This window comes from Petromyzon marinus, chromosome 41, assembly GCF_048934315.1.
Source record: "Petromyzon marinus isolate PM22_M1 ecotype Great Lakes invasive population chromosome 41, UKy_Petmar_22M1.pri1.0, whole genome shotgun sequence".
NCBI lineage: Eukaryota > Metazoa > Chordata > Hyperoartia > Petromyzontiformes > Petromyzontidae > Petromyzon > Petromyzon marinus.
Window position 1 is genome coordinate 5,162,820 of NC_133707.1, and position 72,089 is coordinate 5,234,908.

Here is a 72,089-nt window from a genome sequence, read left to right on the forward strand (position 1 = left end):
CGATGTAAGGTCACGTGCTGGTGACCTCAATGTGCGTGAGTTGGGGCAGTTGGCATATCATTAACTTCTCCTAATATCAAGACACATTACCCTTCGTTGATTCAATACGCGCACATTATTGTTAACTTCTGGAATGCTTTTAGAATTCTTCACACCGTGATAAAGAACTTCGTTGCGCAGCAGTGAGACGCTCTGCATGCCATGAGCTCCGGGAATCCCCGTGGAATCTGTCACGCTCTAAAGACACATTTCATGTCAGTGACACAACCCCTGTATAGTATTATTAACTTCAGGCATGTGTTTGTGCATTCTTAAAACTCTGTTGACTTGTCCTTCAGCGAGACAATTGGTATATTATTAACTCGCGGAATGCCTTTAGAGTTATTCACACTGCCAGTGCACCTTACACCTGACCGATAGAGTCTCCGGTCAAACTGACAACGTCGACCGCCCTCTGCCGATAGGCTCAAGTGTGGGGAACATCCACCGAGCGTCACGCGGTATTTATATAAATAAATAAAGCACGTGTCGGGTGGTGGCGGGTTTAACGACACATTTATATTTACGCGATCTAACCCTCATTCTCGACTATGGGGGAAAAAAAAACCGAAATGGTATTTCAACGACGTTATCCCCGATATCTGCTGTTGGCGCCGAGATGTCAGGCGACGAAGAATCCGTTCGGAAAGCTTCGCCGGCACGTAGTCGGCCGCCCCTCGCTTTCGAGAAGGGCCCGCAGAAGCGGACATCACGGAGTCACCGCCGAGTTGCCTCCTTCCCGTGACTTCTGGTCCACACACGGTCGAGCGGCAGCACTTGCCCACCCGCTTTGCACGTGAAAGCGATGTTTACCAGCCGACAGATGAACGGAGCGTTACATTTCTCAGAGCATGGAATTTTGCCAGATTTAGCGCAGAACCAATTTTAGTCATTGGCGGACTGGCCTGACATGATCGACTTGAAAACTCGGTTTAACAAAAAGGTGGCTGAACCCAGGATTTGAACCCAGGCTCTTTGCTGTGAATCCCTAATCAATTTGGATGAGTGCTACTCAACCGAAACAGCAATATCGCTCGCATAGAGAGAGAAAAATCAAATCGATGTTCCAATATTTTTCAGATTATGAGACTTCGGAAAGTCAGACGCATCTTAAACTTGCGTCTGGTATCAATAAAGTTATACAAATTTAGTCACACATATACACACACATCCGCGTACACAAAGACAAAGATACTACCTCTTATAGCCTTAACAGACTGTTGGGGAAAGTACTGTTAGCGAGCAGCACCTTTGAAGGCCGGAACGACGAAGGGGTTGGGTGGCCAGCATCACGCTCGACCGCCTTTGTCTCCCTAGTGGCCATGTTTACACATTGAACCAGGTACTCATTTGAGGCTGAGTCGACCTAGGGAGGGCCAAAACCGGTTCAGATAATCGCCAATGGTGTTGGCCGTGAGCGGGAATCGAACATGGAACGCAGGGTTCATAGCGCAGCGCGCTTACCGCTACAACCACCGCTTAGCGAGCACGCACACGCAGACGCGCGCAAAACCGGCCAGATGATGAGGCACCCCGAATGTTTCCTTTACAAATACAAGTTGAATGATAAAATAACCGATCTGTACAACGTGATGTCTGGCACCGAGATACAAAACTAGCATTGAATCCTCCCTCCTGGGCATTGAACCCCAAGGTGTCACCAAGCACCAACACGCCCTTCTCCAAGCGTTTCACATTTCAGTTAGAAAAAAAACATCCTGAGTTCCTGGAAGAATCATGGGGTGCACTCTCATTCACCCGCTGGCATAACTCCTCTCTTCTCCCCTGCAGCTTTTGAACGCCCGAGTCTGAAAGTGAGGAATCGGGAAGGGGAGTTCACCCAGATCTGGGGGCCCCCTCGCGAATGCCACTCCAGAGACCCTGAGTTGACCTGTCTGAACTTGAAAAGAGACTGACTCCCTCCCCCTATTTCTCCCGTCCGTCCCCAAAAGGGATCCGACGCATCACGTATCACATGCCACCACGCATCACAGAGCCCCACGGTCCTACACCCCCGCGTTGGTTATCTGTCCGAGCCGCCTATCTTGTTATGCACCACTCACACCTTTCGCGGAAGTTGTACACCCCCCCCAACCTCCACCACCGTCGTTGGATCAATAGAAAAAAACAATTTACCAAAAAAAACCACACAAGCTGGAAAAAAAGAACGTCTTTTAATGTGGAGACTGCGCTTTCAGGCCCCGCTTTACTGGAGCGTGCTCTTCGGCGCGGTGACGCGCCGCAGCCGTAGAGCGTTCCGCCCGCTGGATTTGCAGAGATTCACGGCTCGAGTCGAGCGGCAGCCCCGATTAATATCCCCGCGGGTGTAATGACGGCAACGTTACAACGCGCCATCCGCTTCACAGTGGTCGTTACAGATCGCCTGATCTTCATGCAGCAGCGGATCGGCAAAGGGATGTCAATTAACTTGGTGGTGAGATGTTAACTGACTCGCCTGGTGTGCAAGAGGTCCTGGGTTCGATCCCGCCCCTGACGCCTGCAAGTATATTTGCAGTTTGCATGTTCTCCCTGTGGTCGCGTGGATTGTTCTCCGGGTTCTACCGGGTTTTACATCCACATTTAGAAACATGCAGTGGCGTAACTAGCGTGGTGAAGTATGGTTACCAGTAGCGTAACTAGCGTGGGGGTATGGGGTTCCTTGCCCCCCCCCTCCTCCAACACACACCCCCCCCCTGGTGGCCAAAACTACGAGTTGGGGCCCCCCTTGACAACCACCATGAAATGTTTTTTTCAACAAGTATAAAAATAATAATCAATAAACTATTTATAACGGAGCGGCCCTACAGCGTTAAATGTTCGAGACCGCGAGCCTCGCGATGTGATGAGGCAGGCGGAGCCACGATATTCGACGGTCTAGGCGCGACCGCAGCGGGACAAATCAATTACTGGGGCCCCACCGGACCGATCGCCGCACCCTCTGAGCTGATAATGTTGTGACGCCACTGGAAACACGCGTTCGGAGTATTTGGCCGCTTAAGATTTCCGCACGACAAGGCCACTTTTTTGACCTCTCATTTGTGGACGGGACGTTTCTGAAAAAAGAACGTTATGACTCAGTGGGGCTTACCTGGTAAAAGAAAAAAAGTGTTTTAGTTTAACTCACGTATTCATTCATATGATGCCAATCACACGCTCTCGCGCACCCACACAGTGGATGGCAGGGGCAGAAACCAAAAGTAGAAAAGAAATCGAAGTTAAGTTGATGAATGATTCATTTCTTTGGCACGCTCTGATGAGGTTATTTTTTTCTTTTCTTAAGATAGGAAAGTTAAGAAGTCAGAGGCAAAACATCGCCCCCCCCCCCACATTGAAACTTTACAGGAGCAGTGGGTGTGGTTCTAAAAACATCCTTGTGCAATCGCTGGAAGTTGTTTTATGCCCGCGTGAAAGTAAAAAATAGCGTCTTCATGATCGGAGCACGTGCTTCCGACAGCTGATGTTGATGGAGAAAGCAGCATATGCAATGTTACAAATTATTAATAATAATAAGAAAAAAAGTTACTTTTGATTTAACTTTATAATAGTTAACATGTTGCGTCTCATTATTGTGAGTAATGTTAGGTGAGTACCACTTACTCTGTTTTCTCCAGTTTCCAGGGTAAAAAGCGGGCTAGCTTAATCAATGAATTAACAGCGGTGTGGTTGATGAGCCAGATGATTGCGTCAGGAGTAGCGGAGTGGCGAACCATCGCTGCTGTGGTAATGCCTCCTCCGTCGTGTCTGTGAATCGGGGCATTGAATCTCCGGCATATATTATCCACGGTTCTGTTCTAGATGATCACAGTCACGGCGCACTGTCGCGGTAGCGAGATGTTAACTACCTCGCCCTGTATACAGGAGGTCGTGGGTTCGATCCCGACCCTGACGCCTGCTGCTGTATATTTGGAGTTTACGTGTCTCTCTTTCTCATCATCATCACGGTGGCTATGAGATGTTAACTACCTCGCCTTGTATACAGGAGGTTAGTGAGTTCGATCCCGACCCTGACGCCTGTTGTATATGAGGACGCTGTCTTTCCGACAGCTCTGTTCTTCACTTGAGGACGGCTGCTTGCGTTGTGGCCGGAACGTCGTGAGAATTGTATTATTTATTATTTTAGTATTATTTCCCTTCTACGTGACTTTACCGAAAGAACCAAGAATATGAATTCCTGCAGTCACGAAAGCTTTAAATCGAAAGGACACACGTATTGAAGATGCACCGATATTGGCGAGACTGTGATGTTGATGATGTTGATGATGATGGCGATGGTGACAAGGAGATTGAGCACCCGGTCACCCCACATTCCCGAGCAGGTTCAGTCTCGCCCGCTAAGCCGTCGCGCTCCATTTGGCGACCTTCAATTCGCAGGAGTGCGAGGAGAGAGAGAGAGAGAGAGGCGGGGTGTGGGAGCACGCCAGTGAGGCATTTGCATCCATTGCTTGCGCAATGTGACGTGAAGACCGATGCTCACTCATTTCGAGAGGAAAGCCACGCTGAGAGTCCCGATGACCCATTTCTCTCCGGGAGGTCCCAGGCTACATTGAGCTCTGTCTATTCGGATGACGTTCAGCCAATTCGTGAGTCGCTTATGCTCGTGGGATGAAAGCTCACGCGTGCGACGGAGCAACAACGCCTCGTCCCCTACATATGGTACAGATGGAGATTAGGCTGCGCTTTGCTGTATCGCGTTCGTCCCTTGCAAGCAAGGGTGTGGCACCACCTCAACGCCCAACGGGAAGGGAGTTTCGCAATGCGTTTCGGTGATCCATCAACCCTCGCCGCTTCCACATTGCTGGAATACAGGCCACGTGCGTGTGCACCAACGCACTTATATCGGTTTCGTCCTTGTTTAGGAATAATGTAGTGCAAGTCACTACGCTACGGGACGTCTGGCAAACCCCCCCCAAAAAAATGCCATTACAAAGCCGCAGCGTTTTACAACATTCTCTGGCACGTGTCGCGACGGGTACCGCAACATTCGACCGTGTCCGTCCAAGTGCTCTTCGGGCTGCGTTGGCTTCCGGTTGTGCGAACGAATGAATCATCGTCAAAGTCGCGCTCGCTGCATTGCACACACAAAGTGCTCACCACGAATGAACCACGACACCTCGGCTGAGCTCGTCAAGGAGCATGCACCATCGCGCGAACTACGGCGGTCATCTTGGCAGCGGCTTTCGGCTGCTGGCCATCGAACAAAGACTGCGGTCACCGCTTCGCGCGGCGCCGTCAGATGCGTTTCTGCGGCCGTCTGGAATGTTCTTCCTTCAGAAAATTAGGAAGCCATTGGAGCTACGCACTTTTAAATATAGATTCAAAACTAATTTCCTTGCAACTGCTTTTACGTTTTTGGTTTGTTGTCCTTCCCGCGCACCTCCGATTAGCGCGGCTGGCTACGTGCGGTGGGAAAGAAGTTTAAAATGCGTACAATCAGGAAAACACATAGCCACCATTGTTTGTCTGTTTCTGCTGCCGTGTGCCTCAATGGACATTGCGGATCGGTGTTGGGACAACTTGGCACTGCCTAACCGGTGACAAAGGCATTCTGACACTTCTTGTAAATGGTGATGCACCTACGAATCATCCGTGGAACAAAGAAAAAAATGCATCATCATCATCATCAGCGAAGAGAAGAGAAGTTATTCATGAACGTGTGTTTACAATACTCGTGGCCACGCATAGCACTTGTAACACGCACAGCACGTGTAACACGCACAGCACGTGTAACACGCACAGCACTTGTAACACGCACAGCACGTGTAACACGCACAGCACTTGTAACATGCACAGCACGTGTAACACGCACAGCACGTGTAACACGCACAGCACGTGTAACACGCACAGCACTTGTAACACGCACAGCACGTGTAACACGCACAGCACTTGTAACACGCACACCACGTGTAACACGCACAGCACGTGTAACACGCACAACACGTGTAACACGCACAGCACTTGTAACACGCACAGCACGTGTAACACGCACAGCACTTGTAACACGCACAGCACGTGTAACACGAACAACACTTGCAACAAGCACAGCACGTGTAACACGCACAGCACGTGTAACACGCACAGCACGTGTAACACGTACAGCAGGTGTAACACGCACAACACTTGCAACAAGCACAGCACGTGTAACACGCACAACACTTGTAACACGCACACCACGTGTAGCACGCACAGCACGTGTAAACACGCACAGGACGTGTAACACGCACAGCACGTGTAACACGCACAGCCCGTGAAACGCGCACAGCACTTGTAACACGCACAGCACGTGTAACACGCACAGCACGTGTAACACGCACAGCCCGTGAAACGCGCACAGCACTTGTAACACGCACAGCACGTGTAACACGCACAGCACTTGTAACACGCACAACACTTGTAACACGCACAACACTTGTAATACGCACAGCACGTGTAAACACGCACAGCACTTGTAACACGCACAGCACGTGTAAACACGCACAGCACTTGTAACACGCACAGCACTTGTAACACGCACAGCACTTGTAACACGCACAGCACTTGTAACACGCACACCACGTGTAGCACGCACAGCACGTGTAACACGCACAGCACTTGTAACACGCACAGCACTTGTAACACGCACAGCACGTGTAACACGCACAACACTTGTAACACGCACAGCACTTGTAACACGCACAGCACGTGTAACACGCACAGCACTTGTAACACGCACAGCACTTGTAACACGCACAGCACTTGTAACACGCACAGCACGTGTAACATGCACAGCACTTGTAACACGCACAGCACGTGTAACACTCACAGCACGTTTAACACGCACATCACTTGTAACACGCACAGCACGTGTAACACGCACAGCACGTGTAACACGCACAGCTGAAGCGAAGTAAGCTCCAGCCTAGCGTCTCACATCACGAGGGGCCTCTGAATACGAACGAACAATAACACGGCGTATCAAGTTGAACGTAATCGGTTGAAAAATTAAAGGAGAGTGTGGGTAGAAAATTCGACAAAGAAACTGTCATTTTCAGTCGATATGACGATAAAATGTGCACAGGCATTCCTCGATGGGGCCTCTTTCGCTTGACGTAGCTTACGTTGCCCCGAGCGTTGTCATAACGTGACCCTGACTCCACGAGTGGGGAACAAAGTGGCCAGAAGCCCCATAGGTCTGGAGTCGCTGTCTTAGCTGCAGATGTCTCTCGTGGGAGGCCCCTTATCGTAGCGGTGACGCGAGGGAGTAATTGCCAGGGCTCACACCTGTGCCCAATCCCAACCCCCCCCCACCCCTCCCTTTTAAATTCATTACTTTGCTTTTGCCACCTTTAAAATCATTGTCGGGAAGCTGAGCAAAGGTCCCGTAGATCATTGTGAAAGTTGCTGCCCGTCTGGCAAAGCGGCAATGCAGGAAGCGGGGGTCGGTGGGCGGTGGGCTCCTGTCGCAACTCGCACGAGGGCTTTGTGGTCCACTCAATGCGCGATGCGATCAGGGGGCAGAATAAAGCGCTTTGGGAAATCCACGAGGATTAAAAAATAAAATTTGCATGCGCGATCTCTGTCTCTCTCTGTCTCTGCTCCTCTGTCGCCACCTCCTCGCGTCCCACATTCAGCTGAACTCAACGTTTGGTTTCACCGCTGGGGCTATGCGGATGTTTTTTTTTTTCATAAGCAACATGGATTTGCGCAAATTATAGCTCGACAAAGTCGCCTATCACGTGGATATTTTTAACAGCCACGTAGTCGAAACGCGTGATGTCGTTTCTAAATGCGCAAAGAAAAACCCGGAGGTCCCGGAGAAAAAATCCACGCGACCACGGAGGAACGGATGGGCAAACCCCAAATATACAGACATCGGTCAATGCATCGCGCGGCGCTTTCAGATGCGCTTCTGCGGACGTCTGGGACGCTCTTCCTTCCGATATTAGGAAGGAACTGGGAGCTACGCACCTTCATATAATCTACATTGAGAACTATTTTTTTTTAGAACTGATTTGTGTGTTTAGTTTGTTGTCCTACACGCGCACCACCGATTGGCACGGATGGCTACTTAGGATGCGAAAGTTAAACATACATAACATGCTTTTTTGGTTCTTTCGGTAAAGTCACGTAGAAGGGAAACAATAAAATAATAACAAAAAATATTTTTATTTTTTATTTTTTTTGTATTATTTTATTGTTTCCCTTCTACGTGACTTTACCGAAAGAACCAATAATTTGAATCCCTGCAGTCACGACCGCTTTAAATCAAAATTTATACATACATGCGTCAGGTTCGGGATCGAACCCACGACCTCCTGTATACCATGCGAGGTAGTTAACATCTCATAGCCACCGCGGCGCCCCAAACATCTGCCCATCCCATCTCTAGATGTCGCGCTCTGTCTCGAATCTCGATCACGCTGCATCGACGCGTGGGTCCGCCTCATCACCGTCCTGCCCAGCCTGGGTGGCGCTTTCAAGCTGACGTAAGTGGGTCACGAGGTCCTCGTGGTGGTCTGGGTTGTGCCATTGCCATCGCTGTTCTTGTTGTTTTTCAGAAGTCGTAGAAGCTTTATGAGCATCTATTAATATGCATCCCAATGATCACCCTTCTATTAATTTGCGAGATTGGTAATAGACGATCCACCTGCATGCGTGCGTGTGTGTGTGTGGGGAGCGGTAGTGTGGTGGTTAGCGCGCTGCTCTACGAACCTGGTGACCAGAGTTCGTTCCTAATCACGGTCAACACCCAGTGGCGTTTATCTGATTCGGTCCTAGGCCTCCCCTAGGCCGACTCAGCCTCAAATGCGTACTTGGTGCGGTGTGTAGTAGACATCGTCACTTGGGAGACAAAGGCGGCCGGGAGTGGTGCTGGCCACCCTCCAACCTCGCGTGCGGGTCTTCATAGGCGCTGCTCGCTAACAGCACTGGCCCCAACAGTTTGTTAAGGCTATGCGGGGAATCTTTGTTCTCGATGCGTCCAAATTCGAAAATGCAAACTAATCGGCCAGCGCAATGGACACGGTTATTGGTGTGACGCAACATCACCATGACCTATGCCCGATCTATCAACTCCTAAGCACGTTGGGGCGGGAGGGGGGAATGTGTTTTTCACGGTTGATCATTCAATGACAGTGATGGCGTCAGAACGTGCATGTGGATTTTCCCCACATCCGAAATACATTTCGACATCTGGCAACTTGCCAACTAGGGCCCTGGACCGCGTGCTAAATGAATTGGGATTAATCGCAGATGCTATCAGATTTACCCGGAATGTACACCGCAATCATCGCCCCCACGGTGGCGAGGTGTCAAACAGCCTCGCCTCGTATGCAGGATGTCGTCGGTTCGATCCCGTGTCTCTCTCTCTCTCTCTCCTCGTGTTCGCGTGGATTTTTCTCCGGGTCCTCCGGTCTTTCCCTCCACATGTAGAAACACGCGCTCAAACCTGTCCGGCTGCTCTCAATTTATGCGTGGTAATTTCTACTTGGTTGAGCTCTTATTTGTGGCCAGGTCGCTTCTGAAAAAGAGTCCTGTAGCTCAGTGGGGCCTTGCCTGGTAAAATCAAAGAGGACCAATGTCCCAAGCTGCATCTTGTACATGACACTCATTCTGGTCTCATGAGTTGTAATTTCGTTAAATAAGTAATATATATTTGCAACTATTATCGCGCGCAATATTTAACATCCATTACGCATCATTCATCCATCATGCACCAATAGTAGCAGCTTGATGAAAAATGATAATCATAATTATTCATTATCGGCATTATCTTCAATTTCTTGATCTCTACGTACGCGTTAGCTGCACTCCCATAAACGTGAAACATATCAGAATCTTTCTTCATACTGGAGGAATCCGATGAGATATGAAGCTCCTATTCACAGATGTTGACTAGGGACGGGTCAGCATATATAATAGGCGACGTTTCGGGCAATGGCCCATCACAGCACATACAGAGGTTATGGAACGTATATCAGTGATGAAGGGATATTGATTGAAACGTCGTCTGCTATTATAATACATATCACACGTGCTTTTTTTACGAATGTGTGAGATTTTTTGTGTGATGTGGGTTCGTGAGTCCACTAACGGACGCGGCAGCATGGCACAGCATGGCACAGCATGGCACACTTATCTCGACAGTCTGCTGGGATGAGTGTGCCATGCTGTGGCACAATGAAGTGCTATTTGTGAGTACCACCTATGATTTATTTTGCCCATCTCCTTTTGTCAACCCACTGCTGAATGCAGTCCTCCCATCACCACGCGGGTCATTTGCTGTTGGAGTTGACCATTCATCACCACGCAGGGGAGCATGGACGTTGGAGTGTAGTACAGTACAACGGTGGACTTTGCTTCACAGCACCTCTGTTGAATGCTTAGTCCGGACATAAACCTACGCCTACAGCACTTGTTAGTACACTTCCCATATACACGACACATACACACTTCCCATATATACTACCCACAAACACTTCCCATATACACTTCCCACATACACTTCCCATATACACTTCCCATACACACTTCCCATTCATACTACCCACATACACTTCCCATATACACTTCCCACATACACTTCCCATATACACTTCCCATACACACTACCCACATACACTTCCCATACACACTTCCCATACACACTACCCACAAACACTTCATATATACACTTCCTATATACACTACCCATATACACTTCCCATACACACTTCCCATACACACTACCCACAAACACTTCCCATACACACTTCCCATACACACTACCCAAAAACACTTCCCATATACACTTCCCATATAAACTACCCACATACACTTCCCATATACACTACCCACATACACTTCCCATACACACTTCCCATACACACTACCCACATACACTTCCCATATACACTACCCACATACACTACCCATACACACTACCCATATACACTACCCATACACACTTCCCATATACACTTCCCCAGGGTAATAATCCACCAAAGACTATTTAGGGGGATCTTTGCGTGTGTCTTTTTTTCACCGCAAGGCGAGCGTGCGTGTGTGTGTGTCTGTCTTTGTTTATGCGTCACTGCGTGCGCGTAAACTCAACATCATATCGCTTCTTTCACATTTATTCATCTGCCTCTCTGCAGTCTTGTTTCTGGTAACAAAAAATAAAGCTTCCACCGTCGGCGTGAGTCATTTGTTTTTAGCGATCGGCGTGCCGCCTCGTCTGGCTCTGCTTGCAGTGAACGCGTCCTTTGGGACCGACTGCATGCGATGTTGGGGCAGTTCTCCCGTCATCGATATTGTAAACGGAAATTCCCGAAAAAAAATATTGGCTTTTGTATTCATGTCGTGGTTTGGGGATTCATTCAGATGACCGATGAATTTACACGTAGTAGATTTTTTTTAAAAATGCTCCTCTTTTTTTTTGCTGGTGATCTTTGAATTATAACGAAGAATAAATAAATGAATCAATTGGTCAATTATTTCCCGTGACTGCGAATGAGTTACTGGAAGGATGTAAAGTGACGCTCAAGATAAACATGAGCAAGTGATGAATGCGTGTCTGGTACGCGTATTAATATTCCTTGTGTACGCGTGTGAATATGTCTTGTGCACGCGTGCGAATATGCCTTGTGCACGCGTGTGAAAATGCCTTGTGCACGCGTGTGAATATGCCTTGTGTACGCGTGTGACTATGCCTTGTGCACGCGTGTTAATATTCCTTGTGTACGCGTGTTAATATTCCTTGTGTACGCGTGCGAATTTGCCTTGTGCACGCGTGTGAATATGCCTTGTGCACGCGTGTGAATTTGCCTTGTGCACGCGTGTGAATATGCCTTGTGCACGCGTGTTAATATGCATTGTGCAAAGCCTGGCATGAACATACCCCTAGGTCGACTCAGCCTTAAACGAGTCACACCTCCCCCCCCCAGGCACATTGCGGTAATGCGCAATCGTCGACGTGCCTCTGGGCTGTCTAACGACAACGACGATGACGTTGCTCGTCTTGTGGATAGCGGGGAGGGAGGGGGGGGCTCGCGTTTTTGTCGCTCGTGCCACGTCCCGTGGCTTGTGGAGGCCGAAGCGAGAGGCGCACGCCGCCGCTGCTGCTGCTGCCGCTGCTGCTGCTACCGCCGCCGCAGCTGGGACACGCCGGGGGGGGGGGGGGGTGGCGGGGTTGGTGTCGCGCGGCGCTATCCCAGCCGCGCGTTGCCGTCTCTGGTGCGAGCCTCCCGCATCTCCCTCGCGGAGGGCAAAGAGCGTCCGTTTGGTTCTCGCGACGCCGCTCGAACCGGGCCAAGCGGCCCGCTCGCCCGCCGGCGACGAACGGCGCACGCGAGAGAGGAGCGGCCCTCCGCACCGAGCACGCGTTGCGGTGACTCAAGCACATGTTGCTCCCCACATTCCACGACGAGAGTTGGAGCGCGTTCGTGAAAGTGCGTGACGCACTCGGCGCTTGTTGTGAGTCGAGGCAAAAAAAAAAAGAAAGCCCATTGCCTCGACGTGGCCCCTCCGCGTGTTTATCTTCGTGCTGCACGCGCGCGCGTGCGTACACAATCACACACATGCACGTTGACATTTGCACACGCAAATGCGCCGTCATACACAATTACAAAGGATCCCGCGTAGCCTTTAACAGACTGTTGGGGGGGGGAAGCATTGTTTGCACGGCACACGAGGGGGGGGGGGGGTGGCCAGAACCACGCCCGGCCGCCTTTGTCTCCCTAGTGGCGATGTTTGCACACCGCACTAGGTACTCCTTTGAGGCTGAGTTGACCTAGGAGAGGCCCAGAACCGGTTCAGATGATCATCACTGGTGCTGTCGGTGAGCGGGAATCTAACTCGGGTGGCCGCGTTCGTAGCGTAGTCCGGTACTCGATACGCTTCCGCTCCCCACATATAATGATTATACAGACACACATATGTATGTATGTATGCATGGCATGCATGTTGAACTTCTTTCGCACCGTACGTAGCCAACCGTGCTAATCGCACACCCATACAGCTCAGGCCACACAACCGCCTCACGTGCCGCGCCGGCCCTTCATAGGTGCTCGCTGTCAACACTTGCACCAACAGCCCATTAGGGAGATGTTTGTATTTGTGTGCGCGTGTGAATGATCGAGTGCGTGAGTCTGTGCGTTTGTCCGCTTCTACATCGATAACTTTGCGTGTGTTGTTATCTTTTCGTACGAGCGTGTCTTTAATCGTTTCTCCTTCTTCTTCGTCCTCTTCTCGTCGTATCCTTACCCGACACTGGGAAGTCCGAACTATTTTTTGACTCGAGTGATTTAACTGAAATTCGAACAAATATAACCCCCCGCATTCGCCTCCCACGTCATCAGCCACCAACGCCACCAGCAGCAGCTGCACCACGGTGACCCATCGACCACATTGAGAGAATCTCCAATAAATCAAGGAGTCACCGACGCATTGGTCCGAGCCGGGTCTCATTACTCCTGGCTGCTCAGCCTGGACGGTGAAGTCATCAGCATCCGCTACAGCATCATCATCATCATCGCCGTCGTGAGCAGCAGCATCAGGAGTAGATTCGTCATCGTGACCAGCGGCATCCAGCAGCAGCAGCTGCAGCCCCTCAACAGTAACGTAATCATCATCATCATCAACATCCATTAACATAAGCATCAGCAGCATCAGCAAAAGCATCATTCGCAGTAGCAGTAGCTCAATTAGCAGCAGTATCATCATCAGCTTCACCATAATCATCAGTGGTAGCTTATCACATTTGCGCACGCGCGCACTCCTTAAAGACGCGCTGCTGCGGCCGTCTGGAACGCTCTTCCTTCCGATATCTGGAAGCCGCTGGAGCTCGTGCACTTTAAAATCGACAAATAAAACGAATCTCTTTAAAACTTCTTGATGTGTTTAGGTTGTCATCCTTACACCGCACCTCCTAATTAGCGCGGTCGGCCACGTACGGTGCGAAAGAAGTTCAACGTACACATGTGCAATAATGTTTCGGGGTGGCATAGTAGTGTGTTTTGTTGACGTCATAGACCTTACCAATTGTCTGTGTCGGGTGGTGGCGGGTTTAACGACACTTTTACACTGTTTGTTTTTGTTCGGTTAAGGTCACGGAGAAAATCAATTCAAATAATAACACGTGACTTTACCGAAAGATCCAAAGTGTAATAATTCCTGCAGTCATGAAAGCTTCGAATCTAGTTTGACGAATGTATAGATTTACGCGATTTAACCCCAAAAACGATGTGTTATGCACAGTAGCTTGGTTGGCACGGCCCTGGTGCACTGAATGACAATTGGGGCACCGTTGGCCAATATGCAGGTAGTCCCCGACTTACGATGGGAGATGCGTTACGACGACCCCATCGTAAGTCGGGGACTACCTGTACTCCCCGAATTTTACTCTCACGGCACCTGGACCCCTCTGAACATTGCGGGCCCCCCATGGCGCAGTTGCACCGCCTGCACACTCGATCGCTACACCCAATGAGTGATGGCTAGCTTCGGTCATCGGCATCACTGTCGTCATCAGCCGCGGCATCAGCAATGACGCAGACAGCACGCGTGGGAAACGCGCGTGGCCCCGTGGCGATATCGGGTTTGATGAAGTGCGCGAGCGAAGTACCCCCATGCATAATCTCTCCCTCGCACGGAACGGGTCCTCCCCCATCATCGCCGTCCCCATCAACGCGTCCCCGTCGCATCCCTGCCGTCTCCCAAAGACAAAGATCCCCCTACCCCCGTATAGCCTTGAGTAGACTTTTGGGGCAAGTGCTGTTAGCAAGCAATTGTTAAGGCCGACACTGCACACGAGGGGGGGGGGGGGGGGGGGGAGTGGCCAGCACCACGCCTGGCTGACCTTTGTCTATCCCAGTGGCGAAGTTGACACATCGCACCAGGTACTTATTTAAGGCCGCGTCAACCTAGGGGAGGCCCAGAGATTGAAGGGATGGGATAGAGGAATGCAAGTGATGGATAGGAGATTTGGAATACAGTATAGATGGAAAGGATGGGAGGGATGAGAAGTGATATTATTATCAGTAAACATCGCAACTTGGGATACAAAGGCGGCCGGGCGTAGTGCTGTCCACCTCCCCCCCCTCCCGTGCCATGCCGGCCTTCATAGGTGCTCGCTAACAGCACTTGCCCCAACGGTCTGTAAAGGCCACACGGGGGGTGGGGGGTCTTTGTCTTTGTTATGGTGTAGATACAACAGTCGAGATGAGTGTGTGGGTTTTCATGCTCATTCCCAGTGACTCTAAACAGCTTTCACGCTCGTCCAAACAACCTTGAGTAAGGGTTTGCATGCAGAGTACACACATCGCGTTCCAAATGGTTAACAGTCGTTTGTTATCGTGCCTTTGATTTAGACCAGCGTCTATGTTCTGGTTCGAGTCCCAAATTGACCCAACCATTACCTACGGGTCTCGCAAGGGCTCCGATTCGTGCTCTCCTCATTTCACGGAACGATTTTCCTTCGCAGCGGAATGGGAAGGACAGAGCTCATGAAATGTCTGAAGGGGTACCTCGCAATTACCAGATCACACGCTGGTCCCTCCGTGGATGCGCGATTAGCTTGGTGTGCTCGACACAATCCCCGTGTGGACAATGAGCCAGTGGAAGGGCAATGTTACGGTGTGGCTTGTTTACGATGATGACATGCGCACAAGTCCACCCGCCCGTACCTCCGATTAGCACGTTTGGCCGCGCACGGTGCGAAAGAAGTTCAACATACATACATACATACAGACCCGCTCCTGTGAGTTTAGAACCGTGATCCCTTTCAGCTGGGGTGACCTTTTTTATGACCCAGCAAAGATTTCCCCCCGCACCCCAGGCGTTCAATCAGAATGCGCCCAGCCTCGACTGGGTGATAGCAGGGATAAGTGACGTGGGTGACGGGCCGACTCAGGGAACAGACACGTGTTTGTGCACGCAATGCCTAGAAATCGAGTAGGTGGTTGGCATGACAGAGAGTGGCAATTTGCAGCCCTTTTGGATGAAAACCTCCCTACGCTGTGCCAGTCATCTGTTAACGTCTGGCCTCCGTGGGCACCCACGGTGGCCAGATGTTAACTCCGTCTCCTGGTATACAGGAGGTCGTGGGTTCGATCCCGACCCTGACGCCTGCTGCTGTATATTTTGAGTTTGCGTGTCTCTCCCCGTGCTCGCAGGGATGTTTCTCCTGATCCTCCTGGGTTTTCCCCGCCACATTTCGAATCAACATCACGCTTTCAGAGTAGTTGGACTGCCGTAAATTCACACGCGATGAGCCGCTTCATTGGGCTATTAATTGTGACCAGGTCGCTTTTGATAAAGAGCCATTGGCCGTGTCGGGTGGTGGAGGGCTACGACACATTTATAAATAACGCGATCTAACCCAAAAACCTTTATTATGAAAGAGCTATTTAGCTCAGTGGGCCTTGCCTGGTGAAAGAAAACGTTTACTTGTATAGTTTAATGTAATATTCAGAGTTATTTGACGATGCTTTATATATATTTTAGGTCACATGACCGGTTTTGTGACCAAACGCACATAATTACGGTAATCCTGATTCATCATCATCATCAGCAGCAGCATTATCAGCCATGATCAATCCACTGCTGGATGAAGTCTTCCCCAAGCCGCCAGCCTCTCGCGATTCTGCGAGGCAACGATTCCACCCAGCGCCTGCGCACCAACTCAATGAATCGCCCCCTCTCGAACGCGTTCCCCGTTCCTCGATTGCCACGGCAGCGATTTTTTTGCCCTTCTTGGCCATTGCCCCATGGAGCGTGCGCGCGTCCAGTGGTGGCAAAAAAAAACAACCAATGCAGCAGCCTCAGCGGCGGGCAGATGCTGTTGTTGGAACTCAAAAAGGAAAAAAAACCCGCAGACGTGAATATCACACGGTGCTGTGATTGTGTTTGGCAGTCGGCGGCACAGACCAGCTGTGGATGCGCAAAACCCCACGCTCGTGCGCGCGCGTTCCGTAGGAAGCGCCAAATTTAAGTTTACGCGGTGGCATTGAACCTCGTGGTCAGAACGTGAGCCGAGGGAATTTTCCCACGTCGTAAGGTTCAGGACGGAGGAGACTGAGAGAGAGAGAGAGCAGCTGTTAATATCGTCATAGCACAAAGAGTCATTTCAAAACGCGATGAAAGCGTCATCGTATTTTGTCATCGTATTTTGTACAAAAATAAAACTGTTTATTTTTGGTTTGGGGGTGGGTTTAGTGGGGGTGGGTTTAGGGGGGGGGGGAAGGTGGGGGAGTGGTGGTGGGAGGGGGGAGAGTCATTCGCACACAAGTAAGGGCAGCAGAGAGGAAGGTATGACCGCGAATGGGAAAGGAAGTCCGTACGGAATTCCCCAAGATGGGCAAAGAGCAGGGGCACGTGTCGAGATTGAGCAGCCGGAAGGGAGAAGGACGAAGAAGAAGAATGAAGAGGGTCGGTCGGTGCTGCAGGAAGCGGAGAAGGGATGACCACCGCGCCAAAACGTCGGGGATGCGAGGGTGATGATGGGAGGGGACGATGGGGTCCTTGACGATCCCTGTGTTTGTCTCCACGTGCCAGGAAACCGGAGGACTTGGGAATCATCCCGCCACGCACACAGAGGCGGTTAACACTGAACACACACACAACACCTGGAGCTCCACACGGATGGATTCAATAATCACGTCAGCTGCATGAAATGGTCGGCATGTTTCCTGGTGCAAGGAATTAAACGGGCTACCCCCCCCCCCCTTTTTTTGTGGCCTTCGGCCAGAAAAGTCACAAAAAAAAATGCACACGAACGATTGCTAAATGTCTTGAATTCATTCTAGATTGAAAGCTTTCGTGACTGCAAGGATCCATAAAAAATAAAACATTTTTTTGCCTACGTGGCTTTACCGAATAGAGCCAAAGAGTATGTCTTGAATTAGATAATGTTATTTCTTCATTAAAAGCTTGTATCATTTTACATCTGTGAAAGACTTCATTGAAAAGGACATTTCGTGTGAATTTTCTCTCGTCGTTAAGTAGATGGTCTTGCTTGGAGGTTCGGTTCGATGCGGACTTTCACCTGTTTGGGATTGCGGGATCGAGATAAGGCGACATAGCGCTGCTGGCCGTGCGAGAAGACCGCCGTCTGCAGATCGATTCCAACGTAATCGAACTTCTGTCCCTATACGCCTCCGTTGTTGATGAAGGGCGCGCGTAGGTTTGCAGTGCCCCCTGCATGACAACGACGGAAAGTGCAGCGTTCATCACATAGAGATAAAGTTGTGCGCTTATATAAGAGTATAATCGACAAAGTGAATTTGCAACGTGCCAAGACATTCCTGCCTGAAAAGCCTCCGGCCAGAGTGTTTCCGCTCTGCGTATGCTTGCTCCGATGTGTTTTCAGGTTGCGCTTCTCGGTACAATGTCCGACGTTTCGCTCCAGATGCTGAGAGCCTATTCCAATTCCTGAAGACGACGAAGAAGCTCCCAGCTCATGGGGGTTTCTGAAGGAGCTCCCACGGCATATGCAACCAAACGTCGGGCGTCATGCCCAAACAGCGGACGGTACGACCCAAGCACGATCGGGAAAGTCGACGCAGTCCTCCGGCTTCTGCTTGGAGATTCCTCGCTCGTGACTGCAAGAGCGGTGGTGTGAAAAATGAGAATAGCGTTTACCCTTTTCTGTAAGTAGAACAATTGTTAAGATGTTCAGACACCAAATAGATACCATGGGACCAAAAAAAAGGTTCCGTGGTATAGGGGCCGTCCATAAATGACGTCACGCGATTTTGGACGATTTTTTACCTCCCCCCCCCCCATCGTCACACGGCGTCACAAAAAGTCAGACCCCCCTGAAATGACGTCACAAAGCTCTGCCCCCCCCCTCCCAATTTTTTTTAAACATGCTTCAAATCGCTTTAAACTATTGTCATTGTAGTGCGTATTTAATGTGCCGCTGCACTCTGATTTTGTAGGAGAAAACATTTTTAAAAAGTTGATTTAATTAAGTAGAACGTATTGTCTATATTTATTTAAAGTTGCGCATTTTGATGTGACGTCACATTTCTCAAACACCCCCCCCCTCGTCACATATCGTCACAAATGTCTGACCCCTCCCCCCCTCCCCCCTAGGTGCGTGACGTCATTTATGGACGGGCCCATAGCTGCAATAAAAATGCACCGATCCGTGCATTGTCTTTGCACTGGTCGCCGTTCTGTGGTCTGCTACTGGTGAGACTACGCTATCAGGAAGGCTTCTGTCGCTGATGTGTAGGCCAATCAGTTTCAAATGCAATGCGCATATTATCAACATTTGTTGAACACGTCGGCTTTCGCGAACAATAGAATCCATAATTATATGTGTCGTTAAACCGCCACCACCCGACACAGCCAATTAATAAGGTTTGTGCACACCACGATAGGAGGAACAAGCATGCGTAATGTGCATGCGTAATGTGCATGCGTAATGTGCATGCGTAATGTGCATGCGTAATGTGCGTTGCTTATCATGTAAATAACCCAACCGGCAAGAGATGCCTGATGGGGATTGCTTGTGTTGCGATCGCAACGTCGTGATTTGTTTGATTGTATTTCTACCTACGTGACTTTACCGAAAGAACCATCGAGTAAGAGACCCCCATTGTAATTGATGTCCATTCGTTAGTCCCCAACCACATCGCACGTGAAGGGCTCGCAAGTGACGTCATCACAGCTACCCGTTCTATTTAAGCGACGAACCAGGAATATTCATCCACAAATCTGGCTGTGCGCCTCATGAAGCTAATTGTAATTACTGGCGAAACGTCGTACTCAGATTGTAAAATGTTGTGGATTTACTCTCCAACACACCGGTGTGCTGCTGTACTAGAAACGAATTGGCCACGTTCTGTTTACGTGACCAACCTTACTAGTTGGCTGTGTCGGGTGGTCGCGGGTTGAACGACACTTTTATATAATTACGCGATCTACCCCCCCCCCCCCAAAAAAAAAACCTGTATTATGAATGATCAGGGTTTGTTTGCATGTTCACCGCAGGTATGCGTGGTTAATGCAGACTTGATTCCTTGCCAGAAAGGGTAAATTCCTATGATATTATTTTTCGTACTTTGATGCTGGCAAAAAGGTCCCATGATAGTATCGGCGGTGTCACAGCACCCTCCGGTGTACGCAATGGGTATGACAGCTAAATCTTGACAAAGCTTTCGTGAATGAAGGAAATTCACATTCTTTGGGTCTTTCGGGAAAGGGGCCGTCCATAAATGACGTCACGCGATTTTGGACGTTTTTTGACCCGCTTCCCCTCTCGTCACAACGAGCCACAATAAGTCAGATCCCCCCTCATATATGACGTCACAAAGCTCTGCCCCTCCCCCCCCAAAAATATATAAAACATGCTTCAAATCGCTTTAAACTATTGTCATTGTAGTGCGTATTTAATGTGCCGCTGCACTCTGATGTTGCAGGAGAAAACATTTATTAAAAGTCTATTTAATTAAGTAGAATGTGTTGTCTATATTTATGTAATGTTGCGCATTTTGATGTGACGTCACATTTCTCAACCCTCCCCCCCTCGTCACATATCGTCACCAATGTCTGACCCCCCCCCCCCCAGGTGCATGACGTCATTTATGGACGCCCCCAAAGTCACGTAGGTTTAAATGAATAATGAAAAATAATAAATGTAAAATAAACAAAAAAACGACGACGTTTCGATCACAACGCAAGCGATCAAATTTTGATTTAAAGCTTTCGTGACTGCAGTGATTCATATTCTTAGCTCTTTCGGTAAAGTCACGTTAAAGGGAAACAATAAAATAATAAAATATATATGTTTCTTGCCGTTGCTTTTCACACCTGATGATGACCGTTTGTGTTATGGTCGAAACGTCGTGAGAATTTTTTTATTGTTTTATATATTTTATTATTTTATTGTTTCCCTTTAACGTGACTTTACCGAAAGAGCTAAGAATATGAAACGCAAGCGGTCGTCATCAGGAGGAAAGAGGGGGTGGTGGGGGTGGGAAGCTTCTGAATGACAGCTGCGCTTCGCACGAACGGAACCCAGGGTCCCCCGTGAAAACCCACACGGGTTGTTGGGGCCAATGCCGTTAGCGAGCACCCATCAGGGCCGGCAGGCGCGGTTAGACGTGGATCGTGGCTGTGGACGTCATCCCACTGGGATTTTTTGCACACAGCGTTGGTGTACGGTGCTTTTTTCAGGAATATTTTTGGTTGTTTTTTTCCCATGGATTTTCTGTTTGCACAGTCACATATAGTCACTTTAAGATGTTTTTCTTGTTCGTGTTTTTTTTTGTTTGTTGTGGTTGCACCCGATTCAAGAGCCAGATGGCTCACAGGGCTATACCAAAATAAACTGAAAACTGAAATTGAAACCACGGCCGCCCGTTCCGGAACCCGACGTGGACATCTGTGAATAAGAGCTCCGTGACTCATCGGATTCCTCTTGCATTTTGATTCTGATGATTCTCCGGTGGTGATATTTTCACACTGCGTGAGCAGAAATAAAAAGGGGCCCGAGAACCCTTTGTCAGAATCAGAATCTTTATTTAGACTGCAAGTGGAATCCGATGAGCTATGAAGCTCTTTTTCACACACATACAGTTGGGGCGGCACGGCAAGTTACACCCCAAAGCGCTGGCCTCTATATGTTACTGCTGACTTTGACCAGGCCAATAAATCACGTATGTAGGTTCTGTTGAAATGTCCTACACCTCTGCTGTCACAGGCAGACGAGATACAATTGAGCATCTGTAAATGACCGCCCCTGCCTGAAATCACAATGAGGCTCCGCAAGCCTCTCCTCGGCGTGCCTGGAAAGGCAATGTTGAAAAATCCTTGTCAGGACCTTTCCCATCTCACTGATGAGGGAGCTACCCTGGTGACAGTGCGGGTCTCCCTTTTTAAAGTGGGGACAGAACAGCTAACACACACGTGCACTCATACACGCACACAATACACGAACACAGACAGATACACATGGACAAAGCCACACGGACACACACACACAAAGACAAAGATCCCGCCATATCTCCTTAACAGACTAACACGTAGGCTTTCGCGACCAACATTATTCATAATAAAGGTCTTTGGGTTAGATCGCGTAAGGATAAATGTGTTGTAACCCTCCACTACTCGACACAGCCAGTAAGGTTTATCACGTTAACAACGTGGATTGCTTCACTATTCTGGCAAAATGATGCTGGATGTAATTACCAGCGGAACGTCGTACTCACATTGTAAATGTTGTGGGCTGAAGTAGTATACTACACTATACACTACACTACTGTACACTACACTATACACTACACTATACACTGCTGTAAACCTATGCCAGTAAACTAATTGGCGTTTTGTTTACGTGACAAACCGCACTGGCCGCGTCGGGTGGTGGAGGTTTACGACACATCTAACACCTTCATTATGAACCCTTAACAGACTGTTGGGGGCAAATGCTGTTAGCATCTGCCACTCATCACAGTCAACCGCACGACACCTCGTGCCCGACAAGTAATCGCATGCCAAGCGATTGTTCGACACTTCACACGGCCTCCGATCGCACCTTGGCTGGCGCAAGACCGGCGGAGACGTCAACCGTGGTGGCGAGTGGGTTTGCTGTTGTTTGGAGTGCTGTGTGGGGTGTGTAAATAGTGACACTAGGATGAACCTCAGACTGGATAAGGACCTCATTGTTCAGTGTCTCGTGGCAAAGCGGCCAATCGGGCAGGATGTGACGTACAGTTCGATTTGCTTAGAGGTGCACTTGCCAATGGCCCAGGAAGGGAGATAAAGCGTGCTGTTTGCGCAGGCATGTACCAAATAGACTGATAATGTCTGTCACAGCCTTTGGACTGGGTGAGACCATTAGCTAGATTTGTTTTCAAAGTCACTTTATACAATCTTGATGTGAAGCTTTCGTCACTGCAGGAATCCATACTCTTTGGTTCTTTCGGTAAAGTCACTTAGGTAGAAAATTAATAGATCACGGCGCTTCGTACGTCAGCAGTTCTCCTGCTGTGTTTGTTTCACCTGATGACGGTTGCTTGTGTTGCGATCGAAACGTCGTGATCTATTAATTTTCTATTCACCTTATACAATGTTCCAATTTAGATTTGAAGTTTTCGTGACCGCAGGGATCCATACTCTTTGGTTCTGTCGGTAAAGTCACGTAGGTATAAAATAAAATGAATTAAATCACGACGTTTCGATTGCAACACAAGCAATCATCATCAGGTGGGAAAACCACAGCAATCATTGTTTTTGTTTGTGTTGCAATCGAAAGATCGTGATTTAATTTATTTTATTTTATACCTACGTGACTTTACCGAAAGAACCAAAGAATGTTCCAATTGTGTTGCCACGAGACCAATGATTCCTTGTTTCCCGTTTTGGAATATTGGCAGCGAATGGTGGTACAACTGCCTTCCGTAGACTTAGAACGTGCGTTTTCCTAACCACGACCACTCGTCCACAGTCGTTTGTTGGGTTGGGCTACGTGGCGGTGGTAATTTTACGCCAACATTATAGTCAATAACCCTCCAACACCCGACAATAAAGTCACGTCTACACAGATATTATTATTATTAATACGTCATCTTCTGTTTCTCTCGTACGGCTTGGTGTAGATGCAGAGCAGCAACAACAATTTCATATTTAAGTTGTGAAGCCCAGACAACCGCGCCAGGAGTTAGCGGAAGGTATCATCGCTGCGATGTCTCCTTCGTATTTGCGGATCGGGGCATTGCGTCGTCTAACGTTGCTCTGGATGACCACAGTCGCAGACTACTCCTGGACAGTTTAACCATGTTCCATTTCTTGCATCAGGTATCCGCATCTGTCATGGTTGGCGCGGATGCGATAAACACGTGCCCAATGTATCGATCAAATTCTGACCGATTGGGACGGCCAAATTCACATCTCTCAACCGTTTGAGTCGAAAACAAATCGGCCTGCTCACTCAGTCCTCTCGAGCAGGCGGCGTTTGCCAGCCATTTCCCGAGCGATGTACAACATTTGTGCATTGCTCGACGGAGATTCTGGACGCGACTCAACGAGCAATCCACCTTATGTCGACCGAAAAAAGCATTGCCTCCTGGACAGTTAATCCGGAGGTAGTCAACGCAAGTTGTTGCACTTTTTGAAGGCAATGGATGCATCCGACCTTTGACTCGCCGTCAGCGTTCGCGTTTACGACGAGAGCAAACATACCAAAAATAAAATTCAACGGCAGTAAAATAATGAGCCACAGCGCATCCAAAGGTCACTGCCGAGGTGCGACCGCTCCCAGTCCCTGCTCCGAACGCGCGGCGAAGCAAGTCGCCCTACAACCCCAAGGCAACGATGCGACTCAACTGGCCACTTCTGCTGTGGGTCACGTGTGCGTGCGGCGGCGTGGGTGAGTGCCGTTCCATCGACACCCATGCAGTCGCGCGGAACCCAATTCCTTACCGAGGGCCGAACAGGATTTTGAAATTACGGTAACGCGCGGTTTTTTCCGCACACAACGCGGTACTTTCCATTCGGGAATAGTTTTAGAACAACGCAAAAAAAAAACGCGCGCCCGTTGTAACGCGGGATGCGCGCTTTTATAGCGCGGTTTCTGAGCGGTCGACGACGAACTACTTTCTTGAGCTGCGCAGCTGAGCGGAGTGATACAGTACGCAGAATGATACGGTGACGCGGCGGAGTGCCCTCAGTTCTTCACCCCGCCAGCGGCTGACTGCAGGCTGATTTCAAAGTGCGAATGTGATTCAGTAACTCAGTAAATCCCCGCTGAACGCGGTTTTCGCTTAACCCCGCGGCACTATTCAGGAACGCATCACGCGCGTTAAACGAGGAATTACTGTCACCTTTGGGGGGGGGGGGCACGCGTGATGAACACACACGCACTCGCACCGACAGGCCCCGTCGCAGTGACAGACGTGACCGGGCGTGCTAATCATCTGAGACGCAGTGTTGCTGCCAAGTTGATATACGAAACACCTCCAGTCGCCGATTTGGCGCGGCAAAGACGCGTGCAGCGATGTCGTCGATTTTGCAGGCGTTTTTGAAGGAGGCAGGCCTCCCGCGACGATTCGTCGACTCGTTGATTTGATTCAAGGCTCGATTGTTAGTTTTCCTGTTGTTGTTGTTGCCATCCCATTTGCGTTGTTCTGCTTGCTCTGTAAACCTACAGCCGAACAGAAGCATCGGATTTGCAGGGTATTATCACACGTTCAAAAACCACTGATGATTGTTACGTACGATTCGATGCGCAGTGTGATCGTCATCTTTCAGGATATGCATTGACCCGATTAATTCCAAGGGAACGTCGGTAAAGGCGCTGCCCTGCAATTGCCTGTTCGAGCCACTGCTGGTGTACACATATGTCCAACGGTTACACAGGTCCAGGAACCGGTACTGGTGAGCTGTGGCGAGCTTATGTGTGTGCGAGTTGTGTGGCGAGTTTGATATATTCGTGTACTTGAGCCATGTGGCGAGTAAGTAGTGGTGTTGGTGAGCATAGTCTAGCTTACACATTCATAATGACAATATTTAACATTTATGACAATAGGCTTTACCCTTTCTGACTCCGCATGTGTGCGCGTGTACGGGGAGTAGTGGCACAGCGGTTAGCGCGCTGCACTAAGGAACCCAGCGGGTCCGAGTTCGACTCCCACTCACAGCCAACATCGGTGGCGAATATGGGGGAAGCTTTCCCATTGTCCGCGTACAACAATTTCTGTCGCCCACCACTCCAACAGAAGTTCAAATATCAGAAAAAGCTTTACCCTATCTAGAAATTAAACAGCTGTGTTAAGATGTTAAAACACCAAACTGAAATCTTTTGCAAGGAATCCTGTCTGCTCTTCGCCTTTTGGTGTCTTCTGGTCTAACACCGTTTGAGACTAGGCTCTAAAGAAAGCTGTCTCTGGTGTGGCCCAATCAATTGAAAAACAATGCATCATCATATACTACCAGAGCATGTTTTTTGTTTGCATCTTCACCACAAGTATGTGTGGTTAACGCAGCCATGATTCCTTGCAAAAAGGTTTCAGTTTGGTGTTTTAACATCTTAACACAACTGTGCTATTTTCAGCAAGGGTAAAACCAATTATTTTATTTTTATACTGGCAAGGGAGGTCTCATCAAGAAGTCCAATTCTTGACCGCAGCCACCATTGGACTTATCTTACTGATTGGTCCACACCAGTTTCAAAGACAATGCATATCTTATCAGATAATTTTTCGATTTAAAGCTTTCGTGACTGCAGGGATATTTTGATACTGGCAAGAGAGGTTCCACGATTTACATCGACTTGTACGGTGCCTTGGGCTGGTGTCTCCAAGGCGCATTGTAAGATTAAGGATGAGCAAAGACCAAGAGAGATGGAGAAGCTATGAGGAATAAACTGATTTGAGAAAATGCGTCACCCTGAACGAAGATGTTTATCGATTGATGACGATTCTTTTATACGCGGAGACTTATCACCGTTATCTGTACGATCATTTTTGTTAAACTCGTGTGAAGCTAGCAACTGAATCTGTCTGCATCTTTCTCTTTTCCAGCATCAACTGCGACGGGCACCAGCACACGTACATTTGCCCCAACCACGGAAGCCACAACCAATACCTTTGCTACAAGCTCACAGATCACCACACCCACACCACGTTCACCTGGCAGCTCCACCAACAACCCCACAACAAGCATCACCACAATCACCACCACCACCACCACCACCACGGCTAACACCAACACCATCTCCACCACTTTGACCGAGACCACATCCGCTAGCTCCCCCCCTACCACCACCACTACGGGCACAACTAAAACCACCACCGGCCCATCTAGGGCCACCACTGGCACAACCTCTACGGGCAGCACCGTGACCTCGACGACGGCGAACTCCAGCAAGGCGGACCACATGCCCGTGCCACTCAACGGAGGTAAAGGCTCGACCGCGGACTCGCAAACACGTGTCGTTCGCGTGTGGCGGAGAGCTGGGGAGGGAGATTCATACACAACGTGATTATTCACTCCACGTCACCACGTCATTTCACACGTAGATACACACACACGTGTATAGATCACCTTCGTACGCACGTGCCATCACCCCGCACACACCCTGGGACATTGTAACGAGAGCGCCATGGTGGCTAGGAGATGTTAACTACCTCGCCTGGTACTGTATACAGAAGGTCGTGGGTTAAATTCCAACCCTGAGGTCTGCTGTATAATTGGAGTTTGCATGTCTACCTCTCTCTCATCATTATCACCACGGTGGCTTGGAGATGTTAACTACCTTGCCTGGTATACAGGGTTCGTGGGTTCGATCCCGATCCTAGCGCCTGCTGTATATTTGGAGTTTGCGTGTATCTCTCTGACTCTCTCTCTCTCTCTCGCATCATCACGGTGGCTAGGAGATGTTAACTACGTCGCCTGGTATACAGGAGGTCGTGGGTTCGATCCCGACCCTGACGACTGTTGTATATTTGGAGTGTGCGCCTCTCTCTCTCTTCCTCCGTGGTTGCGTGGATTTGTCTCCGGGTCCTCCGATTTTTCCCCCTCCACACTTATAATAAACGTCCGCTCAGAGTATTTGGCTACTGCTTTAAATTTCAACACGATACGCCACTTTGTTGAGCTATCATTTGTGTCGAGGTCGCTTCCGAAAAAAAGCTACGTAGCTCAATGGGCTTTACCTGGTAAAATAAACAAAAATAGGAGTGTGGAGTAGTTTTTACGAGTGAGACTGTATAGATAATTTAACACGTAGGCTATCGCGACCAATATTATTCATAGCAAATGTTTTTGGGTTAGATCGCGTTTTTTTAAAATAAATGGTGGAGGGTTACGACACGTTAATAAATCACGCGATCTAACCCAAACACGTGAATTATGAACTGTATAGTTAGTTGACTAGTTGATTGGGGTTATGGGTAGTGTTTAGAATCCGTGATTTGTTGTCGTGCTGATTAGAGATTAAGGATAGTGGCTGGATGTATAGCGAATGCTCAGTGAGAGGACTAGTGGCTGGGTGGCTAGTTGGTCAGGGTAGGGTCAGTGAGAGGCCTAGGACGAGTGGCTGGGTGACTAGTTGGTCACGGTAGGGTCAGTGAGAGGCCTAGGACTAGTGGCTGGGTGGTTAGTTGGTCACGGTAGGGTCAGTGAGAGGTCTAGCACTAGTGGCTGGGTGGCTAGTTGGTCACGGAAGGATCAGTGAGTTCATAGTTCATAGTTCATTTATTTGGTATAGCCCTGTGAGCCATTCGGCTCTTGAATCGGGTGCAACCGCAACAAACAAAAACATGAACAAGAAAACATCTTAAAGTGATTATGTGACTGTGCAAACAGAAAATACAGGAAAAAAAACATCAAAATATTCCTGAAATAGCACCATACACCAACGCTGTGTGCAAAAATCCCAGTGGGATGCAAGTCAAATAACAAACCACAAGACAACTAAGATTAAAGCCATCAGTCTAACTCCGTACTACAATAAACAAAAACATGGCCAAAACTAAATAAAACTTTTCGAAATCACCAAAATAAAAGCCATAAATCCAATGTAACAGTGATCATAGGGACTGTGACCGAATTTTTAACAATAAACTACATAAATAAATTATAACACCAAAATCTAGAGCCATATTTTAGGACACTGAATAGCAGTGGCAGCTAGGGTTGTACAACTCCTCTAGAGCAGTTTTGAGAGAAGATCTCATAGGTAGTGATTCAAGTTGCAGTTTATTGGCAATAGCATTCCAGACCCTGGGGGCATCAATAGCAAAGGCCCTTCCTCCAGTTTTTGTACGGAAATAGGGAATGTGAAGCTGGTAAATGAGCGAAGACCTGAGGTCAAATGAGAGGCCTAGGACTAGTGGCTGGGTGACTAGTTGGTCACGGTAGGGTCAGTGAAAGGTCTAGGAATAGTGGCTGGGTGGCTAGTTGGTCACGGTAGGGTCAGTGAGAGGACTAGGACTAGTGGCTGGGTGACTAGTTGGTCACGGTAGGGTCAGTGAGAGGCCTAGGACTAGTGGCTGGGTGGCTAGTTGGTCACGGTAGGGTCAGTGAAAGGTCTAGGAATAGTGGCTGGGTGGCTAGTTGGTCAGGGTAGGGTCAGTTAGAGGACTATGAATAGTGGCTGGGTGGCTAGTTGGTCACGGTAGGGTCAGTGAGAGGATTAGGACTAGTGGCTGGGTGACTAGTTGGTCACGGTAGGGTCAGTGAGAGGCCTAGGACTAGTGGTTGTGTGGCTAGTTCGTCAGGGTAGGGTCAGTGAGAGGACTAGGACTAGTGGCTGGGTGGCTAGTTGGTCAGAGTAGGGTCAGTGAGAGGATTAGGACTAGTGGCTGGGTGGCTAGTTGGTCAGAGTAGGGTCAGTGAGAGGACTAACACTAGTGGCTGGGTGACTAGTTAGGCAGAGGACTATCATTTGATTATAATTATCTAAGGGGGCATGTATACGTGTGTGGGCAACAGTAGCACAGCGGTGAGTTAGTTGCGCTCTGAATCCGGAAACCCGAGTTCGATTCCTGCCCACGGCCAACACCAGCAAGTGACGATTATCCGAACCGATCCTGGGCCTCCCCCTCGGTTGACAAAACCTCAAATGAGTACTTGGTAGGGTGTGTACAGTAGTAAACATCGCCACTCAGGAGACAAAGGTGGCTGGGCGTGGTGTTGGCCACCCACGCCCCTCGTTTACCGTGCCGGCCTTCGCAGGTGCGACTCACTCGCCACAAGTTGCCCCAAAAGTTTGCTAAGCCTCCAATGGGGATCTCTGTCTATGTGTGGTGACACACGCGCACTCGTGTTTCCCTCCTCCTCCAGGTCAGGTGGCCTCCATCGTGACCGTGAGTCTCTTGGTGGTGGCGCTCCTAGTCACCCTGGGGCTCATTTACCACGAACACTGCCGGTGAGAGCCCATAGGACACCACACAGGAACACTCTCTAGGAAACTCCTACAGAAAGCACTATACGAGACCCCATGGGAACACTCTCTAGGAAGCTCCTACAGAAATCACTATAGGACATCCCACAGGACAACTCTAGGAAACTCCTTCAGAAAGCACTATAGGAGACCCCACGGGAACACTCTCTAGGATACTCCTACAGAAAGCACTATAGGAGACCCCACAGGAACACTCTCTAGGATACTCCTACAGAATGCACAATAGGAGACCCCACGGGAACACTCTCTAGGAAACTCCTACAGAAAGCACTATCGGAGATCCCATAGGACAACTCTCTAGGAAACTCCTACAGAAATCACTATAGGAGACCCCACAGGAACACTGTCTAGGATACTCCTACAGAATGCACTATAGGAGACCCCACGGGAACACTCTCTAGGAAACTCCTACAGAATGCACTATCGGAGATCCCATAGGACAACTCTCTATTAAACTCCTACAGAAAACACTATCGGAGACCCCATTGGAACACTCTCTAGGAAAATCCTACAGAAAGCACTATAGGAGACCCCACAGGAACACTCTCTAGGAAACTCCTTCAGAAAGCACTATAGGAGACCCCACAGGAACACCCCACATGAATACTCTCTAGGAAACACTTACAGAAGGCACTATAGGAGACCCCATAGGAACACTCTCTAGGAGACACCTACAGATGGCACTGTAGGAGACTCATTAGGAACACTCTCTAGCAAACTCTATTAGATTAATCAGAGTAAATCCTACAGAAAGCACGATAAGTAACCCAATAAGAACACTCTCGAGGAAATCTCATTATAGAAAAACCTTTGTGGAAAATCCCAATAGATAACCTTCACAAAACCCTTTGAGAACCTACAAGAGACCCTACAGAAAACAGTCCATGCAGGAGAGCCTGAAGGAGATCAAAGTCGAGACTACGACAGACTGTGCCCTTCCCCTAGCGCTTTCGTGACCGCCTTGGTTCTGTAAACACGAATACCAAATGTGTCAATGATGCGATTCTATACGTGCGTGTCTATGTGAGCAGGTTTGTGTGTGGGTCTGTCTGTGTGTGCGGGTTTGTGTGTGGGTCTGTCTTTGTGAGCGGTGTTTGTGTGTGGGTCTGTCTGTGTGAGCGGGTTTGCGTGTGGGTCTGTCTGTGTGTGCGGTGTTTGTGTGTGGGTCTGTCTGTGTGTGCGGGTTTGTGTGTGGGTATGTCTGTGTGAGCGGTGTTTGTGTGTGGGTCTGTCTGTGTGCGCGGCGTTTGTGTGTGGGTCTGTCTGTGTGTGCGGGTTTGTGTGTGGGTCTGTCTGTGTGAGCGGTGTTTGTGTGTGGGTCTGTCTGTGTGTGCGGGTTTGTGTGTGGGTCTGTCTGTGTGTGCGGGTTTGTGTGTGGGTCTGTCTTTGTGAGCGGTGTTTGTGTGTGGGTCTGTCTGTGTGTGCGGGTTTGTGTGTGGGTCTGTCTGTGTGTGCGGGTTTGTGTGTGGGTCTGTCTGTGTGTGCGGTGTTTGTGTGTAGGTCTGTCTGTGTGTGCGGGTTTGTGTGTGGGTATGTCTGTGTGAGCGGTGTTTGTGTGTGGGTCTGTCTGTGTGCGCGGCGTTTGTGTGTGGGTCTGTCTGTGTGAGCGGTGTTTGTGTGTGGGTCTGTCTGTGTGTGCGGGTTGGTGTGTGGGTCTGTCTGTGTGAGCGGTGTTTGTGTGTGGATCTGTCTGTGTGTGCGGGTTTGTGTGTAGGTCTGTCTGTGTGAGCGGTGTTTGTGTGTGGGTCTGTCTGTGTGAGCGGTGTTTGTGTGTGAGTCTGTCTGTGTGAGCGGTGTTTGTGTGTGGATCTGTCTGTGTGAGCGGTGTTTGTGTGTGGATCTGTCTGTGTGTGCGGGTTGGTGTGTGGGTCTGTCTGTGTGTGCGGGTTGGTGTGTGGGTCTGTCTGTGTGAGCGGTGTTTGTGTGTGGGTCTGTCTGTGTGTGCGGGTTGGTGTGTGGGTCTGTCTGTGTGTGCGGGTTGGTGTGTGGGTCTGTCTGTGTGAGCGGTGTTTGTGTGTGGGTCTGTTTGTGTGTGCGGGTTGGTGTGTGGGTCTGTCTGTGTGTGCGGGTTGGTGTGTGGGTCTGTCTGTGTGTGCGGGTTGGTGTGTGGGTCTGTGTGTGCGGGTTGGTGTGTGGGTCTGTCTGTGTGTGTGGGTTGGTGTGTGGGTCTGTCTGTGAGCGGTGTTTGTTTGTGGGTCTGTCTGTGTGTGCGGGTTGGTGTGTGGGTCTGTCTGTGTGTGCGGGTTTGTGTGTGGATCTGTCTGTGTGAGCGGTGTTTGTGTGTGGATCTGTCTGTGTGTGCGGTGTTTGTGTGTGGGTCTGTCTGTGTGTGCGGGTTTGTGTGTGGGTCTGTCTGTGTGTGCGGGTTTGTGTGTGGGTCTGTCTGTGTGTGCGGGTTGGTGTGTGGGTCTGTCTGTGTGAGCGGTGTTTGTGTGTGGATCTGTCTGTGTGTGCGGGTTTGTGTGTGGGTCTGTCTGTGTGAGCGGTGTTTGTGTGTGGGTCTGTCTGTGTGAGCGGTGTTTGTGTGTGGGTCTGTCTGTGTGAGCGGTGTTTGTGTGTGGATCTGTCTGTGTGAGCGGTGTTTGTGTGTGGATCTGTTTGTGTGTGCGGGTTGGTGTGTGGGTCTGTCTGTGTGTGCGGGTTGGTGTGTGGGTCTGTCTGTGTGAGCGGTGTTTGTGTGTGGGTCTGTCTGTGTGTGCGGGTTGGTGTGTGGGTCTGTCTGTGTGTGCGGGTTGGTGTGTGGGTCTGTCTGTGTGAGCGGTGTTTGTGTGTGGGTCTGTCTGTGCGGGTTTGTGTGTGGGTCTGTCTGTGTGTGCGGGTTGGTGTGTGGGTCTGTGTGTGCGGGTTGGTGTGTGGGTCTGTCTGTGTGTGTGAGTTGGTGTGTGGGTCTGTCTGTGAGCGGTGTTTGTGTGTGGGTCTGTCTGTGTGTGCGGGTTTGTGTGTGGGTCTGTCTGTGTGTGCGGGTTTGTGTGTGGGTCTGTCTTTGTGAGCGGTGTTTGTGTGTGGGTCTGTCTGTGTGTGCGGGTTTGTGTGTGGGTCTGTCTGTGTGTGCGGGTTTGTGTGTGGGTCTGTCTGTGTGTGCGGTGTTTGTGTGTAGGTCTGTCTGTGTGTGCGGGTTTGTGTGTGGGTATGTCTGTGTGAGCGGTGTTTGTGTGTGGGTCTGTCTGTGTGCGCGGCGTTTGTGTGTGGGTCTGTCTGTGTGAGCGGTGTTTGTGTGTGGGTCTGTCTGTGTGTGCGGGTTGGTGTGTGGGTCTGTCTGTGTGAGCGGTGTTTGTGTGTGGATCTGTCTGTGTGTGCGGGTTTGTGTGTAGGTCTGTCTGTGTGAGCGGTGTTTGTGTGTGGGTCTGTCTGTGTGAGCGGTGTTTGTGTGTGAGTCTGTCTGTGTGAGCGGTGTTTGTGTGTGGATCTGTCTGTGTGAGCGGTGTTTGTGTGTGGATCTGTCTGTGTGTGCGGGTTGGTGTGTGGGTCTGTCTGTGTGTGCGGGTTGGTGTGTGGGTCTGTCTGTGTGAGCGGTGTTTGTGTGTGGGTCTGTCTGTGTGTGCGGGTTGGTGTGTGGGTCTGTCTGTGTGTGCGGGTTGGTGTGTGGGTCTGTCTGTGTGAGCGGTGTTTGTGTGTGGGTCTGTTTGTGTGTGCGGGTTGGTGTGTGGGTCTGTCTGTGTGTGCGGGTTGGTGTGTGGGTCTGTCTGTGTGTGCGGGTTGGTGTGTGGGTCTGTGTGTGCGGGTTGGTGTGTGGGTCTGTCTGTGTGTGTGGGTTGGTGTGTGGGTCTGTCTGTGAGCGGTGTTTGTTTGTGGGTCTGTCTGTGTGTGCGGGTTGGTGTGTGGGTCTGTCTGTGTGTGCGGGTTTGTGTGTGGATCTGTCTGTGTGAGCGGTGTTTGTGTGTGGATCTGTCTGTGTGTGCGGTGTTTGTGTGTGGGTCTGTCTGTGTGTGCGGGTTTGTGTGTGGGTCTGTCTGTGTGTGCGGGTTTGTGTGTGGGTCTGTCTGTGTGTGCGGGTTGGTGTGTGGGTCTGTCTGTGTGAGCGGTGTTTGTGTGTGGATCTGTCTGTGTGTGCGGGTTTGTGTGTGGGTCTGTCTGTGTGAGCGGTGTTTGTGTGTGGGTCTGTCTGTGTGAGCGGTGTTTGTGTGTGGGTCTGTCTGTGTGAGCGGTGTTTGTGTGTGGATCTGTCTGTGTGAGCGGTGTTTGTGTGTGGATCTGTTTGTGTGTGCGGGTTGGTGTGTGGGTCTGTCTGTGTGTGCGGGTTGGTGTGTGGGTCTGTCTGTGTGAGCGGTGTTTGTGTGTGGGTCTGTCTGTGTGTGCGGGTTGGTGTGTGGGTCTGTCTGTGTGTGCGGGTTGGTGTGTGGGTCTGTCTGTGTGAGCGGTGTTTGTGTGTGGGTCTGTCTGTGCGGGTTTGTGTGTGGGTCTGTCTGTGTGTGCGGGTTGGTGTGTGGGTCTGTGTGTGCGGGTTGGTGTGTGGGTCTGTCTGTGTGTGTGAGTTGGTGTGTGGGTCTGTCTGTGAGCGGTGTTTGTTTGTGGGTCTGTCTGTGTGTGCGGGTTGGTGTGTGGGTCTGTCTGTGTGTGCGGGTTTGTGTGTGGATCTGTCTGTGTGAGCGGTGTTTGTGTGTGGATCTGTCTGTGTGTGCGGTGTTTGTGTGTGGGTCTTTCTGTGTGTGCGGGTTTGTGTGTGGGTCTGTCTGTGTGTGCGGGTTTGTGTGTGGGTCTGTCTGTGTGAGCGGTGTTTGTGTGTGGGTCTGTCTGTGTGAGCGGTGTTTGTGTGTGGATCTGTCTGTGTGAGCGGTGTTTGTTTGTGGATCTGTCTGTGTGTGCGGGTTGGTGTGTGGGTCTGTCTGTGTGTGCGGGTTTGTGTGTGGGTCTGTCTGTGTGTGCGGGTTGGTGTGTGGGTCTGTCTGTGTGTGCGGGTTGGTGTGTGGGTCTGTCTGTGTGAGCGGTGTTTGTGTGTGGATCTGTCTGTGTGTGCGGGTTGGTGTGTGGGTCTGTCTGTGTGAGTGGTGTTTGTGTGTGGGTCTGTCTGTGTGTGCGGGTTTGCGTGTGGGTCTGTCTGTGTGTGCAGGTTTGTGTGTGGGTCTGTCTGTGTGTGCGGGTTGGTGTGTGGGTCTGTCTGTGTGTGCGGGTTGGTGTGTGGGTCTGTCTGTGTGTGCGGGTTGGTGTGTGGGTCTGTGTGTGCGGGTTGGTGTGTGGGTCTGTCTGTGTGTGTGGGTTGGTGTGTGGGTCTGTCTGTGAGCGGTGTTTGTTTGTGGGTCTGTCTGTGTGTGCGGGTTGGTGTGTGGGTCTGTCTGTGTGTGCGGGTTTGTGTGTGGATCTGTCTGTGTGAGCGGTGTTTGTGTGTGGATCTGTCTGTGTGTGCGGTGTTTGTGTGTGGGTCTGTCTGTGTGTGCGGGTTTGTGTGTGGGTCTGTCTGTGTGTGCGGGTTTGTGTGTGGGTCTGTCTGTGTGTGCGGGTTGGTGTGTGGGTCTGTCTGTGTGAGCGGTGTTTGTGTGTGGATCTGTCTGTGTGTGCGGGTTTGTGTGTGGGTCTGTCTGTGTGAGCGGTGTTTGTGTGTGGGTCTGTCTGTGTGAGCGGTGTTTGTGTGTGGGTCTGTCTGTGTGAGCGGTGTTTGTGTGTGGATCTGTCTGTGTGAGCGGTGTTTGTGTGTGGATCTGTTTGTGTGTGCGGGTTGGTGTGTGGGTCTGTCTGTGTGTGCGGGTTGGTGTGTGGGTCTGTCTGTGTGAGCGGTGTTTGTGTGTGGGTCTGTCTGTGTGTGCGGGTTGGTGTGTGGGTCTGTCTGTGTGTGCGGGTTGGTGTGTGGGTCTGTCTGTGTGAGCGGTGTTTGTGTGTGGGTCTGTCTGTGCGGGTTTGTGTGTGGGTCTGTCTGTGTGTGCGGGTTGGTGTGTGGGTCTGTGTGTGCGGGTTGGTGTGTGGGTCTGTCTGTGTGTGTGAGTTGGTGTGTGGGTCTGTCTGTGAGCGGTGTTTGTTTGTGGGTCTGTCTGTGTGTGCGGGTTGGTGTGTGGGTCTGTCTGTGTGTGCGGGTTTGTGTGTGGATCTGTCTGTGTGAGCGGTGTTTGTGTGTGGATCTGTCTGTGTGTGCGGTGTTTGTGTGTGGGTCTTTCTGTGTGTGCGGGTTTGTGTGTGGGTCTGTCTGTGTGTGCGGGTTTGTGTGTGGGTCTGTCTGTGTGAGCGGTGTTTGTGTGTGGGTCTGTCTGTGTGAGCGGTGTTTGTGTGTGGATCTGTCTGTGTGAGCGGTGTTTGTTTGTGGATCTGTCTGTGTGTGCGGGTTGGTGTGTGGGTCTGTCTGTGTGTGCGGGTTTGTGTGTGGGTCTGTCTGTGTGTGCGGGTTGGTGTGTGGGTCTGTCTGTGTGTGCGGGTTGGTGTGTGGGTCTGTCTGTGTGAGCGGTGTTTGTGTGTGGATCTGTCTGTGTGTGCGGGTTGGTGTGTGGGTCTGTCTGTGTGAGTGGTGTTTGTGTGTGGGTCTGTCTGTGTGTGCGGGTTTGCGTGTGGGTCTGTCTGTGTGTGCGGGTTTGTGTGTGGGTCTGTCTGTGTGTGCGGGTTGGTGTGTGGGTCTGTCTGTGTGTGCGGGTTTGTGTGTGGGTCTGTCTGTGTGTGCGGGTTGGTGTGTGGGTCTGTCTGTGTGTGCGGGTTGGTGTGTGGGTCTGTCTGTGTGTGCGGGTTGGTGTGTGGGTCTGTCTGTGTTAGCGGGGTTTGTGTGTGGGTCTGTCTGTGTGTGCGGGTTTGTGTGTGGGTCTGTCTGTGTGTGCGGGTTTGTGTGTGGGTCTGTCTGTGTGCGCGGCGTTTGTGTGTGGGTCTGTCTGTGTGAGCGGGGTTTGTGTGTGGGTCTGTCTGTGTGAGCGGTGTTTGTGTGTGGATCTGTCTGTGTGTGCAGGTTGGTGGGTGGGTCTGTCTGCGTGTGCGGGTTGGTGTGTGGGTCTGTCTGTGTGAGCGGTGTTTGTGTGTGGGTATGTCTGTGTGTGCGGGTTGGTGTGTGGGTCTGTCTGTGTGTGCCGGTTTGTGTGTGGGTCTGTCTGTGTGTGCGGGTTTGTGTGTGGGTCTGTGTGTGCGGGTTGGTGTGTGGGTCTTTCTGTGTGTGCGGGTTGGTGTGTGGGTCTCTCTGTGAGCGGTGTTTGTTTGTGGGTCTGTCTGTGTGTGCGGGTTGGTGTGTGGATCTGTCTGTGTGAGCGGTGTTTGTGTGTGGGTCTGTCTGTGTGTGCGGGTTGGTGTGTGGGTATGTCTGTGTGTGCGGTGTTTGTGTGTGGGTCTGTCTGTGTGTGCGGGTTGGTGTGTGGGTCGGTCTGTGTGAGCGGTGTTTGTGTGTGGGTCTGTCTGTGTGTGCGGTGTTTGTGTGTGGGTATGTCTGTGTGTGCGGGTTTGTGTGTGGGTATGTCTGTGTGTACGGTGTTTGTGTGTGGGTCTGTCTGTGTGCGCGGCGTTTGTGTGTGGATCTGTCTGTGTGTGCGGGTTGGTGTGTGGGTTTGTCTGTGTGTGCGGGTTGGTGTGTGGATCTGTCTGTGTGTGCGGGTTGGTGTGTGGGTCTGTCTGTGTGTGCGGGTTGGTGTGTGGGTCTGTCTGTATGTGCGGGTTGGTGTGTGGGTCTGTCTGTGTGTGCGGGTTGGTGTGTGGGTCGGTCTGTGTGAGCGGTGTTTGTGTGTGGGTCTGTCTGTGTGTGCGGGTTGGTGTGTGGGTCTGTCTGTGTGTGCGGGTTTGTGTGTGGGTCTGTCTGTGTGTGCGGGTTTGTGTGTGGATCTGTCTGTGTGTGCGGGTTGGTGTGTGGGTCTGTCTGTGTGAGCGGTGTTTGTGTGTAGGTCTGTCTGTGTGCGCGGCGTTTGTGTGTGGGTCTGTCTGCTTGTTCGCGTGCGTGTTTGTGGGTCTGTCTTTGTGCGCGCGTGTGTTTGTGGGTCTGTCTGTGTGTTTGTGGTTGTGTTTGTGTGCGCACGTGTATTTGTGGGTATTTTTGTGTGTTCACGTGTGTGTTTGTGGGTCTGCCTGTGCGTGCGCGCGCGTGCGTTTAGACGACGGGTATACGCCCAGCCAACCCAGGCTTTTGCCAACTCCGTCCTCGACATCGGAAGCTATGAAAATCCGCTGTACGAGAACGACTTAAGATGAAGCCTCTTCCGACACCCCGCGTTCGTGCACTCATCAGGGGGTCCAACTCATCACGCGTCACAGTTAGGGGTCATAAGCCCCTGTAGCAGAAGTTATGGTCCCAGGCTGTAACGCATTTCCAGGATGTACAAGTTGTTGCAATATTGCCCGAATAAGCGACATTTATTTGGAGATGATTTTTTTTTTATCTTATTGGACCGGTGTGCGATGTGTCTTCGGGTTGTGCCGCGTTTTTTTTAATGATGTCCGACGTTTTGCTCCGCGTGCTGGGAAGTTCTTCTTCATCTGCTTCTTCCGTTCCCGGAGATAATCTCTCGGGCACGTGCAGTGAAACGTCGGACGTCGAGCAACAGCAACGGGCGACGGCGAGCTGCAGTGGCACTTGCACTGATTTAGTCAAACGAGGCGGTACCCCTCCTCATTAAACGACACAGGGATCCCGTTGAGCTGGCTGTGTGTGGGGTGGCTGTGTGTGTGTGGGGGGGGGGGGGGGGGGAGCACGTGGCAGTGAACCAGCACAGGCAAGAGGCTTTGGGTTTGAATCGGCGTATTAAGTCGCGCCACCGTGAAGAGGACAAATCGCGTTCTCTCCGTTGGGAGAGCGAGTGTCGTGGTCTCGGCCCGGGGGGTTGCCAATGACTGCACGTAAGACGGCGATTCGTGTTCTTTAAACGTCGCGTTGTCGCTGAGCAGGGGAATTGGTTTGACTGCCTCGCAATGACCACATCCTGTGGCAGGGCACGCGAGAGGTTGGCACCGCCTGGTGTGTGGATGAGAAGCGAAATGGAGCTCAGAATTAGTTCCGTGATGCCGTCGTCCGCAGGTCATTCGCAACAGAGGATTCGTGACATTCCTAAGCGTGCAACGCAGTTCGGTTGGCAGGTCACGTTTGATGGGGTACTTCGATCAATGCCAAGATGTGCGGCCTCGTGTGGAAGAGTAGGCCAAATTCCTTCTCGAGCCGAGGCCCTTCGACCAGCAGTGGGGTGAAGAAGCAATTGCAGGGCTGCGCCTTTAGCCGTTGTTTGTTAAATGTCAACATCATCACCACCACCACCACCACCACCAACCACCACCACCATCACCAGCCACCACCACCAACCACCACCACCAACCACCACCAACCACCATCAACCACCACCACCAACCATCACCATCAACCACCACCACCAACCACCGCGAACCACCACCACCAACCACCACCATCAACCACCACTAACTACCTTCAACCACAACCATCAACCACAACCACCAACCACCACTAACCACCACCACCAACCATCACCATTAACCACCACCATCAACCACCACCACCAACCACCGCGAACCACCACCACCAACCACCACCATCAACCACCACTAACTACCTTCAACCACAACCATCAACCACCACCACCAACCACCACTAACCACCACCACCAACCATCACCATTAACCACCACCATCAACCACCACCACCAACCACCGCGAACCACCACCACCAACCACCACCATCAACCACCACTAACTACCTTCAACCACAACCATCAACCACCACCACCAACCACCACTAACCACCACCACCAACCACCACCATCAACCACCACCATCAACCACCACCACCACCAACCACCACCATCAACCACCACTAACTACCTTCAACCACAACCATCAACCACCACCAAGCACCACCGAATGGGACAGATTGCCAAGGCGGTGGCGAGTGTGATTGTGTCCGTTTCGTCAACATGTGAACGTCGGGTCCCCCGGTGTGGCCCCGGGGACAATTCAATAGAGAGTGGAACTGTGTGCTTCTGGGGGGGGGGGGGGGTGGGAGAAAGCCACAAACTTACAGAACAAAAAAAACACGTGCGCGGGTAACGGATGAGTGAGCGGGGTTTAAGGAGATCAAAAGGTTCAACCTCAACAGCGTTTCACGTCAATGGGAACAAATTGAAACGATTGACCAACCTCCCTCCCTGTGGCACGGCACGGCGGTAGGTCCATGTAACGCGGGTGCATTGTACGGGTCGCCGTTGTTGTAAATTAGTTCAGGACGGCTTAGTTTTACGTGTGCAATGTTTGGAAAGCATGTGACAAGGTCGTCGTCATCGATACGCCATCGATCGTCCATCGATTCCAGTGATTCATCATTACCGATTATTTGTCGTAGCCAATGCATCGGTTCGAATCGATTTATCGCGCTCACGGTACAAGAAGCGCATTGTTGTGTGCGCGTGGGGGGTCGATTATTTAACATTTACGCGACTTGTAATGACCCCGGGCGAAGACTGACCGATAACTCAGGGCTGCAGTCGCTACCCACACAAAATAACGATTCAGGGAAATCTGGGACAGGTGACAACACTACACCAGAGTCTATATGTGACTTAAATAAAACACATTATCGAAGGGAATTTCAACTACGGAATCGCAATGTTGAGATGTTTTGGATAGTTGTTTTTATTGCAACGCACGTGACATTAAGGCGTGGTGAAACACGACTTGCGTGATCGCCACGCAGACAGTGCCCATGGTCTGATCACGCACGAGATACACGTTGTTCTGAAATGTACGGATGTCCTCGCATTGCTTGGTGCATCTGATGATGATGTTCCAATTAACCTGTGATCGCATCCTTCCGGTTAACCCAGCCATCGTGGGTCAGGAGCCCAAGGAGTAAGCACGGGATTGTCCATCGTGGCGTATAAATTGAGGCTTGCGAAACTGTTAAGTGATCGTGGAGACGATTGGGATGATGGGATTCGAGGACCTGCTGATGAGCAAGATCCCGATTAATTCCTACAAACTGCATTTGGGAAGTGTTCCATCGCATCTGCCTACAAAGTTCCCGAGAGAAACTCGAGTCACATACTCTGTGCGCGAAATATGTGTTATTCAGACTTGAACAGTAACTTTGAGTGAAATACATTGTGTGAAGGCTGCTCGAGGCAAAGTGATACGATGCAATTAAACTGTCGAGAATTGAATGCGAGGTGGATTTTGAATTGATAATGATCATATTCATATTTTGTTGATCCTGAATGTAATTACTGTGGTCATGTAAATAAAATGTTTTCGGACTAAATAAATATTCCTATATATAAGCATGCTCAATTTTTATAAATATTAATCTTGAAATATATGCTGCTGATGTCTCCGAAATGAATTTGATGACATGAGGCAAGGAAAACGTTTGTCAACTTTAAAGCGCCCAGACTCAAATATTTCTCTAACTGTATATCGCGGATTGCAGCAGTACCGTGGATGGTCATCTGAGCGCACTATGAACCCGGCTCGACCCGAGTTCAACTCCTGGCCGTGGGCAACATCAGTGGAAAGCGATACCCGGAATGGTTTGCGGCTCACCCCTCCTCCCTTTCACCTTTCTCCCGACTTGACCAGCATGGTGAAGTATCCATAATAGAGGTTTTTGGGTTAGTTAAAATGGTGAAGTATGCTCAAACAACACTCCCATGACGGACGCGGAGTGGTGAAGGCCTTCATCCAGCAGGCGATTGACATGTATAATAATACTACTACTACAGTAAATAGATACATATGTATTCGTTAGACGAGGTGTACTGCATAAATGTAACATAGTAAATGCACGCCAGTGATCAAATTCTTAAGAACTAAGCCAACATGGACAATTGGTGTTCTCAACGGACTCGGGCTGACGATCAGTGATGATTTAAAATAATGACTGGAGGTGACTTTGCTCACTGAGAGCCAAAGAGACAACATTTCAATTCTCTGGATTTTGCTTGTCGTCAAATTGGTGACCCCCTGGGGTCGCTCTTGCGAATGAAACCCAGCGTGAATCTCTGGAGATCTCACCCTGCTTCAACTAAAACTTCGTTTACAAGCGAAATTATTTTTTGTTCTTTTTTTTTTTACCATGCAAGGCTCACCGAGCTATACAGCTCTTTTTTTCAGAAGCGACCTGGCTATCACCAATGACAGCTCAACGGAGTGGCTCATCGCCACGTGGAAATGTATAGCAGCAACATTCTCTCTAAACACGCGATGTTGATTCCAAATGTGGAGAGGAAAAATCGGTAGGACCCAGAGAAAAATCCACGTGACCGAGGGGAGAACATGCAAACTCTAAATATACAGCATGCGTCAGATCGAAACCCACGGACCTCCTGTATACCAGGCGAGGTAGTTAACATCTCGCCATTGTGGCGAGATGTCAGTAACACCACTAAACGACACTTCAAATGCCACCGGGTGGGGCCGCACCATCGTTTGCCGTGCACACAGCCGAGCGGTTACCCAAAGACGCGCACAAAAACAACTCGCGTCTCGAGCAGGGGCTATCAGAGCGTGCGTCTTTGCCTCCGCCAGGGAAAAGTGTGTGCCTATGTTGCGCTGCCGATATCCGGGAGTGCGCGTTGGGGAGCGGGTGTGCCTACACCGAGCTCGCCAACAGCACGTGCTACCCTACGCCAAACCAAAAAAAAAATTGTCTGTTGAGGCTATCCGGGGGATTTTTGTCTTTGTCTACATCCCAGCTTCGAACGCAACGCGGATTGAATGGATTACACTGAGGGTCGAGCAGATCTCCGTCGAGTTGGCGAAGGCGGGTTTGCGTCTTGACACCTCCACAAATCTGGCGCCTCAGTTTAGAAGTCGGCTGACCAAAGGATTTCCAGCTGCCCTGCTCTCTCCCGGGATTCCTGCCGGTGCATGAAGATGTATTTAAAACCAGGGGCCGATTCGTCGGGAGACTACAAGCCCATGGTTCATCCCGGGGGGGGGGGGGGGGATGGGGGGGTGTGTCGATAAAGTCACAAACACCACCGTTTGCGTGGGGAAGTCAACAGTGAGTGGTCACTCAATGAATGCAATGAGCTCTCAGTCATAGGCACGTGGAATTACTACCAATGGCTCAGGGCCACCGATGAAGATGGGCGTCACTGAATGCTCGAAGTTGCAGGTGAAGGCGCAGCCCCTGCAAATGCTCGCTCGCGCATACTGCCGGCAGAAGGACCTCCACCAGAGGGAGCTCTAGACAGCTCCGCCCGAGGCTGCTTTTGGCCTACTCTTCCACGCCGTCCAAGGCGCCTTGGAAAAAGGTGAGAGTACCCACACTTTACCCCGCCATACGCGACCTGCCGATCGACTATCTGCGGCGCAAACCATTATGACTCTGCTGGGTGGACGGAGGCAGTGGGGACTGGGAATTTTTAGAAGTTTGCCCAACTTGCCTGTTGTTCAAACCGAGGGGCTATAGAGCAGCGTTCTTCGCTCGTTTTCAGAGGGGGCCCACTTTCGCCGACAAGACGTCAGAGGCCCGCACTAAAGGCCACCAGGGGCCCGCCAGTGGCCCCGCGGAACCTGGCAATGAAGACCACTGGGCTAGCATCTCCTCGAGCAGAGTGTGCGAGCGGGCGGTGTGCAGGAAAACGGCGGAGGAGGTGAATGGTTGTGGGGGGAGGGGGGTGGGGGGTGGGGGTCACACACAGGGGCTGGACGAGGGGGCGAGCGGCACGCTGCAGAGGATCCCTCGCTCAGCTCGGCGACAGCTCCCTCACGACTCGATCCACTCCCCGCCTGGACCCATCTTCTTTGCTGCGGCACAGCAACACGCAACGCCCGCAATGGCACTCTTAAGCGCGACTCGTCACCGCACACGGAGTAGACGTAATCGATGAACAATAACGACCCTGCGTTCCAAGACACAGGTGGGTTTTTTAACGGAGTTTTCGCAACCGCTTTTTCGTCCGCGATTTTTTTTTTGTGTGCGCGACGCTTCGACCAACGTGGCTGGTTTTCTCGAGGGCACTTCGCTAACAGTAAGGCAATTTTTTTTTGGACCCGAGTTTCACTCGCATTGTATCATCATTACGAGAGTTATCGTGAAACCCACCACCCCCTCCCACCCCTCCTCCACGTTATTGACAGAGGGCCAGACAGATGCACAGACAGATAAACAGAGGCAGTGGCGAGATGTAATCTCTCTCGCCTGGTATACAGGAGGTCGTGGGTTCCATCCTGACCCTGACTCATGTATATTTGGAGTTTGCGTGTCCGGGTCCACCGGTTTTTCCCTCCACGTGTACAGAAATGCCTTCAGAGTACGTGGCCGCTATTTATTTCCACACGACAAGCCAATTCGTCGAGCTATCACGAGTGGCCAGGTCGCCTTTGAAAAAGGCGCCGTACAGCTCAGCGGGCCTTGCCTAGTGAAAGTTAGACAGTCGAGATCAGCCGTTGGGCCGGAGCACTTACACATGAAGGTCTCGTACCAACTCTCAGATCGCTCCACCAGGCAGCTTGTCCACTCCTCCTCCGAGATCATCTTATCGTCGTCCTTGTCACATGACCTGCCCACGCACACAACAAAGATAAAGGGCATAGACCCCCCACCCCCCACCCGTAGAACGTTAAAATACCTCTCGGGGAAAGTGCCGTCAGCGAGCGCCTATGAGGGCCGGCACGGCACACGAGGGGGTGGGTGGCCAGCACCACTCCCGGCCGCCTTTATCTCCCTAGTGGCGATGTTTACACACCGCACCAGGTACTCATTTGATGTCGGTGGGGGGGGGAGGGGAGCAGAGATTGCAGGGATGTGATACAAGAACGCAGGTGAGAGATAGGTGATATGGAATGCAGGATCGAGGGAAAAGACGGGAGGAATGAGACGTTGGAAGGAATTGAATGGGTGCAAGGTGTTGGAATGTTTGGAGGCGGTAGGGATTGGAGGGATGGGGTGGAGGGGTTAGGATCTGCGATGGGATAGCAAGGATGAATGGGATGGGATACAAGAGAGTCGTGAGAAAGGATGGGCGGCAGGAGAGATGGAAGGGATACGAGGGAGTCAAGGATGGGTGCGAGCGAGTGAAGAAGGGATGCGTGGCACCGGAAGAACTGCTCGGCGCAGTGCTCGAGGGGCATGAGGCGAAAGCGGAGGTCCTTGATGTCACGGCGGCTCAGCTCGCCGTCTCCCTCGCGATCCAGCGTCGCAAACTTCCACTGCAACCACGCGGCCCGCAAGCACGGGGTTAGGGGTGGGGGGGGAGGAGGTGGGTGGAGGTGCGGAGCTGATATTCCATGTCAAACAAAAACATAATTCAACGCCATTCAACAAAACAGCAGCACGTTTTTTTTGTTTTTGTTTGCAGGTTTCAAGAGATGGGAGCACTCAACCCCCCCCGCTCACCGCGGCGAGCAGCGTGCGCTGCTGCTTGTCGAGCGTCGCCTGCGAGGAGCTGGGGTCGACGGTGCCGAATGCGTCGATCTCCTTGAGGTGCAGGAACCACTCGAGCAGGCGGAACGGGAACTGGCCGCCCTCGGCGTCCGAGCACGCGCCCTGCCTGGCTGCACGGGGGGGGGGGGGGGGGGGGGCACGGGGTGACCACGGGGTGACCACGAGGGCACCACGGGGTGACCACGGGGGGACCACGGGGTGACCACGGGGGGACCACGAGGGCACCACGGGGTGACCACGAGGGGACCACGAGGGCACCACGGGGTGACCACGGGGTGACCACGAGGGCACCACGAGGTGACCACGGGGTGACCACGAGGGCACCACGGGGTGACCACGGGGTGACCACGGGGGGACCACGAGGGCACCACGGGGTGAACCACGGGGTGACCATGGCGAGGGCCGCGTGCAGCACGGCCTCAGCAGTGGAGATCTCTAGTGCAGACTCTAGAGTAAGAGAGCTATTATAGAGCACAAGGACAAAGATCCGCCCGTATAGCCTCTAACTGACTGTTGGGACAAGTGCTGTTAAGCGAGCACCGATGAAGGCCGGAACAGCACACGAAGGGGAGGGTTGGCCAGCATCACGCTACCCTAACGCTCCCCACGTGCACACACGCACAGACACACAGACACACAAACAAAGACAAAGATCCCCCATATAGCCTGTAACAGACTGTAGGGGCAAGTGCTGTTAGCGAGCACCTATGAAGGCCAGAACGGTACACGAGGGGGTGGGTGGCCAGCACCACGCCCGACCGCCTTTGTCTCCCTAGTGGCGATGTTTACACACCGCACCAGGTACTCATTTGAGGCTGATTCGACCTAGGGGAGGCCCGGGACCGGTTCAGATAATCGTCACTGGTGTTGGTCGTGAGCGGGAATCGAACCCGGGTCGCCAGGTTCATAGCGCAGCGCGCTAACCGCTACACTATCGCTCCCCACACAGACACACACACACACACAGACACGCATGCCCCACCTATGCACTCGCCGTAGTAGGAGATGCCGATTCGTCTGCGCCTCCTGCACGCCTCCTTGTACAGCAGGCACGCGTTGTCGTACTGCCGCCCGTACGCGCTGCAAACAGCCTTCTGCTCGCTGTACCACGCACGGCACGGCACGGACCTTGTGTTGAACTTCTTTCAGCACCGGGCGTCAGCCAACCGTGCTAATCGGTTGGCTGCGTACGGGAGGGAGCGCAGCGGGCGTCAGCCTCACATGACCATGAGCCAACTGCGCCCCCTACGACAGCAGCGTCACGTGGGCCACCTGGGCCAGCCTTCAAAGGGCACCAGACCTGGGCCGTACGCATCTATGTTGAACTTCTTACGCACCATGCGTAGCCGACCGTGCTAATGGGAGGTGCGGTGGGGGGGGGGGGTGACGACAATATGAACACAAAAAGCAGTTCTAAAGAAGTTAGATGGCCACATCTAACTTCTTTAGAACTGCTTTTTGTGTCCCTGTGCATTGTGAATCGATCATGAATTCTGCACCCCCAACCCCCGACGAGTGATCACATGCAGGAGTCTAACTTACCCGGGGCAAGTCTTAGGACACATGCATTTGGGGATGCGTGTGCCGTTCTCCGTGGTCACCACGTGGCACACGGATCCCGCAGGTTTCCGGCACTTCATCAGCCGGCACAGCTGCTCTGCACACACCGACAAGACAAAGATCCCCCTATAGCCTTTACCAGACTGTTGGGGCAAGTGTTGTGAGCGAGCGCCTTTGTCTCCGCAGCACTGACGTTTACATACCGCACCAGGTACACATTTATAAGGCTACGTCGACCTAGAGGAGGCCCATGGACGGTTAAAATATTCGCCGCTATTATTGGTCGAGAGCGGGAATCAAACTCGGGCAGCTGAGTTCATAGGGCAGTGTGCTACCCACTACACTACCGCTATTTATATATAGACACACACGTGTTCCTGCAAGCCTACAGAAATGGAAATACTAAGAACAATGATTAATTACAACCCTTTTGCCAATTTGCTTCTGGATGACAGCCTCTCCACGCTGTGGGATTATTTGACCATACTTCACCAGGCTGGTCAGTGCGGATCGATGAAGGTGGGACGCATAGACCGAGCAGTGGTACCATCCAACAATTAAATTCGCTGCACTGCCCTGTGCTGCCAATGTGTGTAGCCCCGCAGCAGCCTATAGCAACCCGTTTCATACTCGGTGGTCTGGCAAGATCGTATGCATTGAAAACGATATGGCCATGGGCATAGATGTGTATAATAATAATCATAATGTATAGTCCTTTGCCTCTCCACTGCTGGACGAAGGACTTCTTCACACCGTGTCGGTCATGACCATACTTCACCACGCTGCTCAATAGGCATTGGCAAAGGTGGCGATTGGCTCGGGGTCGCGGGATCCCGGCACCGCGCCAGACGTCACTTTTGCCACTGATGTTAGCCGTGGCCGGGAGTCGAACTCCGGATTTGCTGGGGTTGACAGTGCAGGGCGCGATCCGTGGCCACGGCCTCATGGAGATAATTCCTCTCTGGCTAACGTGCTGGGAGTGTTTGGATTCTTGAGCCGATCGGTCTCCTGCGAGGTTATCCAAAATGAACGTGAAAAATCGTGCCCGAGTTTGAGCGGTTGCCAAGTCAACATTGTTCTCAGTTTTATCGTATTGCGCAATACGCCGAGGTGAGTAAATGTGTGTGGGGGAGGGGTGCGGTGGTGTAGCCGTTAGCACGAACCCGGCAACATGAGTTCGATCCCTGTTCACGGCCAAAAACAACAACAACAACAACAGTGGTGATTATCCTAAGCGGTCCTGGGGGCCTCCTCTAGGTCCACTCAGCCTGAAATGCGTCACCCGCTGCGGTGTGTGTGTAAGCATCAGCACTGGGGAGACAAAGGCGGCCGGGCGCGGCGTCTGTGTCTACGAGTGGCGCAGTGAGATCGGCAGTCCCTCCCCAGGAGCCGCCCCCGGTTACCTGGATCGGTGCGGCCGTAGTACGGCACGAGACGGCCGCCTGCATTGGCGAGGGCACGGTCCCCGTTCGTGACCCTCCCTGCGGAGCCCTGGCACACAAGGGGGCATGGGGATATTGGCATCGCGGTGGCATGGGAACGTGGAGACAGGTGGCATGGGAACGTGGAGACAGGTGGCATGGGAACGTGGAGACAGGTGGCATGGGAACGTGGAGACAAGTGGCATGGGAACGTGGAGACAGGTGGCATGGGAACGTGGAGACAGGTGGCATGGGAACGTGGAGACAGGTGGCATGGGAACGTGGAGACAGGTGGCATGGGAACGTGGAGACAGGTGGCATGGGAACGTGGAGACAGGTGGCATGGGAACGTGGAGACAGGTGGCATGGGAACGTGGAGACAGGTGGCATGGGAACGTGAAGACAGGTGGCATGGGAACGTGGAGACAGGTGGCATGGGAACGTGAAGACAGGTGGCATGGGAACGTGGAGACAGGTGGCATGGGAACGTGGAGACAGGTGGCATGGGAACGTGGAGACAAGCGGAGAAGGCGGAGGACGTGGCAGCACGGGTTTGTCTACGCGCGGTGCAAAACGAAGTTCAACGCACGTGGAGGCATTGGGACAAGGGGACACGGGGACGTGGGGACACAGCGGCAAAGAGGACTCAGGGTATGAGGACACGGGGGACACAGGGGCATGGGGAGATAGGCATACGGGGACAAGGGGCATGGGGACAGGGGGGCATGGGGGCATGGGGGGTACGGCGAGATGGGAACAGGGGGGAAAGGGGTTGCGTGGACAGAGGGACATGGGGATTTGCTCACGTGATAGTGGGGTGGCACAAGGGGTTAAATTCAGTTGCGTCTCTCTGGCTCAGCAACAGCACGGCGGAATGTTTTTTTCTCGCAATGGCACGTGACGCTTACTCCAGTCCAGTCGCGACTCGGAATATACTCGGTGAGAAATTAATCCGAGCCGACGCTCGACTTCTGTTAACAGTCTACCCCCCCCTCCCCCCCCCCGAGCGAGTGGTGTAAATTCCACATTCCCACAGCAGGGCCCACTCTATCCATAAGACCACGACTGCCTTCCCGAGAAAGTGGCACCCATTTGATCGACCACGGGATTTGAATCCGCAACTTTATGATTGTGCACGACGCGGTTTCACCACCGCACCACTTGCCTTCCACTGATACATCATCGTCATCTTCATCATCAGCCATGGTCTGTCCACTGCTGGACAACGGCTGCTGATTACCCGGCCAGCTTGGGTGGCCTCCGCTGCCCAATCCGCCTCGCAGCCCAGATCTGGCACGTGGAACATTTTCGTCTTCCATAATACAGGTTGTTTTTTTGGGGTCAGATCGCGTACATATCTAAATGTGTCGTTAAACCCGCCACCACCCGACACAGCAAATTAGCCAAGGGTTGTCACGTAAACAGAACGTGGCCAATTCGTCACTAAGTGCAGCAACACCGGTGTGTTGGAGAGCCAAGCCACAACATTTACAATCTGAGTACGACGTTTCTAACCCCCCACAAAAAGCCTGTATTATGGATGACATTGTTCGCGAAAGCCTCCGTGAAAAACATTTTCATCTGTTTGGCCCCTTTGAAGGTTGGCCGGACGTGGCCAACATTGGGAGAACGACGCCACCGCCTGTGCAGGACGATGCCGGCTTACGGTCACGCGACGCTGATGAATCCCTTCGCCGTGACGGATCACTGGTCCTGGTTCCCACGTTGCCAACGGGCGGAAGGAAAATAATTGAGACTGTTCTGAGGACCGGCCAAATGTTTGTGGCATTTCCATAAATCAATGTTTAATATTGCCACCATCATACTCATTTCGGCCATGATCAATTCACTGCTAGATGAACACCTCCCCCATGCTATTGTCATCCGATGCCACAACCGATCTCACTCCGGCTCACAAAACGTATTTCATCGCTCCATCTCGGCGGTGGTTGGCTAGTGGGTGTATTCCCCGCTCTGGTTGCAATTCGATCACCGGTTCCGTCCGTTGGTTATCATCCCTAATAAGTGCCACGGTGGCTAGGAGATGTTAACTTCCTCGCCTATTATACAGCAGGATGTGGGTTCGATCCCGACCCTGACGCCTGCTGTATATTTGGAGATTGCACGTTCTCCCCATGGTGGTGTGGATTTTTCTCCGGGTCCTCCGTTTTTTTTCTCCATATTTAAAAAAAACACGCGTTCAGAGTATGTGGCTGGGGTACATTTCCACGCGATAAGCCACTTCGTTGAGCTATCATTTGTTATAGCTAGGCCGCTTCTGAAACAGAGATGTGTAGCCAAGTGGCGTTACCTGGTAAAATACAAAATAATATTAGTTGTTTTGACAATATGTGAAACTGATTGGTCCACACCAGAGAGAGCTTTCTTTAGAGCCTAGTCTCAAACAGTTAACAGTTACCACTGTTTGAGCCTAGGCTCTAAAGAAAGCTGTCTCTGGTGTGGACCAATCAGTTTCAAAGACAATGCACATGCTGTCAGAGCATGTTTTTTTCTTTGCACGTTCACCACAAGTATATGTGGTTAATGCAGTGACATGATTCCTTGCAAAGGTATCAGTTCGGTGTTTTAACATCTTAACACACGGTTTTATTACCAGAAAAAGGAAAATCCTATTATCATAACATCACGTCGGTTACAGGCAGTGGGAGGGGATTTAAGAAATCTGCATGCACCGTTGTTACAAATTCCGCGCTGGGAGATGGATTCAATACCAGCGACCTCTGGATTGCAAATCCACGCCGTGCAAACCGTCACAGCACGGACGCACGCAATAGCCCCACAGCAGGCCACGCGGAGTGGCAATAACAATAAATAAAAAGCAATGGACACAAGAAGTCGGTCCACTAATTTTACCACGCCGTCCACAAAAGGCAACGGGGCCTTCAAGGGATCGAGGGATTTGAAAGCAAGCTGGGCACAGCGTCAGCTAAGGGGTTGCGTGGCTGTAACGAGATATCACGTGGCATCACAAGGCAACTTTCTTTCCCACACCCTCCCAGATTCCCCCCTTCGCCTCCCCTCCGCTCGTTTTATTCCTGTTATGCTATCGGCTGAATGTCATGAAATACATAATCCATTGGGAATGATCGCAGGGATGTGCTTCGCCCACCACCCCCCAGCATCCTCCCAGCTTCCCCCCTCCCCCCACCCCCCCCAGCTTCCCCCCTCTCCCCCAGCCCCCCCCCCTCAGCTTCCCCCCCCCAGCACCCCCACCACCCCCGTGTGGCAGACAGCGGCTGAAGCTTCACACGATTTACCCAGTCAACATCTTTCAAGTGGCCTTGTTAATCTCCACGCAGCAGAATGCAGCCACACGCTTCCCGCACACTCTGCTCTGGGATAGCTCGTTTGTTGCACGATGGTCAGAACTCACGGCGGGAATTTAGCCACATTAAGTGCAAAAACGAAATGTGGCCTCATGGGCTAATGGTTGTTGGTTTGTTTGGTGCAGTCATTGATGTCCACAGGCTGAGACTATCAACTTTCTAACGTGTGATTGAAAAAATGTTCTTTATTATTTAATGCGATGAAACAAATCCTTGTATTAAAAAAAAACATTTATGCTATTATTATTATTATCATCATCATCATCATCTAAAACCCACCAAGATCGTGCTGAATTTACTTTATACAAAATAAGATTCTGCCCTATTAGTACCTATCATTGCTAGAAATGTTGGAGGTTGTGACTGGAATATGGCAGTGAAATGTTGTGAGATGTCATTGTGAAGAAGAGCTTCTGAAGTACGTATGTACCTGTGTTGAACTTCTTTCCCACCGTACGTAGCCAACCGTGCTAATCAGAGGTGTGGGGGAAGGACAACAAACTGAACACACAAAGCAGCTCTAAACAAAATGAGTTTTCATCCTCGATTTAAAAGTGTACAGATCCAGTGGCTTCCTACTATCGGATGAAAGAGCGTTCCAGACGGCCGCCGAAACGCATCGAAGATCGCGCGATGCGGTGACCACCGCCTTTGTTTGATGGACGGTCAAAAGCCGCTGTGAGGATGACCGGTTTTCGCGTGATGGTTTTATGGTCCTTGACGAGATGAGCGAGGTACTGTGGTTCATTCGTGATGGGTGGTGGAGGCGGGGTGTAGTATAGCGAAGGAGAAGGGTAAACAGCTTGCAAGTTGGGTATAGAATGTGGCAGTAAAGCTAAAGGTACAATCATGAAGAGGAGGTTCCGCTGGTTGGGACTCGTGGTGCAGGGAGGTAGGAGGAGGGAGGAGGATGAGGAGGAGGAGGTCACCAAAGTGGGCATTGGAGTGACATCCAGAGTTCGGTGACCAAATTGGGCATTGGAGTGACATCCAGAGTCCGGTGACCAAGGGGAAGACCTAAACCGAGGCGGTGCTGATGGATGAATGTACCTCAGAGGTCAGCCATCAGCTTTGCAGCAGCTGCGGGCTCGAGCGCTATGGACGGAATCCATGGGCAGGTTACGGTGCCGTCAACAGCATTCAGGGCGTGAGTCGCAACGACCTCCTGACCTTCGGCCACGCGAATGATTCGACCGCTAAAAAGTCAATGAAACCGACGCAGGGCACTCCGTCACTTTTAAGCCACGGCAAAAAAAACCCCTCAACGATAGGAGTTGGCGCTCAAGGGATCGATGTGTGGATAGATGAGGAACGGGGGAAGGGTTGTGCAGGCAGACAGTTGGGGGGGGGGGTGGATGGATATGTTAGGAGAAAGTGAGAGAGATGGGGTGGATGGGGAGAGAGGAGTGAGAGGTGGGAGTGAAATGGAGAGGGAGTGTGTGTAGAGAGATAGAGGTGGGGGCGATGGAGTGAGGGGAGTGAGGGAGGGGACATGACGTGGTGTTTGGAGGCACGGGCTCTCGACAGCTGTTGGTAGTCCAGAGAATGGCGACGTGAAAATTGAAATCTGATCGAGCGCAGAAAATAAACAGCGGAGAGAATCCCACAGCCGCCTCGCGGACCAGAGAGAGCGAGAGAGAAAGAGATGGAACGACGCGATCATCCGTCCTCCCTACGCCGTTCGGATTCAAGGCGCCGTACGCATCAACCAAATTAGCCACTGTGGTTTGGACTCTCTCATCAGAGCTGGGACGGCGACGCCGTGGTGGTTTCGTCCTCCTCGGTGCGCGCGTCCAAAGCGACGCCGTTTCTGCAACTTTAGGCACTCACGTTCGAGATGACACCCGCCCACACGCGCAAGGAGTTAAAGCAGATGCTCCAGCTGCTCGGGGAGGCCTTCGTTCAAGCAGTGGATCGATCATGGCTGTCGATGATGATCTTATTATGCGTCTTGTCGTACGGCTGCTGATCGCAGACGCAGAGCAACACAACTACAATTTCGCATTCAGGTGGTCAGGGCCCAGACAACCGCGTCAGGAGGCAGCGGAGTTAGTGGCATCACCATCGCTGCGGTGGTCTCCTTCGTGTATATCTGCGTCTCGGACGCTGCGTGGTTGCGTGTCGTGCGGTCTGTTCTGGACAGCCACAGTCGCAAGCCGGAGATGACTAACGCCGATGACCGAACTGTCGACCATATTCTTGGACGCGCAAAATCGCGATCCGTTCCATGCAGAGGACGGTTTGAACCTCGACACGCGTCCACATTAACCTCAGCGCGCGCTGGGTTCGCACCTACAACCCGCACAGCTCCAGGGAGATCTCATTTCAGCTGCAGCTGTCCGGGGCAGCGACGCAGAATTGTTGTTCCCACCCAATCGTATCGCGTTGTTGCATTGGTTGTTTTTTGTAACGTTCTTAACCGCCCCTACTGAACATCTGTGAAAAAGGAGCTTATTAGCTCATCGGATTCCTCTCCAGTTTAAGTACAGATTATCATTCTCCTGGAGACCGTTCCACGATAAATTGAGCTCTGCACACCGTGACACCGACATCACTCTCCTTCCTGGCTTCACTCCACCGACATCACTCTGCTTCCTGGCTGTTTCCACGCCCCTCATATCATGATTATTATTACAGGGATCATTTAAAAAAAATGTTGGCTGCGAAGTTGCGCAATGTGTGTGTGTGTGGTGATTTCCTGCTGCTTGCTACTCCTGTAGGGGAGCCCTCCCCCCCCCCACCCCCCACCACATCGACCCCCTCCGTGCCTCCGACGTAAAAGGCAGCAGCCGTCCACGCTGCTTCTGGCAGGTTCGCCAGAACGACGGCGGTCTATGAATAGCCTCGATTTTTTTTATTGGCAGCTCACATCGGGGCAGAAGCGTTAACACGGGGGGGTGGGGGTGGGGGGGGGGGCAAAGAGAGAAAGGGAGAGAAGCGAGAGTGAGTGGAGAACAGGGGGGGGGGGGAGTAGAGAAAGGTCCCCAACACGATCACCACGCAGCATTTCAGGCCGCCGGGGGCACCCATGAATGTCGGCACGGTGCCCAAACGCACGCGCGCGCACGCAGCCCGTGGGTCACGCGCGTCGCTCGCGGCGGTGCGCGAATTCAAAAGATTTCAGAAGCGCCGCGCGGTTGACAAACAAGGGCATTCCCCCCCCCCCCCCGCCGCATTGGCATCAACTCGCGAACCGCCCGCACGTTAAACGCTGTCGGCAGCAGCGGCGGCACGTGAAAAACCAACACCGCGGTGGAGTGGGGGGCGGCGGGGTGGGGTGTCGCCGCCACCGCTGTGTGACCGCGGCAAACGGAGCCAGCCAGCGTCATGTGTCGGGAACCGGGTATCCAATTAGCGCCGCCGAGCTCCAATGTTGGCTTGGCTCTTCGCGCCGCAAACAACACAAATAAAAAATAAACTTGGGGGGGGGGGGCGCCGCGGCCTCCAGGGGGTGCCAACCGCTCGGCGTTTGCCCAGGAATCGTTTCTCTTTCGCCCCCCCTCCGGGTCGTGAATTTCGCGCGTGGCTGAGATGTAGGGCCACCGCTGTGGCAAAAATGTCCATTGATGTTTACCGTGTAGGTCACGGAGTGGGAGGGGGGGGGGGCGTTCTGACCGTAGGTTCACCGCCGTGCCGGGTCATTAGATTGAGTCTTCGTGAACCACCCACCCCCCTCTTTTACAGAGACGAACAGACGGACGGGCAGAGCCTACTCACATGCCAACGTTGCAGAAAATTACTTGAAAACTATCATCATCATCACCACCACCATAAACAAAGACAAAGATTCCACGTATATCCTTAACAGCGCCTATGAAGGCCGACACGGCACACGAGGGGGTGGGTGGCCAGCACCACGCCCGGCCGCCTTTGTCTCTCTCGTGGCAATGTTCACACATCGCACCAGTTACTCATTTGAATCATTTGGCGGGACCCCGGGGGCCCGCAAAAATCAGGTCAATAATTATTATTTTTCAGTCCGCCCCACTCGTGATCCCGCCAGCAACGCGCCGCCCGCCCAGACTCGCACCAACAAGCGCCAGCAGCAGCAGGCGGCGATCGACACGATGGGCGCCACCCCACCGGCCAAACGCAAGCCCAGGGGGCGTCTGCCGCAGTCGCGCGCGGCGACGAGGCCCTCCCGTCAGCCGTTGATCCTCAGCTTCTTTGCCAAGGCGAGCCCGCCGCCCCCCCCAGGCAGTGAATTTAACGTGTTTATGTAATTTTTCAACTTTTTACGAAACTTAGTGCCCCGAGTAGCTCTCGAAGAGGCCAATCGATTGAAACTAGTTTTGTTGTCGGTAAGGCAAGACTCGTGTCGCTACGCGGTTTTTCCCACCCAGGGGCAGTGATGGGATCCCGGGGTTCCGCTAATTGCTTCATTTGAGGCTGAGTCGACATAAGGGAGGATCAGGACCGGTTCACGTAATCGTCACTGGTGTCGCCAGGTTCGTAGCGCGGCGCGCTAACCGCTACACTCCCGCTCCCCATCATCATCATCACGTGACGCACACAATGCATACGGCTCACTCCTGCCGACTCTTGGGGCCATCGTGTGGCTTAAGAAGACCTCCCGATGAGACCTCCCTCGGTGGTCATTGCTGTGTTTTAACTTTTTGTGCTGCCCGATTGCATTTCATAAAAAATTTTTTACATGACATGTTTCTTTATGGGAACGCAGCAAAAAAAGGTCACTGCTTGCGAGGGCATTCTCACAAGGCTCTAGTAAAATAATGAATTTGCTTGGGAACTGTGTCCCACCACCACATCAGGGAAAAAAAAGCAATTCCTCTGCGAAATGTCTTGGCAGCGCCGATGCCATGTAAGGAGCCAGTGGTGTTTTCTAATCAGAGCTAATGAACCCACATACCTCCCTAATGATTGTTTAGCAAAGCGAGCCACATTGTATATCAGGGACCCTGCATTGGCAATTTTGTGTAAACAAATTTTTTCCACTTTAAATGTGATCTTAATTTATTATTAGAGTTGTGGTCGTGATTTAATGGGGCTTGTTCCACGGTACACTGCTTTGATTTGGTGAAGTGAATGCTTTGGTAAAACTCTATTTTTTTTATTTTATTTTACCAGATAAGGCCCAATGAGCTATATACGGCTCTTTTTCAGAAGCGACCTCGCCACAAATGATAGCTCAATGAAGTGGCTTATCGCGTGGAAATTGATAGCAGCCAAATACTGAAAACGCACGTTGATTCTAAAAGTGGAGGGGGAAAAAAAGCGGAGGACCCGGAGAAAAATCCACGCACCAAACAGGGAGAGAGAAAAACACGCAAACTTCAAATATACAGCAGGTATCAGGGTCGGGTTCGAGCCCACGACCTCCCGCGAGGCGGTTAACATCTCGCCACCGAGACGCCACGGTGCCCGGTAGACCTGGGTTGTTGGACTGTCACAGGGGCACCCATACCAAGGCAAGGTGCCCCCCTTCACCAGCCAGTAGCGACAGACGGTGGAGCGAGTCCGGGCCAAACCAACCACAGCCGTGAGAGGTGGCGAGACAGGGGGGCTTGTGGAGGAGGCCTTCATCCAGCAGTGGATTGAGCATGGTTTGGCAATGATGATGATGCATGTCGCTTGTATGAACGATCAATAATCACGCGACGACTCGATGAATAATATATCGTGAGCGTAATAATGCGTTTAAATAGATTGTTACATGGCCAGTTAAAATACTTTAGAAATATATAAATCATAAACTAAGCATCTCTCCACAAAAAAAAACAAATGATTTAAGCTGGAGCCCGATTTTGTCTTCTCCAGATTATATGATTCCCTTCCCCTACATGCGGTTAAAGGTACGAGTGAGGGGAGCATCTTATAATCTGTGTGTATGTATGTACATTTAACTTATTTCGCACCGTACGTGGCCAACTGCGCTGGTTGCGTGTTGCATTGCAGTGCGAGTTATGATCAGGAGGATACGGTAGTTGCTCAAATTAAGTAACCCATCACATTTGTTCGCACAGAATCTGGAACCCTGTAAGAAGATGTATAGCATGTGTCAGACAAAAGTCCTTCTTTCGGAGTAGAGACGCTGGGTTGTAGTTGAATAATGAAGCTCGAACTTTACACTGAAGGGCTTGGAAACTACAGCGGTGGTGGTGGTGGTGGCGTCGATCATGGGGGTAATGACCATGATTACATTGCTGCTGCAGATAACGATACAGTAAACGGCTTCCTATCATCCCTGATCTGATCTGATCCAACAACGACCGTATGTTCCAGATTATAAGATGAACCGGAAAGTAAGACGCAACCCCCGAACTTGTGCCCGGTGTCAACAAAGTTATAAAAATTTGGTCAGACACACACACACAGACAAAGACTCCCACCCGTATAGTGTTTTAACAGACTGTAGGGGCAAGTGCTGTTTGCGAGCACCCACGAAGGCCGGAACGGTACAGGAGGGGGTGAGTGGCCAGCACCACGACCGACCGTCTTTGTCTCCCCAGTGGCGATGTTTGAGCATAGGACCAGGTACTCATTTGAGGCTGAGTCGTCCTACGGGAGGCCCAGGACTGGTTCAGATAATCGTCACTGGTATTGGTCGTGAGCGGGAATCGAACTCGGGTAGCCCGCTTCGTAGGTCAGACAAACAAACGCACGTATACACTTACTCGATTTTAAGTCCCACCCACGCCTTTTCTGTTCCAATACAGACGGGGTAAAGTGCGTCTTATAATCCTGATGAATATGGTTGGTGGACGGTATAGTGTCACCAAGACGACCCACCGATTGCGCGTGAAGACAGAGGAGGCAGGCCAGCAATAGACCGCGCGCAGGAGACATGATCGCTTCTCTCCAGCAGCAGAACCCTCTCCCGCCACCCTCCGCTCTCGTCCACCTCCTCCTTCCACTCACTCCCCACGTGGCCTCTCACAGCGCCCCGGTCCTTCGCGTGGCCCTTTTCCTTCCCTCCTCGACTCCCGCTCTCGAAATCTCCGCTCGCTCGCTCGCGTCGTCCTCTAAGAGAGGACACGCAGGGGGGTAGGAGAGCGGAGAGGAGGAGGAGGGAGGCGGAGAGCGAGGGGGAGGGCGGGGGGATTAGTGGAGGAGGGAGTGGGCGAGCCGATGGGTTGACCAGGGATGGGAAGGGGTGGGGGCGGTGGGGGTTAATTTCTCGTGGAATTTTGGTCCAGGGACCTCCAACCCCTCCGAACGGTGTACATTGAGGAACGTGCTGAGTGAGTATTTGTTGATTTGTGGTTCGTGCACCACTGCCAACGCAGCATCAGCAGCATCACCGGCATACAGGATACAGGGTGGTATCTATGGGACCTTTTTTTAAGCCAAGTATCAAAATAATGCAACAATATAACAATAGGTTTTTACCCTTCCTGGCAATAAAACAGGAGGTGATAAGATTTGCAAACACCAAATAGAAACCATTTGCAAGGCATTGAGTCTCCATTAAGCACACACAGTGGTGAACATGCAAACAAACATGCTCTGATAATTTCTGCCTTGTCTTTGAAACTGATTGACCCACACCAGAGACAGCCTTCTACATGGTCTTGTCTCACCAGTGTTAGACCATAGGGTGGTCCAGGTGTCTTGTGTCCCCATTTAAATCACTGAAACTTCACATATATATTGAAAGTAAGGTGTATTTAAAACAGAAATTAATTTGCGATGTAAAAAAAAATGTTCGGGGCCAATAAAATTGGCGAGGGGGTCACAGTACATCTGGACCAGCCTGTACTTTGCGTTGTTTATTTAATTATCTTCATACGTGACAATTGCGTATTATAATTCACATGCAAATAACTCGATTGGGATGACACTGAGCAATAATCGCCCCACCCCCACCCACTCACCCCGCCATCAACTCACTCCCACCCCCACGAACACCACCACCCACTCACCCCCCTCCACCCACTCACCCTCTCCACCCACCCACCCACTCACTCACCCCCCCACCCACTAACCCCCCCACCCACTAACCCCCCCAACCCACTCACCCCCCCCACCCACTCACACCCCCACCCACTCACACCCCCACCCACTCACCCCCTCCACCCACCCACTCACTCACCCCCCCCACCCACTAACCCCCCCCCCCACCCACTCACCCCCCCACCCACTCACACCCCCACGAACACCACCACCCACTCACCCCCCTCCACCCACTCACCCCTCTCCACCCACTCACCCCCTCCACCCACCCACTCACTCACCCTCCCCCACCCACTGACCCCCCCCCCACCCACTCACCCCCCCACCCACTCACACCCCCACCCACTGAACGCCCCCCATGCACCCCCCCTACCCACTCACCCCCCCTCACCCACTGAACCCCCCCTCTCCACTCACCCTCTCTACCCACTCACCCGCCCCATCCGCTCAAACCCACTCACACCCGCACCCACTCACCCCCACCCCCCACTCACTCCCCCCCCCCCCCCCGCTCCCCACAATCCTACCGTAAAAACTAACATCTTGGCAGGACCCTTCTGAATGAGAGTCACGATACTCAGTGAGGCTTTCCTGGGCAAACGACTAATGCACCATTCATCGCACGTGGAATGGATATCAATGGACGACTCGATGCATCGTTACACGCCTACCCAGTACGGCAATGATGGAGCGCTTAGAGAACGTTGGTCCAGCCTCGGCACGCTTACTGGGTTACTCCACGTCCGTCAGTGAACACTTTTACAATTCAATAATAATTGTAATTTTATAAAGCGCCCTTAAACAAGAGTTCTCAAGGCCAGAAAACAAAGTGTCCAACGTCACAAGCCACAGTAGTGCGATTGTGGCCATGCGAGTCAAACTATGAACCCATAGAGACGCAATACAGAGAACCCACGGAAGATACATGAGGCAAGCCCGAGTGAAATAGTGAACTCTCGTTGTCACCACCAACGTATAGCGCCCTCTGGCGTTTAGCGAGCAGGTCAGCGCTTTATTTCATTGATTCATTCATCACCGCATCACGGTCCAGTTCAGGACCGTTGCCCCCAAACAGCGTGCGACCTCTTGCGACAGCATTCGCATCAACCGCTCTTGGCTGCCATACAACCGGCGCGTGTCTCTAGTGATTTGTGTGATCCACGGATCACGGGGTGGGGTGGGGTGGGGGGGGGGGGCGAACACGAGGGGGGGAAGGGGAGGGGGGCAGAGCCATTCCTTTGATCGGGGGGGGTTCGCAGTCCCCCCACTTGGAACGTCGAAGTGTGGCGTAATAATTTTTGTTTTTTGCCGCAGGAGTTTGCGCATCGAGACGGTCGGGCGAGCGTGGGCCCACAGAGCGACAGCCACAGCAGCCGTCTCCCGCTCGAACCGAGCGCTCGGTCGCTCTCAGATGTAACGATGACATTTCTGACGAAGTCGGACCCATCGGCTCCACGTTGCGCGGCTACATTAAGGCACGGTGCTGTGTTTCATTTTAAGATCGACGTTACACGAGTGTTGGGTTGCTTTTTTTTTACATTGTTACCCGACTCGCATCTCAATTGCGCTCTCCGAGGTCACATGGCCAAGGAACGAAAACGACAAAGTCCACGCGGAGCTCCCGCCAACGTGCCAGACGACGGGCACACGGAAGGTGATGTCAAAGAACTACATCTGAAGCGACTCTTCTCATCGCCTATTGCGGCGTGTAAACAATTCGGCTGGAGCGCTCCTTCTCGCACGCCCTGCAACGGAGCGTTCCCCGCATGTCGGCGCGACCCGACAGTTTTCAGCGTCTGGTTCGAGCCGGTCGACGCGAGCCTTCCCGGTGCGGCGGCTTGAAGCGGCTGGGAGATTTGTGCAAATCTCGCCGCAGTCGCCTCTGTCCACCCAGCGGGCTTGAATGGGTTCACCGGCGTTAATCGATCTGCAGGTCGCCTGCAGTCGGTTGCGTTTGGTTGTCGCTACTGCCACCTCTTACAAAACGTGGAAGAGTAGGGCAAAATGCCCGCACGGAGCTACTCTCTCTGCGTTGCTGCCAAGTGGAGGCCCCTTTGCCAGAAAGACGTGAGCAAGACACCCTCCCTGTCTCGTTTCCTCTCCCCCCTCAAGGCCCACCTCTTCTCCCTGGCCCATCCTTCCCTCCATCCCCAGGCACCCCCCCCCCCCCCCCCATAATTCCGGCAGCCACTATCCGTCCTCCATATACCCCATCCGTATTCACCGTATCATTTTAGTTACCCGAATTGTGCAACTCATGCCTGTTGTAAAGCGGCTTGGGTGAGAGCGCCAATTGAATACAAGATAAGATATTCCTTTCACATAAGTCTCCAAGGCCAACAGGCCCGTGGACTCCAAACATATTTAAATTTTTGTATTTCATCGTCTTGAAATAGGTCACGACTTAGCCACAGCGGTAAACGTTCCGCAGTGCCGCGATTCTATATTTAGCTTCCTTTGTAAATCCGCTGCTGGATGAAAGCCTCCCCATGGGGTTTGTTTAATCCGAAATGAAAGTGTTTGCTATTTGTTCGGCGGCGGCGGCGTGGGTCACGTTTGACAGCACCGGTGCACACATCGCTGTGCGAGCACATAAGCCGCCGAGCGATGCAGAGTTTTGAGTTCGACTTGGGGTCAGGGGTCGGCTCGCAGCACCCGGACGAACGCAAGCAGTGCTGGCGCTAAGCGCAAGCGGACACAAAACGAAGGCCGCGAGGCCACAAGTAGGCCAAAGGGCTCCAGGTTTTACGGAAAAGTAATTTACGCGCACCAAATATCCACTGGCTGCATCTACATTATCTTTCCTTATCACTCTTCTATAGCTGCGACTATTGCCGTGGTCACCGTTCCCATGAACTTAACTAATTGATTCCTCCGCTCATGTTGAAGACAAGATCTTCCAGACTGACAGATGCATGGCACCCACACTGCGTTCAACCGACACAACTGCAGGTACAGGACAAAACACCCGCAGCCACTCACTCACCTACCCACTCACTCATGTACCCACTCACTCACCCACCCACTCACTCATCTACCCACTCACCTACTCACCCGCCCACCCACACACTCATCTACCCACTAACTCACCCGCCCACCCACTCACTCATCTACCCACTCACCAGCCCACCCACTCACTCACCTATATACCCACTCACTTGCCCACCCACTCACTCACCTACCCACTCACCTGCCCACCCACCCACTCACCTACCCACTCACTCGCCCACCCACTCACTCACCTACCCACTCACTCACCCAATCACTCACCTACCCACTCACCCGCCCACCCACTCACTCACCTACCCACTCACTCGCCCACCCACTCACTCACCTACCCACTCACCTGCCCATTCACCTGCCCACCCACTCACTCACCTACCCACTCACCCACTCACCCGCCCACCCACTCACTCAACTACCCACTCACCCACTCACCCGCCCACCCACTCACTCACCTACCGACTCACCTGCCCACCCACTCACTCACCTACCCACTCACTCGCCCACCCACTCACGCACCTACCCACTCACCTGCCCACCTACTCACTCACCTACCCACTCACGGACTCACCCGCCCACCCACTCACTCACCTAACCACTCACCCACTCACCCGCCCACCCACTCACTCACCTACCCACTCACTCGCCCACCCACTCACTCACCTACCCACTCACTCACCCAATCACTCACCTACCCACTCACCCGCCCACCCACTCACTCACCTACCCACTCACTCGCCCACCCACTCACTCACCTACCCACTCACCTGCCCATTCACCTGCCCACCCACTCACTCACCTACCCACTCACCCACTCACCCGCCCACCCACTCACTCAACTACCCACTCACCCACTCACCCGCCCACCCACTCACTCACCTACCGACTCACCTGCCCACCCACTCACTCACCTACCCACTCACTCGCCCACCCACTCACGCACCTACCCACTCACCTGCCCACCTACTCACTCACCTACCCACTCACGGACTCACCCGCCCACCCACTCACTCACCTAACCACTCACCCATTCACCCGCCCACCCACTCACTCACCTACCCACTCACCCGCCCACCCACTCACTCACCTAACCACTCACCCGTCCACCCACTCACTCACCTACCCACTTACCCACTCACCCGCCCACCCACTCACTCACCTACCCACTCACCCGCCCACCCACTCACTCACCTACCCACTCACCCACCTGCCCACCCACTCACTCACCTACCCACTCACCCACTCACTCACCCGCCCACCCACTCACTCACCTACCCACTCACCCACTCACCCACCCACCCACTCACTCACCTACCCACTTACCCACCCACTCACTCACCTATCCACTCACCCGCCCACCCACTCACTCACCTACCCACTCACCCACTCACCCGCCCACCCACTCACTTACCTACCCACTCATCCACTCACCCGCCCACCCACTCACTCACCTACCCACTCACCCACTCACCCGCCCACCCTCTCACTCACCTACCCACTCAACCACTCACCCGCCCACCCACTCAATCACCTACCTATCACACACACTCCATCACACTCACACACACTCAGTCCATCACACACACTCACTCAATCACAACAACAACCGCCATTCGCCACTAAGTGGCGGTGACGTCACCACGACGCTTGTGCCAGGCTATGTGCACCCTGAGGCCACGTGAAGTGTCGAACGCCCGCTGGCAGGAGGTCACGGGGCAGACCCAGGTGCCACGGGTCGACTGACTGAGATGACTGGCTGATGCACCACCTGTGCCCCCTACTGTGCCAACCTGCTGTGCTTTAGCCACCCGGCGCTCCACTCGCTGTTGTGAGCGTCGCTCCTCCGCCCTCCGTTGTTGTTGGAGGGCGACTGCCTCCAACTGCCCAGTAGCATCCTTCACGAGCCTCCTCCACAGAGGCCGATCTTGACACCGCTGGTACCAGTCATCGGCAAGTCCACTCAGCTCCACGTCCTCCTGTACCACATCACTCCATCTCTTCTCTAGCCCGTGCCGCGCCCGCTTAGCCCCCTCAATCCGGCCAAACAAAAGCTGTTTCGGCATGCGGTGGCTGGGCATGCGGGCTACATGACCCAGCCATCGCAGCCTTGCCTGCTGGAGGAGCTCATTGATGGGACCCTGCCCAGATCTTTCAAAGATTTGTGAGCTCCTCACACAATCCAGTCTGGTTAAACCCAGGATGGATCGTAGGCAGGCCAGCCTAAATGTTTCTAACCGGCGACGCTGTTCCATTAGGGGGGTCCACGTTTCGCAAGCGTAGAGTAGGGAGGGAATGACCGTGGCCGAGAAGACCTGAAGCTTAGTGCGGAGCGACAGACCAGGTAGCTTCCACACAGCGTTACGCAACCGATGAAAAGATATTGCCGCTCGACTGATTCGGAGTGAGACCTCTGCTGTTAAACTGGAGCCAGTCATAAGCACACTGCCCAGGTATGGGAAACTCTCCACTCTCTCCACAACTGCCCCATCACCGATTGGGAGTTGTGGGGGTGGAGTGTCCGATGGTACAAAATACCCAGGCAGGTGCTTAGTTTTGGTGGGGCTGATGGTAAGGCCCCACCTCTTAGTGGCACGCTCCAGTCTCAGCAGCAGCGTCTCCAACTCCTCCTCTGACTGAGCAGCTATTACCAAGTCATCAGCATACATAACGTGGTTGAGCAATAGGGAGCCATCCCTTGACCGCACCCGGGCATCGATTAGCCTCCCATTATATCTGTACCATATGGAGATTCCCCAGGTACAGCTATTGAAGGCTTCACGAACTACGTGGTCAAAACAGATGTTAAATAATGTGGGAGCCAGAGGACATCCCTGTCGCACCCCAAGGTGTACAGGGAATGGCTCTGACTCCCGGCCACGTAGTTTTACCCGGGCCCGCTCACCATCATGAAGGTCCTTAATGATCGTGAGCAGAGGGTCAGGTACTCCAAAAGCACGAAGAACGACCCAGAGCCCAGGCCTACTGATGGTATCATAGGCCTTGACCAGGTCAATAAAGCAGAGATGTAGGTCTTGTTGGAATTCCCTACACCTCTGCAGTAGCAGACGGACAGAAAATATGGCATCTGTGCAGGACCGCCCTTTCCTGAAACCGCATTGGGGCTCCGCAAGCCTCTCCTCAGCGTGCCTGGCAAGGCGATGCTGAATAATCCTTGCCAGGACCTTTCCCGGCACACTGAGGAGTGAGATGCCCCTGTAGTTGTTACAGTCTGTGCGGTCCCCCTTCTTAAAAAGGGGGACCACCAGGGCATCCTTCCAATCCTGCGGAACCCGTCCAGTGGTCCAGACTGTTGTTATGATGTCATATAGGGCAGTCTGTGCACAAACGCCACCCTCCCTCAGCATTTCGCTTGGGAGATCATCTCTGCCCGCTGCCTTTCCTGGTCTCAGACTCCGGATCGCCTTCAATACTTCCTCAGCAGATGGCACCTCAGCCAGCCACTCACAGGGGGTGACTTCATCCAATATTTGAGGCACCGCAGCCTCAGCAGGGTCATCCTCACTTTGTGCCACGATGTTTTCCTGGCTGAGGGATTTTCCCTCCCCCAGGACCTCACAGAAATGCTCAGCAAATCTGCGAACCTGTTCCTGGGGGTCGGAAATTGGATCACCGTTTTTTCCCCTAATGATGGTAATAGGTGTGGCGCTGCAGGTTACTTTTTTGATGGAGTTAAATAGAGATTTGTGATCACGGGCCACTGAGGCAGACTCCATCTCCTCGGCAACCCGCGACCACCACCCATCCTTGCAGCGCCTCACGGCTCTCCGAACCTCCGAGCGAAGGCTGCGGTAAGCCTCCTCATTCTCTGACGTGGGATTCTGTAGCCGATGACAGTGGGCCTGTCGCTTTTTCTCAACCATCCTGAACAACTCCTCTGTCATCCAGGGTGTCTGGGGAGGTCTGGACTGCGTACCCAAAGCAGCCATTGCAGCTGCATGAGTCACAGTCCTATACCTCGCCCATTTACCCTCGACATCAGGAGGAGTCGGGGACGATGCCAATCCCAGCCGCAAGCGATGATGAAATTCTCGCTTGCAACTTTCATCAGATAACTGAGACCAGGCCACTTTAGGTTGGAATGGGGTCCTGGGTGTACACCCACCACCGGAGTGGAAGAATGGTAGGCGCATCTTACAGATGACTAGCCGATGGTCAGAGGGCAGATCAGCTCCACGGTAGGTCCTGGTGTCAAGGACATGGGCTCGCATTCGCTGGTCCGTCACTATGTAGTCCAGCAGATGTTCTTGCTTGGACCCGGCATGCATCCATGATGTTGTGTGGATGCGCCGATGCCGGAACAGCGTGTTGGTAATTACAAGCCCATGGGCTGCACAAAAAATCTAGCAGCCTCCTACCGTTGTTATTGAGCTGATCTGGCCCATGCCCTCCAATCACTCCAGACCAGGTGCCAGTATCATGACCAACTCGGGCATTGAAGTCACCCAACATGATGACTCTATCCCGAGGGGCCACTTTAGCCAGCACCTGTGACAGGAGGTCATAGAAGGCATCTGACTCATCGGCTTTGCCTGCATCCCTCCACGGATGTTCATCTTCGGTGGGGGCATAAGTAACCACGACCACCATTCCTCGCCTCCGGTTGATGGGAAGGCGAGCCCAAAGTAGCCTGGGGCTTACAGCTTCCCACACCTCACCGCCACGCTCCCACGCCCCCTTCATTCTTTTGTTCAAAAGAAGACCCACACCCTGTTGTTTGGCAGTCTGCTGCCCCGAGTAGAGGACTGTCCACCCCTCATGGTGGCAGGAGCCAGAGCCGGTCCACCGGACCTCCTGAATGCCGCATAGATCCAGGCGGTACCGGTCCAGCTCCCGACAGAGGAGTGGCAGCCTCTCCTCTGCAGTGAGCGTTCGAACATTCCACGTGGCCAACCGTAGTGGCTTTTCGTTGTTTCTGGAGTAGCCCCGAGGGTAGGTATTCAATCTCCTGGCTCCGCCAATTGGGGTTTGGCCAGGAGACGTCATAGACGCCTGGCCCCCCGGGGCCTCCGGCACAAGCTTAGTTGTTACATATTTCAGTTTAATTCGTAGTTTCGTGGTAATTAATTGAAGGTGGAGGGGTTACCAGCCCCTCGCACCCGTCCAGAGCCCCCGTTTAGCCCCTGTGGTGGACACATATGCCATGAGGGGAGGAGCCAATCAAAATTGGATCTCCCCCCACAGCGCTGTCCACGACAGAGTTGCCCGTCCGGCACCGCGAGGACACACTCACACTCAACACACACTCACACTCAACAACAACAACACACTCACACTCAACACACACTCACACTCAACAACAACAACCGCCATTCGCCACTAAGTGGCGGTGACGTCACCACGACGCTTGTGCCAGGCCATGTGCACCTTGAGGCCACGTGAACTGTCGAACGCCCGCTGGCAGGAGGTCACGGGGTAGACCCAGGTGCCACGGGTCGACTGACTGAGATGACTGGCTGATGCACCACCTGTGCCCTCTACTGTGCCAACCTGCTGTGCCCTAGTCACCCGGCGCTCTGCTCGTTGTTGTGAGCATCGCTCCTCTGCCCTCCATTGTTGTTGGAGGGCGACTGCCTCCAACTGCCCAGCAGCGTCCTTCACGAACCTCCTCCACAGAGGCCGATCGTGACACCGATGGTACCAGTCATCGGCAAGTCCACTCAGCTCCACGTCCTTCTGTACCACATCACCCATCACTCCATCTCTTCTCTAGCCCGTGCCGCGCCCGGTTAGCCCCCTCAATCCGGCCAAACAAAAGCTGTTTCGGCATGCGTTGGCTGGGCATGCGGGCTACATGACCCAGCCAACGCAGCCTTGCCTGCCGGAGGAGCTCATTGATGGGATCGTGCCCAGATCTTTCATGGATTTGTGAGCCCCTCACACAATCCAGATTGGTTAAACCCAGGATGGATCGTAGGCAGGCCAGCCTAAATGTTTCTAACCGGCGAAGATGTTCCATTAGGGGGGTCCACGTTTCACAAGCGTAGAGAAGGGAGGGAATGACCGTGGCCGAGAAGACCTGAAGCTTAGCGACAGACCAGGTAGCTTCCACACAGCGTTATGCAACCGATGAAAAGATATTGCCGCTCAACTGATTCGGAGTGAGACCTCTGCTGTTAAACTGGAGCAGGTCATAAGCACACTGCCCAGGTATGGGAAACTCACCACTCTCTCCACAACTGCCCCATCACCGATTGGGAGTTGTGGGGGTGGAGTGTCCGATGGTACAAAATACCCAGGCAGGTGCTTCGTTTTGGTGGGGCTGATGGTAAGGCCCCACCTCTTAGTGGCACGCTCCAGTCTCAGCAGCAGCGTCTCCAACTCCTCCTCTGAATGAGCAGCTATTATCAAATCATCGGCATACATAACGTGGTTGACCAATAGGGAGCCATCCCTTGGCCACACCCGGGCATCGATCAGCCTCCCATTATATCTGTACCATATGGAGATTCCCCCGGTACAGCTATTGAAGGCTTCACGAACTACGTGGTCAAAATACATGTTAAATAACGTGGGAGCCAGAGGACATCCCTGTCGCACCCCAAGGTGTACAGGGAATGGCTCTGACTCCCGGCCACGTAGTTTAACCCGGGCCCGCTCACCATCATGAAGGTCCTTAATGATCGTGAGCAGAGGGTCAGGGACTCCAAAAGCACGAAGAACAACCCAGAGCCCAGGCCTACTGATGGTATCATAGGCCTTGACCAGGTCAATAAAGCAGAGATGTAGGTTTTGCTGGAATTCCCTACACCTCTGCTGTAGCAGACGGACAGAAAAATATGGCATCTGTGCAGGACCGCCCTTTCCTGAAACTGCATTGGGGCTCCGCAAGCCTTTCCTCAGCGTGCCTGGCAAGGCGATGTTGAATGATCCTTGCCAGGACCTTTCCCGGCACACTGAGGAGTGAGATGCCCCTGTAGTTGTTAAAGTCTGTGCGGTCCCCCTTCTTAAAGAGGTGGTCCCCCTTCTTAAAGAGGGGGACCACCAGGACATCCTTCCAATCCTGCGGAACCCGTCCAGTGGTCCAAACTGTTGTTATTATGTCATAAAGGGCAGTCTGTGCACAAACGCCACCCTCCCTCGGCATTTCGCTTGGGAGATGATCTCTGCCCGCTGCCTTTCCTGGTTTCAGACTCCGGATCGTCTTCAGCACTTCCTCAACAGATGGCACCTCAGCCAGCCACTCACAGGGGGTGACTTCTTCCAATATTTGAGCCACCGCGGCCTCAGCAGGGTCATCCTCACTTTGTGCCACGATGCTTTCCTGGCTGAGGGATTTTCCCTCCCCCAGGACCTCACAGAAATGCTCAGCAAATCTGCAAACCTGTTCCTGGGGGTCGGAGATTGGATCACCGTTTGTTCCCCTAATGATGGTAATAGGTGTGGCGCTGCAGGTTACTTTTTTCATAGAGTTAAATAGAGATTTGTGATCGCGGGCCACTGAGGCAGACTCCATCTCCTCAGCAACCCGCGACCACCACCCATCCTTGCAGCGCCTCACGGCTCTCCGAACCTTTGAGCGAAGGCTGCGGTAAGCCTCCTCATTCTTTGACGTGGGATTCTGTAGCCGATGACAGTGGGCCTGTCGCTTTTTCTCAACCATCCTGAACACCTCCTCTGTCAGCCTGGGTCTCTGGGGAGGTCTGGACCGCATACCCAAAGCAGCCATTGCAGCTGCATGAGTCACAGTCCTAAACCTCGCCCATTTACGCTCGACATTAGGAGGAGTCGGGGACGATGCCAATCACAGCCACAAGCGATGATGAAATTCTCGCTTGCAACTTTAATCAGATAACTGAGACCAGGCCACTTTAGGTTGGAATGGGGTCCTAGGTGTACACCCACCACCGGAGTGGAGGAATGGCAGGCGCATCTTACAGATGACTAGTCGATGGTCAGAGGGCAGATCAGCTCCGCGGTAGGTCCTGGTGTCAAGGACATGGGCTCGCATCCGCTGTCCGTCACTATGTAGTCCATCAGATGTTCTTGCTTGGACCCGGCATGCATCCATGATGTTGTGTGGATGCGCCGATGCCGGAACAGCGTGTTGGTAATAACAAGCCCATGGGATGGTGCCAGCATCATGACCAACTCGGGCATTGAAGTCACCCGACATGATGACTCGATCCCGAGGTGCCACTTTAGCCAATACCTGTGACAGGAGGTCATAGAAGGCATCTGACTCATTGGCTTTGCCTGCATCCCTCCACGGATGTTCGTCTTCGGTGGGGGCATAAGTAACCATAACCACCACTCCTCGCCTCTGGTTGATGGGAAGGCGAGCCCAAAGTAGTCTGGGGCTTACAGCTTCCGACACCTCACCGCCACGCTCCAACGCCCCCTTCATTTCATCACACACACTCACTCCATCACACACAGTCACTCGATCACACACACTCACTCCACCACACTCACTCACTCCATCACACTCACTCACTCCATCACACTCACTCACTCCATCACACACACTTACTCACTCTATCACACTCACACACTCAGGGGGAGGACACTCACTCCATCACACTCACTCCATCACACTCACACTCACTCCATCACACTCACTCACTCCATCACACTCACTCACTCCATCACACTCACTCACTCCATCACACTCACTCACTCCATCACACACACTCACTCCATCACACTCACTCACTCCATCACACTCACTCCGTCACACACTCACTCCATCACACTCACTCACTCCATCACACTCACTCACTCCATCACACTCACACTCACTCCATCACACACACTCACTCCATCACACTCACTCACTCCATCACACTCACGCACTCAGGGGGAGGACACTCACTCACTCCATCACACACACTCACTCCATCACACTCAAAGATCCCCCATATAGCCTTAACAGACTGTAGGGGCAAGTGTTGTTAGCGAGCACCTATGAAGGCCGGTAACGGTACACGAGGGGGTGGGTGGCCAGCACCACGCCCGATCCATCACACTCACTCACTCCATCACACTCACTCCATCACACTCACTCCATCACACACACTCACTCCATCACACTCACTCCGTCACACACCCTCACTCCATCACACTCACTCACTCCATCACACTCACTCCGTCACACACCCTCACTCCATCACACTCACTCACTCCATCACACTCACTCACTCCATCACACTCACTCCGTCACACACCCTCACTCCATCACACTCACTCACTCCATCACACTCACACTCACTCCATCACACACACTCACTCCATCACACTCACTCACTCCATCACACTCACTCACTCCATCACACACACTCACTCCATCACACTCACTCACTCCATCACACACACTGACTCCATCACACTCACTCCATCACACACACTCACTCCATCACTCACACTCACTCCATCACACTCACTCACTCAATTACACACACACACACCATCATACACACTCACTCCATCACACACACACACTCCATCACACACACTCACTCCATCACACACACACACTCCATCACACTCACTCACTCCATCACACTCACTCACTCCATCACTCACACTCACTCCATCACACTCACTCACTCCAACACACTCACTCCTTCACACTCACTCCATCACACTCACTCCATCACACTTACTCACTCCATCACACTCACTCACTCCATCACACTCACAATAAC

At 52.3% G+C, this 72,089-nt stretch overlaps 1 protein-coding gene and 1 long non-coding RNA gene across 2 annotated transcripts; one reads left to right on the top strand and one right to left on the bottom strand.

The window, feature by feature from the left end:
- The first annotated feature begins 24,150 nt into the window (after positions 1-24,150).
- On the top strand, positions 24,151-38,464 carry LOC116951044 (uncharacterized). The gene is made up of 4 exons (XR_012946509.1): positions 24,151-24,370; positions 26,523-26,900; positions 29,788-29,872; positions 37,885-38,464. It is a non-coding gene; the product is annotated as an uncharacterized LOC116951044 (long non-coding RNA).
- A 1,935-nt stretch (positions 38,465-40,399) lies between these two features.
- On the bottom strand, positions 40,400-58,532 carry LOC116951025 (SPARC-like). The gene is made up of 8 exons (XM_032969297.2): positions 58,258-58,532; positions 48,143-48,230; positions 46,722-46,836; positions 46,162-46,280; positions 45,132-45,289; positions 44,832-44,944; positions 44,201-44,295; positions 40,400-43,540 (listed from the first exon to the last, which is right to left on the bottom strand). The coding sequence occupies exons 1-8, from the start codon at positions 58,312-58,314 to the stop codon at positions 43,500-43,502; spliced, it is 786 nt and encodes a 261-aa protein (XP_032825188.1). The 5' UTR covers positions 58,315-58,532; the 3' UTR covers positions 40,400-43,499.
- Between the last annotated feature and the right edge of the window lie 13,557 nt (positions 58,533-72,089).

Excerpts from the sequence above, each read along its gene's own strand:
- LOC116951025 (XM_032969297.2), bottom strand. The coding sequence starts at position 58,314 with ATGTCTCCTGCGCGCGGTCTATTGCTGGCCTGCCTCCTCTGTCTTCAC. Across the intron at positions 46,281-46,721 it reads TGTCCTAAGACTTGCCCCGG|CGAGCAGAAGGCTGTTTGCA; the intron begins GTAAGTTAGACT and ends TGCGTGGTACAG. Across the intron at positions 44,296-44,831 it reads TGCGCCGAGCAGTTCTTCCG|GTCATGTGACAAGGACGACG; the intron begins GTGCCACGCATC and ends GTGCGTGGGCAG.